This window comes from Phascolarctos cinereus, unplaced genomic scaffold, assembly GCF_003287225.1.
Source record: "Phascolarctos cinereus isolate Bilbo 61053 unplaced genomic scaffold, phaCin_HiC Scaffold_4;HRSCAF=312, whole genome shotgun sequence".
NCBI classification, from domain to species: Eukaryota; Metazoa; Chordata; class Mammalia; order Diprotodontia; family Phascolarctidae; genus Phascolarctos; species Phascolarctos cinereus.
In genome coordinates, this window is record NW_027555847.1 from 673,902,407 (window position 1) to 673,973,165 (window position 70,759).

At 43.1% G+C, this 70,759-nt stretch overlaps 2 protein-coding genes across 10 annotated transcripts; both read left to right on the forward strand.

Annotated features, from left to right (window-relative positions):
• Positions 1 to 271: 271 nt before the first annotated feature.
• DAZAP1 (DAZ associated protein 1) lies at positions 272 to 40,927 on the forward strand. Of its 9 annotated transcripts, none has more exons than XM_021008866.2 (13): positions 273 to 461; positions 13,707 to 13,747; positions 14,457 to 14,623; positions 14,905 to 14,970; positions 18,075 to 18,185; positions 20,613 to 20,661; positions 25,674 to 25,756; positions 29,060 to 29,213; positions 31,178 to 31,207; positions 32,216 to 32,356; positions 35,199 to 35,375; positions 37,676 to 37,765; positions 40,298 to 40,375. In XM_021008866.2, the coding sequence occupies exons 1-12, from the start codon at positions 433 to 435 to the stop codon at positions 37,753 to 37,755; spliced, it is 1,128 nt and encodes a 375-aa protein (XP_020864525.1). In that variant the 5' UTR covers positions 273 to 432; the 3' UTR covers positions 37,756 to 37,765; positions 40,298 to 40,375. The 9 variants fall into 9 exon arrangements, with proteins under 9 accessions (XP_078010220.1, XP_020864525.1, XP_020864524.1 ...); XM_021008865.2 differs by having other exon boundaries at positions 40,295 to 40,373; XM_078154095.1 differs by lacking the exon at positions 40,298 to 40,375 and adding an exon at positions 37,984 to 37,999.
• A 7,428-nt stretch (positions 40,928 to 48,355) lies between these two features.
• Positions 48,356 to 51,751, forward strand: RPS15 (ribosomal protein S15). Its single transcript, XM_021008833.2, has 4 exons — positions 48,356 to 48,456; positions 48,837 to 48,922; positions 50,279 to 50,513; positions 51,598 to 51,751. Exons 1-4 carry the CDS (start codon positions 48,454 to 48,456, stop codon positions 51,709 to 51,711), a joined length of 438 nt encoding a protein of 145 aa, XP_020864492.2. The 5' UTR covers positions 48,356 to 48,453; the 3' UTR covers positions 51,712 to 51,751.
• The last annotated feature ends 19,008 nt before the right edge of the window (positions 51,752 to 70,759 follow it).

Here is a 70,759-nt window from a genome sequence, read left to right on the forward strand (position 1 = left end):
GAGTAATGAGGGAGGAGAAAGGGAGAAAGGAAAGAAAGAGCACATGGGAGGAAAAAGAGGGAGGCAGGAGAAGGGGAAGCCCATGCGCAGAGGAGGAAGAAAAAGGAGGCCGGGGGAACGCGCTGAGGACGTACGACGTGCCCCGGGCCCCGCCCCTGGCGTCCCGTGCGGCAGCGCGCACGGGCGCAGCGCCGGCGAAGGGGGCGGCACGGCGCGGGGGCGCGCGGTGACCGTTGGCGCTGAGGGGAGGAGGCAGGAGGAGCTGCCGCCGCCGCCGCAGCCGCCGCCGCCGTCGCCGCCGCCGCCGCCGCCGCCGCCGCCGTTGCGCAGATCCGGGCTGGGGCTGTGGAGGGGGCGACGGGAGCTTGTGACCTTCCGGAGGAGGGAGCGAGGCCCAGGCCCGAGGGGGGGACACGGAGCAGCGCCGCCGCCATGAACAACTCGGGGGCCGATGAGATCGGGTAAGAGGCCCGGCGCAGGCCTCCCTCCCTCCCTCTCTCCCACCTCGGCTCGGCCGAGCCCGGCCCTGAGGGAAGCCCGGAAACCCCGGCAGGCGAGGACCACCCCCCCCCTTTGCCCGGGCCCCAAGCGCGGGCCTGCTGACACAGCCTGCCTCAAGGTCACGGCGAGGGCCGGGGCAGCCCCCCCCCCAACCGGAGAGCGGCGAGGCCGGGGCAGCCCCGCGGGAGCCGGCTAGGGCCCCTTCTTGGTTCCCTGGCTTCGAGGACTGAAGGCCGGGCGCTTCCTGGGAGCGGATTTACCGGCCCCCCCTCCCCCGCCTGGGGAGGCCCCGGCACCTTGGCGGGGTGGGGTGGGGGGGTCAGCCGCCTTGGTTGCTCCGGGCGGGAGCTCCAGCCATTCTCCCCGCCCACCTTTCTTGACCCGGCCTGGGCTCGGCCACCATTTGTCACCTCCCGTGCCGCTGCCTCCATTAACTTGGAGGAGGAGACGAGCCCATTGGTTTTTCCGGGGTAGGCGGCGGGGAGCGCGCCCGCACCTTGGGCTGGGCCACCATTTGCCAGCCGCCCCGGGGCCGCCTTTTAATTGGGGGTGTAGGGGAAGCCATTGGTCTATCGGGGCCGCCGGAGGTAAAGGCGGTTATGAAGCTGCTTTCCTCGCACCTGTCCCCAGCCTGCTTCAGGGCACCAATTGCCAGTCTCTGGATGCTGGGTCGGCCCCATTAATTTTGGGGTGAGGGGGCGATTTATCCCTAGCGGAGTAAGTTATGAAGCTGCTTCTTTAACCTCACGGCTTGGAGGTTCAAGAGGTACCCTCCCGCCCCCGACATAATTTGGAGATGGGGTCATGCCTTTTGTTATATCTGGTGATGGGGAGGAAGAGGAAGTTAAAGCGGGTTTGTGAAGTTGATCCCTGGTAGTAGAGGTTGTTTTCCCCAACTTTTAGAGGAAGGCAAGCTGGGGAGTGGGGAGTGAGCACTGGTTTATTAGTCTGACGTTCTTTTGGGGAACCTTTAGGCACCGTTTCCTAGCTTCCTTGGGGCTGCCCCTCTCCCCTCTAGTTTGGGGTGCGACCTTTGATTTGTTTGGGATGGGGACCTGGATGGCTGAGGATTAGGAAACTGAATTCTCTCTTTCTTCCACCGATGTTTTTATTACTATTTGCCGCCCTCTCTAGGGCTGTTCCCACTGAATTGGAGTTGGGCTCCTGCTTTTTTCCCAGGTTAGGTAAAAGTGTTAAGCAGATTTAGATCCCAGAGGAAATAGGGCTTGCCACTTACTTGAGAGCCCCTAAGATCCCATTGGTTTAGGCTAGAAGGAAGTGGAAGATGTGGTGCCAGGAAGCCCACGTGGTAAGGCTGAAGGAACTGAACCCTTAGTATGGGGAAGGCTTGAGAGGTTTCTCTGCCTCCGTGGCTCTACTGAAGAGTGCTTTGGAACTTTGAAATATTTTGTACCACTCACATTCCGTTTCTTCCCTTGTGCCTTTAGCTTTTCAGAGCACTTTGATTTCTGTTATTTTGCTTGATGTTTGATCGTTAATAACTTAACTTGTTTGAGGTAGGGCTGGGGAGACTGGGAGAAACGACAAACATCTTTGTTTATAGTCGGCCCCCGCCCCAGCTCTAAAAGAACTAGAACTGTGTTGCCCGGATTCCCCTCAGAAGAAAAAAAAAAAGAAGCGTGTCTTTGGGCTGAGATCAAGTTAAGAAAGTTTTTAATTCAAGAATCTCTGCACAAATTTGGTAGTACATTTATTTGTCCTACCTTTATTCCGTCTCTCACTAATATTAAATGAATTGAAAATAAGTTGTCTCAGTAGATCCAGAAAATTTAATTCTAAATAAGTAACGGTAGATTTAGTTTGCAAAGAAAAAGCTTTCAGGGTATCCAGTCTTCAAAATGAGTGGCTCTTGCATCATAAAGAGCTTTAAAAGAATTTGTATTTGGCATAGTGAAGTGACCAGGTTTTCTTGTTTTCATTTCAGAAGAGGCCTTTTGAATTCTTTAAGGCCAAAGAATTTTGAACATTAGTTTTGTTTGCTTAGTACAGTAAATAAAAGAGGTATGTTGTCACATGGTGCATTCTGTTCTCCCCATTACCGTATAGTGAAAAAATGTTTGACAGAAAATCTCTAGAGAATTGGGCTGTCTTGGCATTATGAAATATTGTTAAAGCAGTTTACAGACATTGGTTAAGTCTCTCAGTACCCCTGTGTGGTAAGTACAGTATAGAAATGCACCTTCCTATGGGGTGAATGGGAGAAGATTCTTGACAGGGCCACCTGCATGGTATAAAAAAGTGTTTGTTTAAAAAGAAATTCATAACCACTTGAAACCTCTGAAGCTCTTTTGATAGGTAAAAGAGTAACCCAAAAGTGAACTTTAGAAACTTCCCAGTGTATCTTTGATCTCCATGCTGTGGCACTCAGCCCCCCTGGACAGATGACATGAACTAAGGCAGTCTTCCTCCACACCTCATTCTGTTGAATGATTGTCTTTTTCTTACATTTTCCATCAGAGATTTTTTTTAAAAGGCAGTTGGGATTAAGTGACTTGCCCAGGGTCACACAACTAGTAAGTGTAGGATTTTCTTAATGTGCTGGGAGCTTTTAGAAATTTGTCCATATCTTAGCCTGATTTTTATAAGATCAATTTAAGGCCTTTGTGTTTCGTTCTCATAACTGACAGTGATCTAAAGTTTTTGAGATCGCTTTACATATATTAGTTCATTTCATCCTCAAAACACTACCTGAAGTAGTAGTAAATTCCCACCTGAAGTAGGAGCCATTATGTACTAATTGAAGAAGCAGAGTTAGCAAGGTTAGACTTGCCTGTGGTTATCCAGCTATGAAGTAGGAGGTGGGAGCTTACTGACCTTTGAGTCTAAAACCATCTGTAATACTTATCTGAATAGTAGAATTTTTGAACTAGATGAGAACTTAGCTGTATTAGAGAAGCAATGTGTAGTTGGGTAGGAAAAAATATGGAGACTTGAGATTAGCTGGGTGAACATGTCCAAGTCATTTAACCTCCTTGAAGCTGTTTCCCCATTTGCAAAATGGGAAGCGTAATTATTTCTGTCTGTTGAACATGCTTGATTGGGGTCGTTGTGAGATTCAGATGAGAGAATCAAGGCAAAAATGCTGAACAGACTTGAAAGTGCTACAATGGAAATATTTTATTACTTGCAGTAACAATAATTCCCTTCACTTTCCTAAGCCTTAGTTCTTTGGTTTGGGATCACAGATTTTGGTGAAGATCAAATGAGATGATGCTATGTAAGTATTTGTAAACCTTAAAAGGCCAACACAGATTAATGTTGGTGGCTGCTCCTGTGATTATTTGGGATTATTTAATCCAGTCTCATGCTGTAGATGATAAAATAGGCCAGGGGTCTTGCTACTCTTATTCCAGTGCAATTTTCACACAGTCATTGGACTTTTCCATAGTAAGTCATGTTTCTAGAATACTTGAAGGTTTATAAATTACTCTCTTCACTGGCCTTTAAAGTAGGATAGTACAAGTATTATCCCATTTTGGGTCAGGGGTTGAACCTATGGTTTCATTGGTATAAGGAACTCCTGGGTGAGGAAGTACCCTCTATGAAAGCTGGTCAGCACCTTGTCTGCAGCTTAGACCCTTAGGTGAGTTGCCTACAGCATTGAGAGGGACCTCCCCAGGTTCACACAGCTAATATGGTCAGATGTAGGACTTGAACTCAGGTATTCTAGTCTTCTGGGCTGGTGCTCATCACTACAGCATAATGCCTCCATCTCATATTATAGATGAAGAAACTAAGAGGTTCTGAGTGATTTGTTTGTAATCACATAGTGAATTTCTTCTAGATATCTTGAGTCAACATGTATTAGGTGATTTTTAAAACAGGGAAAGTTTTGATGTAATGTTTTTTTTTCTTCAAAACAGCTCTCTAAAGTTGTGCATTTATTAACTTTCACTTATGGAGGAAAAAACTGGAGCTCAGCACTGTTAAATGACTTGCCCAAAGCCTTAGAGTACTTAAAACAGAACTGGGATGAGAACAACTCAGGTCTTTTGATTTTAAGTCCTGAGTCTTTGCACTGTACTATATTACCTCTCAAAAACCTTTGTGCCCCTTTTAAAATATGTTAATGGCTGGGCTCTTTAAAAATTTCCTGTGAAGTTAACTTCAGTGAATTCCAAGTGTGGGAGTTTGTTTAATGTTGGGATCAAAGTCATATATTTAACTTTTTCATGTTTAGACAGATAACCAAGTTTCAGAACTTAATTGGTTTTAATTGTTCTTGATAACTTTCCTCTTTAATAAATCTGATTCTCTTCTTCACCTTATGAAATCTACCTTGTAGTATTTGAAAGTAGAGAAAATTGAAATGGGCCTTCCATTTTCTCTGCCATATTTTTCCATTTTCTCCTTTTAGTGAATGAGAAGATCCATCAACTTCTTTCTCCTCTTTAAAATAACTCCAGTGTGTGTGTTGGCATGTTAGTGCTGCTAATCAGATTAGTGGTGCTCAAATTTTTCCTAAGTCCTGACTTTGGAGGCCTGTGAGAATTAATAGGCCTAGTTTAAAAACCACTACTCTGGTGTTCTTCAAATGGGATTGGACAGCTTTCCATCATCTGAATTTGCTTGAAAATATGATTCGTGGTGTTCTTGTTTTTTTAATAATTTATTTACATAGTGCTTTGAGGATTGCAAAGTTTTTTCCTTATAACAACTCTGTGAGGTAAGTATTCTGAATACTGTTTGTTGATTTAATGGAAAGAGTACATGACTTGGGCATCAAGAGACCTGGGTGCCAGCCCCAGCTCTGGCAATTGGCTAGCAGTGTGATGCTGAACCAATCACTTATGAGCTTCAGTTTCTTCCAGAATGGAGATGAAACCACAGGTTTGTTGTGAGGAAAGTGTCTTTCAGATATAAAAGTGCTATAGAAATGTGAGCTGCCTTTACTAATTTTAGTGTAGTTACAGACTGAAACTGATTACAATCATTAATCAGATTCTGCTTCATGGAGTGTATTGTTCAAAGGCTAAATATTGGTCTTGTTTGGAAAGAAAGTATAAGGAATCTTGGATTGCTACAGTTTTAAATTTTGAATAGGTTAACTTATTTCATTGTCCTTCCAGAATTTCATGCATTTTTACTGAGTTTGCATCTTTTAAGTGAGATTGCAGACGGATCTGAAAGGTTATGTTCCCTGCCTATTTGGGGTGATTAAAGTAGCTGTAAATAGTTGGATTCCTTTTTTTTTGTGGAAGATGTTCCAAGGATTGGTATTAAATCTGCTTATTAACATCTTTATTATTTTTTGGAAAAGACAAAATGTTGTTTAAATGTGTTAATTAGAGGCGTGTGTTTGAGGCATAGGTACACAGATGGAATTACCTTTTTGTAGCTCCATCTTTAATGTGGAGCAAACTAGGAAAGGAGGGCTGGCTGCAATTGTGGCAGCCTTGTGTATGGGATTAGGAAGCAGAACATCTGCGTCCTGGTCTTGGCTCTGCCATTAAGTATAATTATGTCATCTTAAACAAGTCACTTTGGTTGCAGGGCCTCAGTTTCTTTTCGTTTCATTTCTTTTCTTTCTCCCACAAAATAGAGAGTTAGATTAGATGTGCCCAAAGGGCCTGCTCAGTTTTAGGTCCTGAGTTCAAAGATAGTGTGAATATCAACCCCCCCCATTTTACAGATGAGGAAATCGAGGCTCATTGAGGTTACATAGCTTGCTCAGGTCACATGGCTTACTTAGCAAATGGCAGAGCCTGGGCTTAGATCTGACCTTCTGACTCTAGGTCTAAGGGTCTTTACAGATACTGTCTTTGGCATGGTGGCTGGTGGACCGTTTTGGAGACCGTTCATGCTGTGCCTTACTGAGGTAGGACTAGAGAGAGAAGCAGCTGTTGAGATTTTATCAGGCAAACTGAGTTCCATTGGGTCAACTTGGATCAATAAGTCTTAGAGAATTTGGAGGGAATTCTGAACAACAACCTGAAGAAATAAGGAAGTGGGAAGATTAATTGGAGGGAAGATAAGAGCAGCATTTGTGTTAGCTTCACAAAAAAACAGTCAAGAAGGCTGTATCAGTCTATAGATCATAGAAAGATCTAAGCATTAAAAGGGGGACAAAGCAGAAGAAACATAATTGAATAATGAAGTTAACTTGAAAATATAGAAATTGGAATGGGAAGAATACTGAACTAGGACATAGGCTGAGATTTTCTGTTAGTGACCAAAATCTTGTCACTTTTCCTTTTAGGGTCTCAATTTCCCCATATTTAAAATCATAAAGGATTGCATGATCTTTTAGTTGTCTTTAGACTTTGGAATTCTTTTTATGGTGTCTCTTTCACCTGTCTCTTTTACAGGCTTTCTAGCTCTTAAAAGTCTATGATTCTGTTAAGCTGAGTGTTAGAAAAATATCAAGTGCAAAAATTAGATTACAGCATGGTTTCTCAAGATTTATAGCGAAAGTCCATTTCTTGAAATGTTAGAAACAAAACAGTAACTATCTAGTAGGCACTTGTAAGCCTTAAAGGACAAAGACAAAATGAAAATAGAAGACCCAAAGTTAGTTCTAAAAAGGTTTTCTTAACTGGAAAATGACCCCATTCAAGGTCTGGTCTCATGGTCTCTGGTCTCATCTCTTTGATATTTTTTGTGGGGGAAACTTTCGTCCAATCAATCAGCAAACATTTATTAAGCACTTACTGTGTGCCAGGCATTGTACTAGACGCTGGGGATAAAAGTAGTGGTCCTGGTCCATTTCCAGATTCTTTGGTACTGTTTTGTTCCTCCTGGCTTTTAGGACTTGTTCTTTGTCACTGATAAATGTGATGTTTGTTTTAAAAAAAAAAAGGCTGTGGTTTTGAAATGGAATACTCTGATTTTGATAGCTTGACAAGGTAGGTCTAAAAAATCTTAAGGAATTTTGGGGTTTAATCATTGGGGTTCAGGCAGAAACTAGTTGACTGCTTGTTAGTGGATACCTGCTTTAGGTTAGACTAGATTATCTCTAATGGTTTTGTGGAAAAGCAAGAATTGTACTTGGATATTCTAATCCTGCTATCTCACTATGACTTTCGGGAAGCTACTTTCCCTTGTAGGTATCTGTTGTCCTCATCTGTAAAATGGCTTCCAGCTCTGACGTTTTATGAAATTGGATCCCTCCAACTCTGGGCTTCTGTAAATTGGGAACATCATGTATTTTGATCATCTGAATTGAAGAATAAACTTCTGGTGGTCAGACTTCGCTCTCATTTCAGTGATGGCCATGTTTGACAAAATGTCTCCTTGCATGTTTGCAATCTGCCACCTCTGTCAAAGAGAGGCAGATATGCTTATTTATCTGTCCTCTAAAGTCAAGATTATTCACAGTTGCACACAATTCTCTTGTGTGAAAACAGAAGTTAGTGTTTTCCTTTACATTGTTATGTTTATTCGTGTACACTGTTCAAATGTTTCTGCTGTCTTTTCTGTTGGATAGAAACTTAATCTTCCTGTTTCTCTGAATTCTTCATATTTGTAGTTTCTTAAAGCACAATAATACTCCATTGTGTTCATATGTCATGAATTCATTTAGCCATTCCCCTTTCATAGGCACCTGTGATCTGTCTTTCTCTCTCTTTAAAGAAGGAATAAGCATTTATATAGTGCCTTCTGTGTGGTAGGCACTGTGCTAAACACTTTTATTTCATAAAATATCTCATTTAATCCTCACAATAACCTTTCAAGGTAGGTGCTATTATATTATCATCCCCGTTTTGCAGTTGAGGAAACAGATAAGTGACTTACCCAGAATCACACAAATAATAAGTGTCTGAGACCAATTTTGAACTCAGGTCTTCCTGACTGCAGGCTTAGTGTACCACCAGCTGCCTGCAGGGTGTCTTTTCCTTTTGTCATTTGCCTCCTTGGAGGCCCAGTATGGTATTGCTGGGTCAGAGAGTATGCACACTTTAGTGATTTTTCATTTATTCTTTCTCAGAATGGTTGGACCAATTGGCACTTCTGCTAGAGCCCTTCCAATATTTACCATTTCACAATATTTCCTTTTTAGATATTTTAATCCCGTCATCTTTGTGGTATCCTAGTCAGATGTCTTAGTGTTAAGCAATAGCTGGTTAATTAGCTCATTACACTTACTTACTGAATTAGAATCTGGCAAAAATCTTAGGGGAAGGCAATAATATTTATATAGCGCTTACTGTGTGTATTAAGCATAATACAGTGATCCTGAAAGGAAGATGCTATTATTATCCCTATTTTACAGTTGTGGAAATGGGGGCAAACATGTTAAGTGACAAAGTTAAGGGTCACATAGCTAGTAAGTGTCTGAGGCTGGATTTGAACTCATGTCTTCCTGACTCCAGACCCAGTACTCTATCCTCTGCATCATCCTGCTGCGAGGCAAAAATTTTAGTCATCTGGACTTGGTATAGTTGTGACTTACATGACTGATAACTGGCAAGGACTCACCTTTTTCAGTGATCTCTCTTGGACTTAACATTTTTTGGAAGGGCTTTTCTTACGCATTCTTTCATTTGTACCTCAAATCCCTATGTGCCTGAGCAGGAATTATTACCCCTATTTTCCAGAAGAGGAGCCTGGCTCAGAACTGAAGTGACTTGCTGTGTGTCTGGGAGCTCCCTCATGGGTAGTGAAGTCAGGATTTGAACCCAGGCCTTTCTGACTGGCTTAGATCCAAATAAGGCCCTTCTCCCTGGCTCTTAGTCTCTTAGTAGATTGAATATTCAGCTCAATTCAGCATTTGAAAAATGCTTAATATGTGAGGAACACTGTGCTGGGCTCTAGGGAGATAGGAAGATAATCACTCATTACTACAGCATTGCAGTGGTTATGTCAGATCGGAAACGTTGATAGCTAGCCCATTACCGAGTCAGTTGTTCTGTCATTCCTAGCAATAAGACAGCTGAGCATGTACCTTAATGAGAGATACAGTTTTGGGTGCTCCTTATCGCTTGGATCCCTGAAAATATACCCTGCCGGTGCAAATTTCTGATAATCTTATTCCAATTTCACATGCCAGGGAAAGTATGAATTTCAACTAATGTGTCTGTGTATTGATGTAATAGAAAGTCTTTGAATTCAGGAAACCTGGCGTTGATTACTAACTTTGCCGGTGACCTCATGTTATTTTGGGCAAGTCACAACCTCATTGGCCCCATTTTTAAAATGGGTGTAATTCTTATACTACTTTACAAGGTGATTTGGAGGATCAAGTGGATAATGGATGTGAAAGTACTTAGGGTGGTAGAATACTGTATTGGTTGGGTTATGTGAAATACCAGATTGAATACCACTGAGCTGGCACTGTCTAGTCCCACGGAGTGGGGAATTCAAACCTCAGATTTCACCTCTAAGTGAACAGAAAGTTGAAGGGAGCTTTGGAGGGCAAATTTTCTTGGTGGTTTTTGTGACTCTGTTGTGTTGAGATCACTGACTTAGCTTTAGGCTTCAAAGGAGCCCTCCTCAGGTGATAATGAATGACTTTTGCCACTGATCTAGGCCAAATTTTAGACGCATCCTTGGACTTAAGGATGAAATATATTGTACCCTTTGGTAATGCCCTAATCTATATAGTCCAATTTTTAGATACCACATGAAAGCTTTATACCAGTATCATGTGAAGCCATTGTTTTTAGACTAAACCTGTCAGTACAGTGAGAGTCTCTTATTAATGTAAGGGCAACTACTGCTTACTCAATGAATTGATAAAAATTTAGTAGGATCTCTTAATACTGAACGTTTTGATTCGGGGATTTCTACCTCTCAGTTCTAGAGGTGGTTTTGTTACCCTGGCAGACTCATCTTATAAAAAGTGGGGCAGTAGCCTGGAACAACAGAAAACAGCGAGTTTGGAGTCAGAGACCTGGGTTTGAATCCCAGCCTTGACATTTATTACCTGTGTGATCTTGGGTAACTCACTTCTTGAGTTTTCTTTGCCTTAGTCATATTATCTGTAAAATGAGAGGGTTAGCTGAATCTCTAAGGGACATTCTAGTTCCCCTGTTTTATACTGGGAGGATCTCAGTAAGGTTAGAAATATTTCCCCATATACTGTTTTGTAGTGCAGCAAAGAGAAGGGTAAACATCCAGGATGGAGGAACGCTAAACTTGAAGTAAGAAAGAAGACTTTCTTACTGAGGCTTCATTTAATCTCTTTATGAGCAGATTGAGATAATAAAGTAGGGGCTAATAATACTTGTCTTTATGGGAACAGTAGTGCGAAAAGTGCTTTGTAAACTACAAAAGACTACCTTATATGTAAGTTATTGTTTTTAGTAGGTCAAATGCCATTTAGGATGGTTTTCTTTATCTACAAGAACTGAAAGTCTTAAAAAGAGTTCACAATATAAATTTTGATGACTTTAGAGTAATCATATTTCTTTGTGTAAGCAGTAACTTTTGAGACTTTGAACATAAGACATGATAAGACCTACTCTCTGAAGAACCAGAACAAAAGTTAAATTCTGACATTGCATTGGCACCTAAGTTTTAAAATTTAAATAATGACGATTGGAACATTAGCTGGCCAAACTTGTTCTTCTAGTATGTAAAGGATTATATTACTTGTGGTGAGCGCCTGCTTATTAAGTTACTGTTTTTGTTGGGTGTGATACTTAGTAGGAAGTTGGTATTATTTCAACAAATTGAATCGAGGTGTTTTGAGTATGCTTAAAAGATTTTGTTCCTGGGAAACATCAAGTATAAATACTAATCCTTTTTTTGAAACCATGCAAACCCACCCCCACCCCCCACCCGTGATTTCTGAATATAGTAGACTAGATTTTAAAGCTCCACGTAGAGGATCTCATGATTATGGTATAAATGGTGTTACAGCAGTCTACTGTGGGGACCTGGAAGACAAATGGATGCCCTTCCTGAAAATAGATGGCCATCTTTTGGGTAATTGGTAAATAGGGAGAAAGTAAATGGTAGCTCAGCATTCTCTTTGGCCTAATTTGGAAATGGTATGGACAGGAGCTTGGTGATTTTTAAGTTAATGAGGTCAGAATTGGAGCACTATCATGACTTTTTGTCCCGTGTGTTTTCCTGAAAAACCTTTGGCTTTACAGTTGGAACTTGGAAGGGGGCCTGTCATGTGAAACGCCCAGACGTCCTTGTCACTCTCTCCTCCCATTGAGTGTATTACTAAACAATACTAGGCGTCAGTATTAACAGCAGTAGAATTGTCTCTCTCACATGCCAGCTTTAAATACTTTTCCTCAGAGAGAGAGAAAATGTAAACTGCAGTAGAAAAGAGGACCTGAAAATTGTGCTATTCCACTCATTTTTCCAAAGGGATTCTTAATTGCAGTCTGCCTCTTTATTAGGCCCTGTACAGTAATAAGATTGAGTAGAGTTAATGGGATTAACAGTTATCTTGCAAGATCTTTAATCAGGCAAGATGTTAGTGAACTTCCACATTAGGTAAATACCTGTTTATTAAAGTTTTTTTTTTAAAATATTCTCCATCATTGCTGGTGGAACACTGATGCTTAAAACTTTCCAAGTATCTTTCATCCACCCACCTAGAAGTGGGTTATCATCATCATATAATTCTCACATGCCACCTCCCAGTATTCTGGTCTCATATTATCTATTGGATTGTTCTTATTTCTAAGGAAAAGAGCATATGGGACTTAAATTATCAGTTCAGATATTTAATGAGCACCTTGATGCTGTAGGTGTTGTGAAAGATAGTTTTTTTAGGGAGCCCTGATTAGGATGGGGACATTGATATTTAATATGCTAGTAGTTTTTCAAAGCACTTTAAAAAACCCTTTAATCTTAACAGTAGACTTAGGGAGGTCAGTAGGGCTGGTGACCCTCCTTTTACAGATTAGGATACTGAAGTCTAGAAGAGTTAAGTCATTTATTCAAGGTCATAAGGTTATTATTGGTATAAATGTGTTAGGTAGTACTTTATCTAATCTGCTGTGTGTAGAATCTGACTGTGATATATAATTGGCGTTCTTTTTCATTATATGCGTTTTTCGTGGTCTGGCCTCTACCTTGGGGATGCATTATTATTCAAACCAATACATTGAGTGAGAGAACCAGGTTTTCTACCTCTGGAACAATTATACTGAGTCACCACTGTAGTGGAATACTAGTTTGATGGCAAGAGTACAGAACTCGAAGTCAAGAAAACCTAGTGGATTCAAGGACTAACTGGATCATAGGATCCTAGATTTAGTTTTGGAAAGGACCTCCGAGACAAACTAACCCAATCCTCTCATCTTACAAATGAGGAAGCTCAGGGCAAGAAAAACTGCCACTTTTCTGACTCATTTTTGTAAGAAGCATCAGAGACAGGATTTGAACTCAGATGATCCAGAGCAAGTCATTTAACCTCTTAACCTGTTTGCTTATTTTTAAAAAGAATATAGTAATCTTTATACTTTTAAACTCCGCACAATTCTGAGGAAAGCCCTTAGTAAACATTGTCATGCAAATATGAGCTATGAGAATTAATTATTAGCATTGGGAGAAATTGACTTTGACTTGAATAGCCATTTGGAAGCCTTTTGGGAAAAGTTCTTAGATTTGAAGAGGAAAGGACCCTTAGAGACTAGCTAATCAGTCCCAACTCCCTTTATTCTACCAGTATAGAAACCTGGCCTATGCAAGTGAAGTGACTTGCCTAGGGCTCACATTGATGGCATAACTAATATTTTAATCCAGGTTCTCTTATTTCCAAATACAGCATTCTTTTCACTGATTTTCACACTTTACCTCCACCTGGAATTTGTGCCATGATTGCCTTATACAACTTGGTTTTGAGAAAGAAGTAATGACCATGTTTTCCAAACTTTTTATCTTCTTTAATGCCCAGCCCTCTGTCCATAGTAGATGCTTATTAATAAATGTTTATTGTACTTTCTTTGCACAGACACAGCACATTAAACAAATTGTTTACATACATGTTTTAATAGTAGAAATGTAATAAAAAGTTTCAAATTTTAATAACTTTGAATATTAATTTCTTAAAGGTGCTTCTTAGATAAAACAGGAATAAGTCCAAACAAAGGTTTTTGTAATGGGTTATAACAGCCACACATTAGAAGCTTCTCCACTGCCCTACTAATTTACACCCTGATTACCATGAGCTATACATATGTTGTTGGAGCATTGTCAACTTGAGTGTTTTTAATTAAGTTTGGCCACAAATAGAGATTATCAGTTTTAACCATAATGCTCTGTTCTGTGATTTACAGAAAGCTCTTCGTGGGTGGCCTTGACTGGAGCACAACGCAAGGTAGGTCACAAATTTTATAGCTTTGACTCCTAAGTAGGTTTTCTGTTTCTCAGATTCTGTGTTTTTTGTTTCTCAGATTCTGTTAAAAAACCAAACATTTCTTTAGTGATTTAAAAAACTAGATTCCTTGAAGGTACACTTATGATTGAGGGATAAGGGAGTGGTAACAATACTATACTGACACTGTCATATTTCATTTTTGCACCAAAGATAAAGCGGAGTCACATAGGCTTCATGTTCCTAGCTGGTATTTTAAAAGGCCATGGTAGGTTTTTAAAGGCAGGACAGTTCTTGGCTATATGAGATACAAAAATCAAGTGCAATATTTGGACAAGTCGTATTGTTAAATATTTCCCTTCATGTTGATTTCCTGATGTCACAAATCGATGTTTTCTCTCTTTCTTTCTCTCTCAATCATTGTGATTGATCGGATGCTTACTGTCTTTCCATAGCACAGAAAATAACTAACATGTGTGTTTACCTTGCACCACTTTCCTTACCCCCCCCCAAAAAAAAACCCCAACAACCATAAATCACCAAATCTAAATAGCAGAGGTAGCCAAGATAAAGAGTTCTAAGTTACTATGCAGTTACAGATGTTACGGAAGAGTTCAGTTGATAAGTTATAGAAAGCGCTATTCTTTCAGGTAACTGCTGAGAATAAATGCTTAACACTAGTTATATGTTTTTGTTTTTAATTTCTGACTAGAAACGCTGCGCAGCTACTTTTCCCAATATGGAGAAGTTGTAGACTGTGTTATCATGAAAGATAAAACAACCAACCAGTCTCGAGGCTTTGGGTTTGTCAAATTTAAAGATCCCAATTGTGTGGGAACAGTACTGGCCAGCAGACCACATACATTAGATGGCCGCAATGTAAGTTTCCTTTTTTGTTTGCTTTGAATTATTTCTTAGGGTTAATTCTGTAAGGGGAAACTGTATTTTTTATGTTAAAGTTTTTTTTTCTTTTAAAAATTGTGATTAAATTAAGAAAAAAATGATATTTATTTCTCACATCAGTTATTGTAATAATAATGTATGGTAAATTGACCCAGTGAGGTTGTGGTAATTTGCCACTGGCTGCTGTTGCTAACATCTTGTTTTGTAGAGAAAGTAGTCTGCATATTCACAACTAGCTGGTTTGAAACTTCCTACAGATTGACCCAAAGCCATGCACACCTCGGGGAATGCAGCCGGAAAGAACACGACCAAAGGAAGGATGGGTAAGGGAAATGAAGGTGGGACGGGGCAAAGGGGGAATAGAGATGTATTGGTCAATCTAGAAGGAAGAAATTTGGAGGGAATGCAGCCAAACACAACCAAAGGAATGATGGGTATGGGAAATGAAGGTGGGGCAGTGGGGAGTAGAGGTATATTGGTCAATCTAGAAAGAAGAATTTAGAGGAGGTAATTCAGCTTGAGTTATCCATGAAAAATGTTTCTGATAAATGATAATGGCAGAGTAAAGGAAGGCTCTCCAGTTTGATGTTTGAATAATTGAAAGTTTATTCCAAGCCATTCAGTTTTTTCATTCTGAGAATTGTTCTCAGTCTTAGCTTTTACGCACCTATCCAGTTTGACACACATTTTATTTTAGCCTGAAACTTCTGTTAACTTCTAATTCTATTCTAGGATAGAAAACATTAAAGTTTAATAAGAAATGTATCTGAGCCTTCTATTCCACCATTTGATTTATTTTTTTGGAAAGTTCTTTTAAGTGTTCAGTGGTTTAGTTGTATCAGCCAAGAAACTGTTATCTTCTTAGGGATATAGGGAAACAGGTGGAATTAATGTGTTTTTTTTTTCTCCAGGATAATACTGCTTTATAAAATAAAGATGGTAGTCTAGTCTTTTTGCTTTTTGGTGAGGCAGGCAGGGTTAAGTGAAGGATCACACAGCTAGTTAAGTGTCTAGTGTCTGAGTCCAGATTTGAACTCAGGTCTTCCTGATGCTCTATCCACTGCGCCACCTGGCTGCCCTTTGAGTGTAATGCAGTTGGCTTAGGCCTATCAGTTGTGTCTAGTAAGCCCATCTCATTGGTTGACCCTTTGCTATAGAACCTTTCATTTGTAGTCTTGATATGTTTAAAATGTATTTGAGTATTCGTAGCAGACTTTGTGTTCTTAGGGAAAGAATTGGGCTAGAAATGAGAAGATGTAGCATTGAATCTTGGTTTCACCATAAATAATTGGACAAGTCATTTGATCTGTGTTTGTTTTCGTGTCTATAAAATGAGAATATTGATGTCTGCCTGCATTAGCTATCTCATAGGTGAGGTAAAGACACTTGAGTTCTCCATTACTAGCTCTCTTTAAGCACAAAGACTGAACTTGTTAAGGATGTTCAATCAGTCTATCAGCCAGGTAGTTATTAAATGCCTATTCTTTGCCAAGCTCTGTACTAGGCACTAGGGATACAAGTACAAAGAATGAAACAATCTTTGCTTGTGATCTTACATGTTAATGAGGTAGACAAGTATGAAAGCAGGAAAGGGGCTTTAGACTTTGTTCACACTTTATGATGCTATGAGATCATTGATGTGAAAGCATACCATAATTGGCAAGGGATTCTTTACTGCTTCGGAGGGCTGTGATTTTTCTAATTTGAGCATTCCTGTCACCAAAGCAAATCACAATCCTCTATGTCTGAGTTATTGTGGCCAGCATTTGGGTGGGAAGCCTCTCTTCTTAGCCAAGCTGGTCCTTGGATGATAGAGATTTTTTTTCCTGAGTCTGTTCATGAGGTTTTTGTCATAATTTAGAAGGAAAGACCATTAATGGGGCATTCAAGGGGTGAGGTTCATGAATTTGGATATTAACATTCCTGAGGCAGTATGGTATAATGGAAAGAACACTGGATTTACTGTAATAAGCCATGGTTCCAATCTCTATCCTGCCATCTGTTTCCTAAGGCAAATCACTTAAGTAGTTTGGAGTCAGTATCTATGAAATGAGAGGGTTGGGCTAGGTGATTTTAGGAGGTCCCTTTGGGCTCTTTAATCCTATGACCCCAATTAAATGTTAATCTCAAATTCTTCTCTTGCAGTTTAGTCTTTAATGATCTAATGTTCTGGTTTTTCTTTCTCTTTATGTTGTTGATTTATATAACTTCACTTGTCATATCTCAAGCAGTGGTTGTTGAACTCTTAACTTGCCTTGTTTATTGCAAGCCATTACTGTTGAAAACAGAGTGTAAGCATGGTTTTGGTTTAAACACAGCCCCTTTTTTGTAAAGGCAGGAATGTAAGACAGTATATATACTAGATACCTATCTCTTTGGGCCTCTGCTACAGAAGAATGAAAGCAAAACCATTCATGGAAAACAAGCCGAGCAGCTTAGGTTGCTCTTTTTGGTAGAGCAGGGAAAATTAGAGGGACCTTGTATGATGGCCTTCTCTATTATATAATAAGCACAGAGATGAACTTTTAATTGTTTTCTGAAGTGATTAAAGAAATTACTTTTGATTTCCCTTAAAGGGTAGCCACTAAATAAGGATGGTAGTAATAATTTTAAATTTCAGACCTATTATTTTTGAGACAGTGCCTTTAACATTTAACTTGAGCTAGGCAGAAGGTTTATATTTAAAGGAAACAAAAATAAGTATGGTTTTCTTGAATAACTGATTTTGTCTGTTTTGTTTTGTTAAATTAACGGTCAACAGTTAAAATCATAGATTGTCAGGGTGAGTTAGAAAGTACTTTTTGAAGTAATTAGATGGAGATTATGCTTACAGCCCTGAGCATTTGCCTTGATAATTGAACAGTTTAGTTCAAGACTACTTTGCCAGTCCATAGTCCCACTTTCTTTTTGAGTACTTTTTGTACATTTTGGAGTATAATTGTGCAAAAGACATTTTGTGTTATTTGAAGTGGCTAAATCTTTTGTCTTTTACTCAGGTGGGCTGTCAGTAGATTAGCTTTCTCTTTAAAGTATGGCAGTGCTGCACACTGTATCACACACTGTATTGTGCCGTATTGCATAATTATAAGTTGGTATATTTGAATACTTTTTGTGTTTCTTTGCATGTTAAGAAAGGATTTGAGATTAACAAAAATGGCGTTTGAAAGTTCATTGCTAAACATGTTACTCTGTTATTAGGGGTCTTCAAGTAGAGACCAGAAGCTAGCCTGTTGGAGGTGTGGAAAAGGATTCATGTATCCCCTTTGCCCCGATGATTTAGCAAGGAAGGAAATTTGGTAATTTAGAATCCTAAACTACTTAGGGCCAATATATGAATGAAGAATATTTTGTGTAATAACATAGTTGAGGTAAGAGGATTGTGAAGAATTTCCAGTATGAACTAACCAATTTCTCTTCCTTGATACAGCAGAAAGGTCCTAGGAGTGATAACAATAAATCAAATAAAATTTTTGTTGGTGGGATCCCTCACAATTGCGGCGAGACGGAGCTCAGGGAATACTTCAAGAAATTTGGAGTGGTGAGTCATTTATCATGACAGCAGGTATTGACTTGTTATTGATGACATTGCCCCCTATTTTAGTTGCTTTGATTGAATTAAGGTATCTAGATCTCTCTTTGCCCACAGACAGAATCATGGTTATATTTGTAATCTTGGACAGTCAGGTGCATCTTTAATTGGTAGTTGCTCTTTGCTCAAACATTTTCCATTTAATTTATTTTTATTTTGTTTTTGCTCACCTCTCAGTCCTCCCATCCTATTTACATTGAAATGAATAAACCACGATGGCATCAGTGTTCCCTGCACCATTCTTGGTGGTTTAACTTTCTGGTCCTGTCTGAAAATAGAAAGTGCTTTAATGGTTCAGATTTACCCTAAGTCTCTACCTTCTTGCAATTGACAAGTGGGGTGAGGTGCTTTTGGAAATGCAGGTCGCAGACTCTTAATGATTTGTTTGATTATAATGGCTTTGCTGTAGTAGATGGTACAGACATAGCCCTGTTTGAGCCGCTGTAATGTCACAAAACCTCCTTGTAATATTGTTTGGCTGGTTGCCTGACATACAAAACAGATGGTCTAATTAGAACACCAACTACACGCTGTAATGTTTCACCTAACATTTTGTTTTTGCAGAACTAATTAACAGCATTAGATAAGGCTATGGCTATTTTCAGAGAAGTTAAATTCATTTGGCCTCCAAGAGTTGGCCTTTGGTGTATGAACCAGCTCTTTATAATGAGCTCTTAGGCCAGGTCTAAACTAAACCGTAGCACGTTTCTGAGAACTTGGAGGTTGTTTTGTGGACTGTGTGGAATGAGTTACATACAATATTGATTGTGACAACAACTAATGCCAGTGGACGTGAATGTCATTTCATTTAGCCACTTCCTTCCTTTTTGGCCTGATCTTTGTTTCTGAGTAGACCTGTTTCATTCTTACAGAAGCAGCAGAGTGTATTATTTAGAGCTACATACATATATCTCTGAAGATCTTATGTAGCAAGAAACCTCTTAAAACCTGAACATCTCTGTGATTGGCAAACTTTCTAGGTCTAAGAGTTAGTTATTAATAACCAAGAGAACAAAGCCTTGCTTCTTGCTTCCTAAATTTTTAGCCATCTTGCTGCTTGTTTAGGAATTTAGCAGAGCATAGTAATTTGGAGTGAAACTCAGATTGGCCAATTTGCCTTCCTAATACAAGGTTGAAATGCACGACGGTATCTAGTCTTCAATCCCCACACCCCTCTGTCCTTCCCCCTACTTCTCCCCCAACCCTATTCTAACGTAGTGACTATGAGGTGTGAAGATTGGTTTACATTTGTATATCGCTGCATTGCAGTTAAGTGATACACAGCCTTGGAAAATAATATTTCTAGTCTGAAAGATCATCAGTTCAGCAAGTTTTTGCTAATGGTCAGAGTCAGAAAACTTGGGTTCACATTCTTTCATAACTGTTTGATCCCGGGCAAGTTTCTTAACTTCCCCAAGCCTTTACTTTCTCATCTATAAAATGGAGATACTTATACTAGCCTCATCCACAGAACTGTCATGAGAAAGTGCTTTGTAAGCCTTAAGGCAGCACTTTGTAAAGGTGAATTATATAAACATATATTCATTTTATATTCTTTTATGAACTTGGGAGATAGAGATGAACAGTGGCACAGTGTCAAGTCTGTTAGGGGAAGATATAACACGTATAAATAATCTCTCTTCAGATCATCTCCCCAAATTCTACTAAGTTACATAAAACTTGTTTTAATCTTTTCCCTATTTTGAAGGGGTTTTCTGCATTAAAACAATTATAATGGTGGTTCACAATGCAAAGAACGTTAATGCTCTGTGGCTTCCTTTCTGTATTTTTGTTTATCTTTTTTTTTTTAAAGGCAGTTTAAATGATTTCACTCCAGCTCCCAGATTTTGTGATTACTCAAAGCAGCCCAGGATTTGGTGCCTTAATCAGGGAGCCTCAGAAGTTGAGAAATGCAGTGTAAATATCCAAAGAACAAGCAGAGAAAGCAGCACACTTCTCTGCTCCGAGGTCATTGGAGATTGGCTGGCCTAGTGGGCCCTTGACTCTAAAGGGATTTCATATGGAGTTTGACTAAGACAGCTGTCTAGGTGTTCCCTCACAGTGTCAGAATGCTTCACATGGGACGATCTCTGGGCAATCTCTGCATTCCAGTTTTGGCCTATGAGATGGGTCATGGGTGTGTTTTTTAGACCGCCCTCATTTCTGGGCTGTGCTCAACTTTCTCATCTCCTGATCAGTTGACCCCAAGTAGTCATTTTTCTCTGGATTTGTGTTTCAGCTGAGAAATTCTAAGTCAGGCCCAGGTACTTGTCTTCTGTTGATGTGACTGTGCCCTGGCCTGGCCTGCTGCCTTCTTGTAACCAGCCCATCCTCCCTGCACAGCATGGTTAGTGGAATTTCCTTTCTCTCTTTCAGGTCACTGAAGTTGTCATGATCTATGACGCAGAGAAGCAGAGGCCTCGAGGTAAAGGCTGATCTCGTTTGTCCTTGAAACTTCTTCATCCTCTCCTTTTGCTCAGATGGCAAACTATTTCACACCATCCAAAGAAAAAAATTAGCTAGATTTTTTTTTAAACATTGCCTCAAAATTTTGAGACAAATATTAAAAATGTGGGTCTTTCATGTACAAATCCATTACGTGTGTTTGTGCTTTTTAAGGTCAGACATTATGCATTCCTTTTTCTTTTCTTTTTTTTTCTTTTCCTTTTTTTTTTTGCTAGTTCTTTTGAATTGAAATTTTAAAAACTGACAAGAATTTCAACATGGTTTCTGTTTTTAAGTGTATGTAGAAAGATTTGTAGATATTTTTAACTGTGGTGAACTGCTTAAGACCTGTCTCTCCTGTTTGAAGTCAACATGAACGTACCTGGAAGTGTGATTTCATGCTATTACCTGGTTCTTTCCCCACCTCACCTATCCATTCCCTACCCCCCCAACCTCCCTTGGTATACATTATCTGCTTGAAACGGAAACAAATCCATTCCATGCTCTTTTTTTTTTCTCCCCTATTTGGGAGGGTTGTTTAGTCTAATGGTTTTAACACGAGGCTGGTGCAAAAAGAAACTTTTATAAGTTGCCCCAAAGCACACCTCCGAAATTGGTTAGTGGAGTTGGGATGACAAAAGCACAGTTTCTGTGTCGTGGTTTTTAGTTTTTTATTTTGGGGATGGGTTGGGGTCATTGTAACTGTTGCCCCCATACAGTCTTTTCCTCTCCCTTTCCCCTTCCCAAAACCCCCACCTTGTTTTTGGTTAGTGGATCACTTTTGGACAGGCTTTGTGAACCAGTCTGTAAGTTTTGGTCTGTCTGAAATAATTGCCATGTCATTCACTTCATCCACCCTGTGCAGAATATTTATTTGAGGCAATATTTTATGATTGCATTAAGCTTAGTTGCACCAACTGCCCTGTAGCATGTTCCATACATGCTGGAGAATAGTTTGCCATTTGAACTTTCATTTCTCCTCTGACTCCATTATTATGTAATGTATTCTTCACTTCATATTTATTAAGCTGTTAAGTCTTAGTTTTATTTTTAATTTAGACATACATCCTTAGAAACGTATTCAAGTGTTTCATAGTAAAAGTACAGTAATGTTAAGTAAGTTGTTTTTTTTTCTTTTCTTTTCTGTGAATTGTTTGACTGTGATTAACGATATCTCTTTAGATTTCTCTTCCCTAGGTGTTAAATTATATCACACAGGTACAGGCCAGTTCCACAGTCAGAGGAGGGACGGGCTTTGTCTGCATTGGGGTGTAAACGAAGTTTCAATAGATTTTTCTGTTCAGCTTCTTCGTTGGTGATGTAATCAATCTTATTGAAAGATGCATTCTTTAGAAAATCTGTTCTAGGAGTCTCCAGAATCTGAAATTTGCCACTTCTTTGCTGCTTCCCATTTAAAAAGAATTGGAACTATATATTTGGTTAAAACATTCCTGGAGTTTGAGAAAATACTATTTTTAACCATATTGCTACATCACTTATATTTGTTCAGAATATTTACCCTGATCTTGCAATAGCTTAGCAAAAGGGATATCTAAAGTTCTGCTCTCTATCTCACTAGTTCATCCACTTAAAGCTTTGCAAAGAATAAACACAAACAAGAGTGAGGTGAGTTCACTGTTTTCAGATCGCTACTCAAGTCCTTTTACTCTTATAACCTTTGCCTTCTGTCATGATGAGGAGCCCATCGTTAATGTCTAGTCGATTGGGACCTGGAGGCTAAAATAAGGGAATGAGGCAGTCAGTGAAAAGGTGGGATAGATGGCTATTAGATAGAGAATTAAGCAGCAGTGCCTAGAAATTGAGGCTGAAGGGTTTTGAGACTTTGGTAATACTGGTTAGCTATACCAGAAGTAAATAGAGAACACATTGGATTATGGCTAAACAGGCAGGTAGTTTCCATAGCTTAGGCAAATGAAAACAACGATAGTACCATGGTATCCATTTCAGGTCTCTGACATTTGAATTCTTTCCCCCAATACAGAAGACAGTTGCCCAGCTTAATAACATCCTTAAACTGAAGGGGGGTGTGTGCGTGTGCGCGCGCGCATGCGCGCGCGCGTGTGTGTGTGTGTGTGTGTGTGTGTGTGTGTGTGTGTGTTGCCCAGCTTAATAACATCCTTAAACTGAAGGGGTGGGTGTGGGTGTGTGCCACCCTGTATGTATTGTATGTCCTCTGTCTGTCTGCCTGTGTGTGTGTTGTGTCCTCCTATCTGTCCCCATCCGAAAAGTGAAGTAGATAAAATGATTTGAGAGTCAAGTCCTCCCTTCCTTAGAAAGAGCAGTGGACCCTAGAGAACAACCCTTCTGATTTTCTAACCTTTTGCATTGTTTCTGAATTTCTGTGATACGATGAAACTCTACTTGTACACAATGTTCTGCATGTAATGCATTTAATGCTATTTCAAACAAACAAAATTTCTGTAGTTTGTATTGAGTAGATGCATTTATTCCTGATAGAACTTCCCTGTCTCATTGTTCGTAGTATAATGCTGTTTGAGTATTTTCCCTTTTCTAGTTCCTAACCTTGTTATCTAACCTTCATTTCTACTCTGAATTACCTTCTTCAGTTACCTTACAGTTTTCTTTGTCCTTTGCATATCAGTTAAAACTTTTGCCTTCCTCCTTTGTATTTGCTACCTTCATCGTTTTGAACCTCAGATTTCATCCCTTCAGTTGTATGGTCATGTTGCTGATTAATATAGAAATATATGTATATGAAAATTGTAAATCAAATTGATCCTAAAACCATTCCTAACTGTACTTTGCTGATAATCTTTGTCAACTCAGCTTCCTTAGCCTTCTCCCCCATCCCTTTCATGCCTGTTGTCTTACCAGTGGTATTTCGTTAAAAATATCCTGAAGTCCCAGGTAACTCCAGTCTCAGCTTTCCCTCATCTACTTTTGTTTACTCACTGAAGTAATCTGGACTTGAGGCACCATTTATGAAGTGATCCTGGTAATCTATAATTTTAGCCTTTCCCCATCACTGTATTTAAACCTTTGCTATTGACTGCACATAAATTCTACCAATCCTTGAGGGCTTGAGTTTGTCCTAAGCCCCTTCTTAAATATACTCTAAACTGCTTTCCAGACAAGTAATAAGTTTTTCCTCCTTTCACTTTCCCACTTTCTCGGCCAGCAGGAGGTGTGTTTTGGTAAACGTTCACCTGCCATTCTCTCTTTGTCTCTCCCTCCTCCAAAAGAATCCATAAGCAAATAAGCAAAAGAAATATGTGTGTGTGTGTGTGTGTGTGTATAATGTATGTATGTGTGTATATACACATATGTGTGTGTGTGTGTGTGTGTATATATATATGTATGTATATAGCCTTATCTTTGGTCTTTTTGGTGCCCTATTGAATTCTTTGAGAATTTCATCTTTCTTCCAAGTTCTTTGGCATCTGTCTCCTCGAAGTCTTTCTTTTGTGAACAGAGTCAGTGGACCATCTCTGAAGGTGGCGGGTGCTCCCTTCGGTTCTCCTCTTGCATCTAGAGGGGAGTCTGATATTAAACTGATCCAGGATCCCTGCAGAGACTTGAGAGGGTCTTCTTGGCAGTGCTGCTAAGCTTTCTTCACTACAGATAAATACATTGTGATGAAATGCTGCTTTCCATTGGATGGTTGCTCTCATCACAGACCAACCAAACTTCGTTTATACCACCAGACTCTTGTGTTTGGGAAATGCTCAAGTTTTTTTTTTTATTTGATTTTTATTTAATTTTTAAAATTTTGATGATGCCTCTTGCTCTTGCTGCTGACAGCAGAATTTGACCTGCTGGAATCCATTTTGGCCTGTATCTTTGTGTATTTTATATATAACCTCCTTTGATAGGCCTCCTTGGGCTTCCCCAACCGAGTTGGGGAAGCTTAGTGAGGCACTAACTGTTATAGATACTGTGTTTCTGTTTAACGCTTTAGAGCAATATATATATATATATATGGCTGCTGTCAGCACTAGCTGCAAAGCAAAATGCAAGCCAAGGTGGAAAATTTTGGGTTTCAGAAAAGCAAACACACACCCAGACTACACATTCCCACTTTATCTTCCTTTTGTCATGGTCTACGAGTCCTTGCAGATGGTTGTTAGACAATGTGTTAATTTCTTATCCTTCATTAGGAACTTGATTTTTGTTTGAATGCTTAGTATATAGGAGGCAGTGGCTAGAGTGGAAGGAAAACTGGTTTTGGAATCAGACGACCTGTGTTCAAGTCCTAGCTCTGCCATTTAACTACCTTTGTAACCTTGTATAGGTTGTTCCCTTGTTTGTAAAGGGGGCGGGGGAAGGGTAGATTTGTTAGTAGGTTAGGGCTCTTCTGGCTCTAAATCCAGTGATCTTTGTGGCCTCCAAGAAACAAACATAAACCCCATACAAAATGTCATCTGATACATTCAGTAAAAAGATAGGGTGAAATCTTAGATTTATAGAAAAAGACCTTCAAATGTTGATCACTTCATGATCCAAGTATTCCCATATATTTTGACTGCTTACTCTTAAGGATATTTTTCTCCTGTTTTAATTCACAGTGGTTAATTTTCATCACAGTTGATTTGTAGGGTTTAGCTTTTTGTTTTTCCACTAGTTCTTATAGCAAAGTGTAGACTCCCTCTAAGTTTTTAACCTATGATTATTGTTCAGAAAAGAGAGCTACCTTGTTCCATGACCAGTTTTTCCCAATTTAGCCTTGCTCCCTAGCTATGTAAACCCTTACAGTGTTAAGCCAGTTATATGAACCTAAAACATGTATATTTTGTTTTGCAAATGCACGTAGTTAGCTGGGAATCTCAGCCCCTGGGAGCTACCCTGCCCTTGGCACTTCTTCAATGGCTGCTATATTTTCTGAACTTTATGAACATACCTGGCTTATCTGAAACCCTTGTTTGATCCCTTGGTCCGCCCCTAATACTGTTCATCATCCTGTTTTGTGTCACAACACCCTGCTACCTTGATTCACTCTTCGTCGTTGGCTAGGTTTTGGATTTATTACTTTCGAGGACGAACAATCAGTGGACCAGGCTGTCAACATGCATTTTCACGACATCATGGGCAAAAAAGTGTGTAGTTGTAGTTTTATTTTACCTTAAGACCAAACCAAGTCTTGGGCAACTGGGGATTTCACTGGTAAATAAGTGTAGAGTTGATGGTTTTGTTGTAGGAAGGGGAAGATTAGGGAATTTGAGTAAAGTAGATCATTTGGCAGGAAAAAAGTCAAGGGATACTAGTTCTTCAGGAAGTTTTGGCATAACTTGCCCTAAGATGTGTTCCTTTGGCTAGGTGACACTATTCTCTTAGAATTCCTTTTGAATGTCAAATGCCTAAAACAAAAAATTAATGAGTGGGAAATTCAACTGGAGGGAAAGGTGTTTAGTCTGAGTCTGTGTTTTCAGTCTGGCTTCCAGTGAACTCTCTGTGTTGTCTAAGGTTCGGTTTAAGATACCACTCCTTCAGATGTGGATTTCATATTCAAATTGTATAGCACTTGACCTGATAAGTGAGTAGAAATAAGCCTTTAAGAATCCCAAGTTACAATTTAAAATGAAAGCAATAATGAAACATCATGAAGGATTGGTTTTTTAAAATTGGGTCACTTACTGTGAAACCTCGGTACAAACCCACAGACTTTATTATAGTATTTAACCACAATGCAGTTAAGTGACCTCTGGTTGTTATATCTTCATACTGTGTTACCATTACATGAAGATAGTAATAGGAAATTAAAGGCCTGCCCCACCCAGCCCCCTTGATTACTCTGTTCCTCTGTGAACATTGAACATCATCTATAGATGAGCCTATTTGAGCATCTGTGCGATATCAGTACCCAAATCTTCATTTTACTTGGATCCTTATGATTTCTACAAAAGGAGCTCTAAAATGAATAACTGGGACATGCATTCCTTATTAGTACCAGATACCATAGGATCTGAATTTGTGTTGAGTTTGGTCTGCCTTAAAAAACAAAACAAAACCCTATTAGTGCATTAGGGCGTAGTCCATTTCAGTAACAGTGCCAGATATTTTCCTGTGTTTCTGATCCAGTTATAACCCAGAGCCATGAAATGTTTGTGTTTTGTTTTGTTTTTTAACTCAATTTAAATGCAGAGCATTTATTCTGTCTTTAGTCTCACAGGCATTTCTTTGGCTAATGGTGAAAATATTTTGATGGTGGTAGTAGTTAATGTCATCAATCCACTAGTCCCCCTCAAAAAAAAATGGTGTTAAAATTTTAAATTTCTTTCTACAGTTCAGTGTGTTGTGATTATTTTTATATATAGGTGGTTTAGAATTTGTCAGAGTTTTAATGAAGTCTATTTGAACCTACCTAAAACAGGAAAAAAAATATGTACTGACATTCATTGAAGCTTTTAAGTTTAAAATTAGCATACAGATTGCAAGGATGCATGACAATTATGAACACAAGTTCAAAGGAGTCTGCGTTCAATATTTTAAGGTACTGTGACATGGTATTGAACATTTATAATTTGGAAAAAGTATAATCTTTATATATGGAGCAGAAGGTGTTTTGCTGAATTAATAGATTAGCTAGTGTGTACTAGCAGGGCCCTGGTACGCCCCTCTGCTGATGTTAAACAGTGATTTTTGAGAAAGCTTGATACCAAACATGATTAAATAACACTCTGAAGTTATTTCACTCACCGTGTAGATGAGGCATAGGTATCTGAAAAAGGGCAAGCATATATTACTTAAGGAGTCTGCCTCTTAGACTGGACATCTAAAGCAATCCAAATTCCCATTTGTACATAGGTCGAAATCAAGCTATCTAGACAAGTGGGATGCTTGCCTTCACGTTCTTAACATTGGTTATTTAGTGGCTATATTAAGCTTTTAAAATACCCGAAGTCCCATTTGGTGATTAAAAATGTATTGCTGGGGTGACTCTGCATCTATATGTTCCATCATTAAGGGTAAAAAATTTTAAATTACAAGAACTACTTTGCTTTGTAAGCAGGAACCAAATTCCCCTAAGGAAAAGTGTGTGAAGGCTCATTAATTTGAGTTCTTTGAAAAAGTCCCTTGGTTCTGCTATATAGCAGATCCTTTCAGCTCACAGAGATTTTGTTACCATCATGTATAATGTCCTTGGGGCATTAGCAGAAAGGCGGGGAGTACTAAACCTTTGTCCCTGTGCTGGGCCTGTAAGGCAAAGCAGACAGAATTGTGAATACAAAATGCCTGCCTGCACTATTGGGAAGCCCCCATTGATGATTCAGATTTGTTTCCTTTGTGCACTGGCCCCCATTAAAATTTACCATAAAAAAGAATTCTGAAGGCATGAGTACAGAAAGGTGCATTAAATAAAAAATTGGGTTTGGGGTGAGGTTTTTCGTTGGGGGAAGTATTGTTATGAGGAGAGGGCTTGATTTTGGATGTCCAGCTTAGCAGAAGTAGGTCAAGTTCCATTCTCCCCAGCTGTCCCAAGCCACTCAGTTTTATTATTGGCAATAAAGTGTCGTGGCTTAGTGAGCGTTCCCAACAAGCGGGGTCTGGGCTATTGACCTAACACAGTATGAAGATTTTGCTTACTGATTCCACTGTCCATTTATTTGCATGTCTGTTTACTTTTTTGTTAGATGTAATGTAAGATTGATTCTCTTATCACATCCATTCCCTCTGACATTATTTTGAGTTAATTGAGATTCTTTAAGCCTTAGCCTGGGGAAGGTAAGTCTTTATCTTCCATTAGACATTTAAACAAAATTAAAACCTAAGTTTAAAAACAAAACAAAATATAAACAAACCAAACAAAACTAGACTTGTGTTTCTCAGGTATGAGCAGAGCTGAAATTGCAGGCAGCCTGGGTGGGCTTTTTAAGCTTAGCTTAGCTTTGAAATGCAACAGCCAGTGTCATTAATGGTTTAAAGCATTAGTGCCCTCATTCAGTAAAGAGCTCTCTTCCAAGCGAGAAGGTGACCCTGCTCACTTAGATGGTTTGTCTGAAAGTGAACATTAATGGATGGCTTTTTAAAAGACCACACCTAAGATTTCTGAGCACATTTTCATGTGAGAGACTATTGACAGAGGGTACTGCTGCTTTAAAGTAGGAAAGCCAATGACCTTTTATTATATTGGAAATAAGATTTAAGGACTCTCTTAGCTCTAAATACTTATTTATGTGTAGGACTTGCTGTGTCTTACAGTTGCATCTATTGTACCTGAGAAACATTAAAAAAGCAAAACAAAACAATCTACTGGCCTAAATAAGTTTTATAATTAAGTATTTAGATTTAAGTCATAAGGTGCTAAGTGTAGTTATAAGTATAACTAAGGGTGTATATAAAGGGAAGGGGGGTGTATTAACTCACAACATCTTTCTTAAATTGGTATTCTGTTTGTTTAGGTGGAGGTAAAACGTGCAGAACCTCGAGATAGCAAAAGCCAAGTCCCAGGACAGCCAGGTGCCAGCCAGTGGGGAAGCAGGCTCATGCCAAATGCTGCCAATGGTTGGGCAGGTCAGCCCCCTCCTACCTGGCAACAGGGATATGGCCCACAAGGTACTGTCATTCTCATCTAAGCCCAGTCAAAGTGCATGAGTAGTTAAGTAGTTATGGGTAACCTGTCTACTTGCAGAGGTGTCAAACTTGGGTGGCCCACTGCCTGAAAGAAAAATTCAAGAAACATAAATTGTGGTTTTCTTAGTCAATAGGTGGGTGTGTCTCCCCCCCCCCCCCAATTCAGTTTGTTTCAGTTGGACACTTGGTCTAAAGCTCTGACTTCTCACCAGGCATCACTAGGAGTACTTGCTATTTTATCTTGATATGGTTACCACCAACCCACCCTCTACTCCCTTTCCTCCCCATTTGAATTCTTCAGTGAATTGTTACTATTTTTAGACACAAAACCAAGTCTTTGTCAAAATCTGAAATGCAGCACATCACATCTTAGAAGTTGTCTTTGAGTTTCTTTGCTTTTAGGTTTTAAAAAATTCTTTAGAAATTTCCTCAACTCCAAATGGTCAGTTTGATCCAAATCACTGCAGCAAGGTAATCCTTAAAACTCATAATCCATTAAAAATCAAGGTAATACATTAAAACTACAACTTTTGTCAGGTCTTGGTCTTGTACCTCAAGAAGGAAGTCTACAATTAGATGGGGTTAGAATAAATTGCTTTGGGTGAGAATAAGGGGCAGATGAGAGCCCTGGTGTGAAAGCATCTCCAGTCCTTAACCTGAGTCCCCAGTTCTGTTTCCAAAGTAAATCTTTAGTCAAAGCTGCCTTCCTAATTTATCCCACTTGATCTAACAAAGCCACCTGGTCAGGTCAAATAGAAGGAAGGAAGTACTTGGGGGGGGGGGCATGGGTGTGGCCCTTACTCTCTGGAAGGCCCCAACTGGGCTTAAGCCACTTTTGTGTATTTCATACATTATATCAAAGAGTTTGTCTTCATTCTGAAGTAGTTCTCCTCAGTAGTTAACGTTTTATAAGATATGCACTTAATGTTTTCAGTTCTGCCAGGTAAAGGAAACACATTGTTCTGCAGGGTAAACTTCCCACTGAGGGTTGGGGGTGGGGTGTTACAAGCACTTCTAAGTTGTGATGTCCTAGATCATGTACAAAGGGACCGGTGAATTCCCTTTTTCTCCTCCATAGTTAATTCTGCAGGCACAGCTATGGCTTTGATGTTTTTATAACATGTAAAACACAATAAGGTAACATGGCATTCATTCTCTCAGTGCATTTCTGGAATAAGTATTGTCTTAAATTTATTACATAAGTAATATTTTATAGTGTTCCAAAATTCTACCTTCGTAACAAGGCAGTGAGGAAAGAGTACTAACCTCATTTTATAGATGGAGAAGTTAATGCTTGGGAAGGTCAAGTGACTCTTGGTCAAATAAGGCTAGTGACTTGCAGTGCCAGAATTTGAACCTAGGTCCTGTGAGTTTGTCTAGTACTTTTCTCTGCTCAGTCCCTCTGCCTGTCCTGCCGATCCTAAGATGGCTCCATCTGTCTGTGGTTAACCAACATCTGGTCCCTCCTTTTAGCTCTCTGGGAGCATTCTTGTTGAATCCAGGTAGATACACAAGCCATCTCTTACAACTGAGAAGAAAAGCAGATTCTCATTCTCATCCCTCTTGTCCAGGCCACACAGGAAGCTTTATGCTGGGAAAGGGAGTGATCTGCTTTAAAAAAACAAAACAAAAAAAACCAAACCCTAAATATTATAGAATGCAGTAGAACTTCCTTATGCCCCAGTGCTCCTGAAATCCCTGAGTGATGAACAAAGGGAAAACCATTTGGTCTCATTAGTGGCATATTAGAAGTTCTTATAATTAAATCCTATACACGTAATTTTTGTTTAGTTTGGAAGCTTACCTTGGATATTAAATAGAATTTGAATTTGATTAATTTTCTGCATAACACTAAAGTACCTTCTAGGATTTGCTACTTAAATGACTTTTACCTCATGACTGGGGAGCATCAATCATTTTTTTGTTTGTTTGTTTCACTGTTTTAGGAATGTGGGTGCCAGCAGGGCAGGCTATTGGTAAGTAGCCCTTTTTTTTTTTAAATCAGACAAAATTACCGGGGAATTCAGCCTCACAAATAGCATGTTTTCAAAATTGGCGTAGGGAGGTGGCTGTTTATATTGGCAGAAGAAGTAAGGAGGACAAAATATCATTTAAAGTTATGGCTTCAAACTAATGTCAGAACTTTATGGCATTTCACATTCGCTAGAAAGATGTTGATTTCACAATCAAATTGATCTGTCACCAACCATTTATTAAACACCTGTGTGCAAGGGAGGAGATAAGAACTTCATGTCATTTGCAGGAGAATAAGACACCATCATGTTTTGCTAATGCACAGTATTACATGAGGAGAGAGCACTTTGTTGTGAAGTCTGAGAAAAGAGCTTTGAAAGTCAGGAAATATGGATATTATAATTGTAGGAGATAGTCAAGTTAAGACCTTCAGTAACAGTTTGCAGTGGGGATAAAATACCAATATAGCTAGCTAATGCATGATACTACATGTGAAAAGAGCAGAGCACTGTGTTGTTGCTCTTTATTATAGGGGGAGGTCCAAGGAGGTTCCTTTGGGGTCTTGTAATTATAGTCTGTTATAGCTGGGAGGAAGGGGCCTTTGAGCTTATTGTACAGATTGGGAAACTGAGGTTCTGGGAGGTGATAAGACTTGTGTAAGGCTACGTGTCAGGCCAGTAGCAGAGCCTTAACTGGAGCTGAGGTCTTCTGACTCAAGTCAGCCTAATAAGTCTTTTCACCCCATTGTCCTGAAACACCTTGGTGTCCTGAAGAAGTAGGTTATTTTACAGAAGGGGAATGAAGACACAAACTCATGGAGTTGCTTATGGTCACACTTGTTTGTTAATAAGAACTGGATTAGACCTTAAGGACTCCAATGTCCTGTTCCCTTCACTGACTGAAAAGGTCAAACGAGGTGGATTTTAAGCCCATGTAGGTTGGGGATGGGTACAGTTGGATGTATTCTTTCCTCTTCCCCTCCTCTTACCATACTTTCTTTGCTTTTCCAGGTGGTTATGGGCCACCTCCTGCAGGCAGGGGAGCTCCACCTCCGCCTCCTCCTTTTACCTCATACATCGTATCCACACCTCCAGGAGGGTTTCCCCCTCCCCAAGGCTTCCCACAGGGGTACGGTACCCCTCCTCAGTTCAGTAAGTCTTCCACGGGGTCAGATGGGGAAAGGTCTGGATTCAGGCCTTTCATAATAACTAATTATGTTAGAATGTCCCCGAACACTCCAACTTTGGTGGATCTACTATGTCCACAATTCTGAGCTTGGTCCTTAAATGAAATCCAAGTAAGACATGGTCCTTGAAAGAGCTTACAGTCTAAGATAAAGCGTATTTACCAGTGCCAATAATAATAACAGGCAACATAAAGTAACTAGCATCAGAGGGACAGAGTAGGTGTTGTGTAGGATCTTAAGGTGAGGTCATTACCAAATGGTGGGGAGGGGGTTGGGAATCAGGGAAAAGCTTCTTGAAGATCCAGGAACTTGAGGAAATGTATATTTAAAACTGAGTAGGACAGCAAACAGGCAGTAAAGGGGGAGGCAGGGGCAGCATTTGAGACGTGAGGAATAGTATAAACACAGGCATGGATGGTGGTAAAAGTGCAGAGGAATGCTTGTTTGAGGCAGCGAGTGGCCTAATTTGACTGGAACAGGGGTTCCTGGAAGGAAGACAAAGCTAGGGAAAAGAGCTGGTTGTTGAATCCTGGAAGGCTTCTAATGCCAGACAGAAAATTAGAACTTTTCTCAAAACGAGAGCCACTAAGAGGAGTGATCTCTGTATAAAAAAGGGTGATTCAATCAATATGAAAGACAGCGTGGATTGGGGGAGAGTAGAGGCAGGAAGGCTGTTTAGGCCTTTTACTCCACAGTAAACTATGTGGAGTAGTAAGGAGCTGTGCCACCAGGGTTGCTATCCAGCTGTCAGTAGTTCTGCAGAACATTGAGGTTTTAAGTGTGAAGAAAAGCAGAAGTTTAACATTTTGTGATTTGTTTTAGATGTACCTTCCCCACCACCACTTCCCCAGTGAAAGCTATTATCTGGGTAGACAGTTGAAGTTCTTTTTTCAAATTCTCTTGTTAAGCAGAGATATTCCTTAATGCCTTGATTTTACTAGTATGTTTCTGTTATTTTATTTTCTTATTTTCCATTTATTTATTTATCTATTCATTTAATTATTTATTTAGTTGTTTTTCCCGTTTTAATATATTGACATTTAGCACTTCTTTGAACTAGAACAAGAACAATGGCACCATATGGAATTTGTGTCTGTGATTTTTTTTCATATGAAAGATAGATCTTGGCTTAATTTTTAGACCACAGTGTTTTAGCAGCATTCATATTCAACAAATTGAGTGCCTAAAATTTATAATGAGGTGCTGATTAAAACTAGTCTATCTTGAAATGAAATGATTTTACCTTATTGTTTCAGTTTTCAACTTAGAACTCAGTTGTAAATGTGTATTAAAGAAATCATGGTACAGCTACTGAGTGATAGAAGCAACCTGATCCTGGTAGAGTTTTTAAGTGAGGAAATTACATACTCTACCTAGAGACTGACATCACATCCCTAGTGAGTTCAATGAAAACAATTGCTTTAGGGGCAGCTAGGTGGTGCAGTGGATAGAGCCCTGAAGTCAGGAGGACTTGAGTTCAAATTGGGCCTCAGACCAAACACTCGACCCTTGGGGGGAGGAGAGGGATTGCTTTAATGAGTAATTTTTTTTTCTCTTTCTCTTTTTTTTGGGGGCGAGGGCGGCGCTAGGCAATGGGGTTAAGTGACTTGCCCAGGGTCACACAGCTAGTGTCAAGTGTCTGAGGCTGGATTTGAACTCAGGTCCTCCTGACTCCAGGGCCAGTGTATAATAAATACCAAGTCTTAACGCAAGTTTTAGAGTTTTGTTTTCAATGCTTCGCTCAAGTGCTACTTCTTTTTGAAGGCTGTGTCAGTGGAGCCACAGGCCCTAGTAGGGCCCGCTAAGTTGGGGGGGGGGCTTCACCTCGCAGCCAGGTGGCAGAAGGTGTCTGTAGTCTGAGTAGTAATCTAGGTGAGCAGCCCTCGAAGGCCATTTAGTGAGGCAGAGGGGGCTTCAGTGTACCACAGTGCAATGGACATGCTTACCAGGAAATCACAAATCCTTGAGAAGCTTTGGAGTAGTCTTTCACCAAGTCTTTTGAGGTATATGTAATTAGAGGCAGAAAAAGTATTTGTAAGCAGATAAAAACAAGAGGTCTAGAAAGAATGAGTGAATCTAGTGGTTATTTTTCTTGGTATAATTAAGGGTTGTGTTTCAAGAATGATTTAATCTGGCCTGTTCAGAGAACCAGTATGTCTTGTCCATTTAGCCACCTTGAACTTGAGTTTCAGGTTGGGAGATGTGAACTCTTAAAAGAACTGATGGTTCTGGACTTGGGAAACATCCAGGGCTGATCATTTGGGAGGGGGAGGGCTGTAACGTGTGTCTGTGTTTTGAGGAGAAGTATCATTTTAACATCAGGAATGATTGGGTGCCCTTGAGTCCTACCCTGGGGGCCAGTCACTTGTCATAAGTTGTTCTTGCCTTTCCTGAGGCACACCCTGTAAATCCCAGCACTCTTTTTAAAGACAGCTTCAGACTAATGGGCTTTTCCTTTAACCTCTAGTAGGCCTAAGAGCAAACATATTTTGCATATGGAAATCTAACCAAGATGATAGTAGCACTTTACTGTTTACAAAGGGCTTTCCTGACAACCCTGAGAGGTATGTAATGCAAATGTTATCATCACCCCCATTTTACAGGTAAGGTAACTGAGGGCCAGAGAGGGGACATGGTAAAGCCAAGATTGGAACCCAGATTTCCTGGCTCTAAATCTTAGATTCTTTCCATTCTGTCACTGCCTCACAAGATCATTTTTGACGACCTAAGAAATCAGAACTGCCTGTCTTTTGTTCCTTGTCAGTTATATATGTTCTGTTTTCCTTTTTTCTGCTTTTTCTTTCCAGGTTTTGGCTATGGGCCTCCACCACCTCCACCTGATCAATTTGCCCCTCCTGGAGTGCCTCCTCCACCTGCCACTCCTGGGGCAGCGCCGCTAGCTTTCCCACCACCACCATCTCAGGCAGCTCAGGACATGAGCAAACCCCCAGCGGCCCAGCCCGATTTCCCTTATAGTCAGTATGGTAAGTCATTAGGACATGCACTTCTCCCCCAAATCCCTTGCTTTTCCTGTAGTGTTAATGTGTTGGGTGCACATGTTGGGGTTTCCAGACTGGTCCACATAAGCCAAGTGTAAGCACATCTTGATTTAAAAAATTCTTAAAAAGCCTAACTCCAGCCTTTCAGGGTTCTCTTACACAGCATTCTTCCTGTACTTGTTTTCTGAGCTCTAATGCTAAGTTTTCTGGCTCCCCAAATACCTAGACAGTCAGCAGGGGTGCTCATGACGGTGAAGGACAGGAATGTGTGCACTGATTAATTTTGTATCTTCCTCCCTTTTTGTTCTAACTTCCCAACTGTATTTAAGCTGGTTTAGAAATTAGCAGAACATTGTCCTTGGCGGGCAGGTGTTTTCTTTTGATGAGCTGACCCAAGATAGCCTCAGCCCAGGCCAGTTCTGGGTGCTTCACCTTAAAGGTGCATCAGAAATGGGAGGTGGGGGAAGGAAAGGAGGCCTGGAAAGAAGCTTCTTAGTGGTAGGAGGCAGTCAGGAGCTTCAGGCTGCTCACTAGGGAAAAAAAGATGGAGTGGGGAATTGAGGGAGAAGAATTCAGAATGACCGAAGGTTATAGCAAAACTTTCAGCATATTTTACTTTTTTTGCTCAGTCTCATAAGGGCAAGAATACAAGGGCACTTGCAGTGGAAAAGCAGTCGATTCCGCAATAAATCCTTCAGGGTACTGTCAGTTTGTGGAACTCGAGGCTGTGAGTGGTCAAGGAGAGTTAGCAGGGTCGAGGTGAAGTTTCATCATGTGACACTGAAAGCCCCAGGAAGACAGTGTGGAGGGTGAGATTTCATGCTCCAGGGCTTCAGTTGCTCTCCTGATCCCAGCCGTGCAGCGTTGCGTGATGAGCTTGACTTGTAGTGCTCTGCTTGCTGCCTTTGATTTGAAGTGTCAGGGAGAATGGGGGCCAAATGACCCGGGAATCGGATAGAGTCAGGGTAACCCTTGCCACCATGCTTCAAGTAGCTTCTCTAGTTGGTAGCTGGGGTTGTTCTGGAGAGAGTGACAAGATCGTCAGCATGTTTCCCCAAAGTCCCCCAGGGGTAAGGGGGCACCATGTCTGTGTGCATAGAGTGGAGCCAGCATTTGTTAGTGATTCCTGTGGTGTAGACAGTGAATCTGATCATCAGGATTTCACTGAAAGTAAGATTCATGTTGATGGCAGAGGATTACCAAAGTTGGGGGGCAGGGTGGCAGTGTACGAAGGAATTGGCAGTCTAGAAAAGGGGCCTTAGAGGGTCATCTGGTGCAACGTCCTTTTACAGTTGAGGCTGTGGATATGGAAAGCTTTGGTGACTTGGCCCAGGCCTATGGCAAAGGGAATAGCAAAACCAGGACCAGAACCCAGATTTCCCAACTTGCCGTTCAGCACTCTTCCCAGTACCATAGTGCCCATCTTTTAATCTGTCAGCAAATTTTCTTGCCCCTAGAAACTGGCCTCCCTCTCTGTTTCCTGCCTAGAAAGTAAATTAGCCTCATCTGCTCTTGCAGCAGATAAATTCGACTTAGAGCTTATGAAGTTAGGCCTAGCTCTATTTACTCAGAGAGGTGGTATTGATACAATGCTATGAGAAGGTATCTCTGTAGAACCTGTGTTTCTAGTTCTGTCAGGCCTTTCTTGGGAAATATGGATGAAATGCCAAATGCTGCTTTTTGGCCAATCTCAGAGAACAGTTAGCAAGGGGTGTGGGGGAGGTGACCTAGAGTACCATTAGATTTGGGGCCTGAAGTTCCACGTCTGGCAGCAAACTGTTTCTGTGAAAAACTCTGCTGCATACCACAGGACCCCTAGTATTCACCTTAGCATCAAATTTCCAAAGCTGAAAGTTTTTCTTCATTTTATTGCTAGAGCTGGTTTTCCATATAGTCTTTAAAGATGACAATGTCTAGGCAATAGCAGTACCCCTTCTATCTCATGCATGCCCTTTGCAGTCTCATTCACTGGATTAATGCCCCAAAGGCAGCTTACCAACAATGCATGTTTCATTCATAGTTAAGCAGAATGCCTAGGGGAAAAAAAAAGCATTGCTAAATTTTAAAGGCATTGGAACTATATCATTATTTTGCATTTGTGTAGACGTTATTTACGACACCTTAAAGCACTGCTGTTATTTACAACGGGTGAAAAAATATGTAAACCTTTGGGTGTAGAGTAACAGTAAGCCCTGGTATATTTGTCTCCCCCACCCTAAAAAAAGTTACTATCTGTACAAGGCTGTCTTGGGGTTAGTCACCCTGGTCTCCTCATTTCTTACTAGGGCTGGGTACCTATTCTCAAGACCCTTCAGGCTTCGGGCCAATACTTTGTTTACACTCTTATGGTCAGGCTGAGCAGTGATATATCCTAGGTAGGTGGAGCCTATTTATAACCAATGCTCTTACTGTATCTGCACTTGGGAAATGAATGTTTCTTAACAGGGTCTCTTCTACCTTTGTTTTCATTTGGGGTGGGGGTGGAAATTAGCGGTATAGCTCTGAAATGTGTGCTTTTGCTGGTTGGAGGATTTTTACTGGCTACAATTATCAGCTGGCCCCAGCTGGTTTGTTTTTTTGTTTTGTTTTGAAGCAATGCACAACAAAACTATCACCACCTTGAAGCACAAAGAGCTTGAATGTCCAATACTCCCGATCCCATTCTTCATCGACCAAGTCGTTGCACTCCTAGTTTTCGTCGGACCTCTGCCGACTGAACTGAGTTTACCATGAGCAGCTGACTTATTATTGCCCTCTGCTGTGGCCCGTTGGAGTTGATTGCTTTGGACATGGGTAGTTTTCTGAAGTAGGAAGTTGCCCCCTAAGGGTCTGGAGCAGAGAAGTCGATCTCTACCCATGAATGAGAGAGCTTACAGGGAAGGAGTTGGGTAAGACTCTGTTCAGATCAGTTGTGAGCTCTGATCAGGGCTTGCAGTCCACAGGCCCAGAGCTGCTCTCTACGTCCAAGATGCAGGGCTAGTGAGAGAAATGTTCTTTCTCTCCCTCCCCTCCCTCCCTCCCTCTCTCTCTTCCTCTCTCTCTCTCTCTCTCTCTCTCTCTCTCTCTCTCTCTCTCTCTCTCTCTCTCTCTCTCTCTCTCTCTCTCTCTCTCTCTCTCTCTCTCTCTCTCTCTCTCTTTTTTAATCTTGAGCTTCACTACCAACCACATTGGTGATTCGAAGTATATTTGTGATGGTTAACTGACCTTTGCATTAATATGGCTGAATTAAGTAGCTCAGGGGGGTCAAGTCCTTAAACAGCTTGCAACAAATACATTGACCAGTGTCATTAGAAATAGGAAGGTCTTAGCAAAACTGGAAGTGGCAATATTGTTGCTATATGCCAAGAAGTGTTCTCATGTTGGAAATCTTGCATATCCAGAAATAGTGTCATGGCACTATGTTGTGATTGTATAGACTTCTTAGTGGTGTCTGGATTTTGAAAAACAAAACATAGGATACCTGTGGTTAATTGGCATTTTTTGATCTTCCGATCACAGGAACTAATAGACCAGTTAGATAACTTAATTTCAGTAAGTTTTGTTTAAAGATCCAACACTGGCATGCCATCAGAGAACAATTAAAACTCTTCTATCCAAAGTGAAAAAAAAGCTTATGTAGCATTTGACATGTCACATTTATGGTTGTAGCACTTTGTGGTTACAGAGCGCTTATTTGATCCTCACAATACCCTTGTGAGGTAGGTGTTGCAAATATTATTTTCCCCATTTTACAGATGAGAAAACAGTCTGAGAGAGGTTGTGATGTGCCCAAGGTCACACCATGGGGAAGCCAGGACTGGAACCTGACTCATTATTCAGTCTTCTTCCCACATGACTGCATTGCCACTCATGTCTTCATTTCTTAGCCACTCATCTCTTCATCCTGCTTTTTAGACACCTGTTGGGACCTCATTCCTTGTCAATAGAAACCACTCCACACATGACCTTTTTTCAGGAGCGGGAGGAAGAATTGGGCTTGGAGCAGGTCTCTTGGTTACATCAAGTTCTCTGAAGTGAATTTTCCTTTCTGTGCTTGAGCAAATCTGTCCACGATCCACTTTGAGCAACGTCTCAGGCATTACCAGGGGATGGTTTTAAAGACAGACATTGAGGATTATTCCTTTTGCTTGTCTCCCTGCCAGTGGTTGCATGTGGAAGTGTGTTGACTCTCCCATACTTCCCCCATTCCCATTGCTTTGGTGACTTGGCTGGAATCGGATGTGGTTACTGAAGCTGATAAAAAGGGATGAGAAAATAGATCTTTTCTGTTTGCCATGTCTCCTTCTAAAGGAGGTGTACAACGGTTTCCTCTTATCCAGAGGATTGAATGTTAATTCTGGGTGCCGGGTTGGTAATGGAAACTGAAACCCTGGGCCCCTGTTTAACCCAAGGGACAAGGTGACGCAACATATGGGAAGCCTTCGCCCATTCTGCCTCCAAGAACTTGTCCCTGGTGTCAGTGGGAGGGGGTCGGCACTTAACACGTGGGATAAAGGGGGAGGTAAGTCTTGATGTCTGCTCTGTCCTTTCTGCTGGTATGGATAGCTAAAGTGATGAGGGGTTTGTGACAATTTCGGCTTCTAGTGGATAGCTGCCTTGACATTTGCGCACCTCACCACTTAGGCTTTAGCAGCATAAAAGCCAGTGATTTGAATTTGACCTCTTGGTAGTGCCATCTAAAAAAATGAGGGTTTCCATCTCCCACTCAAGTCACCTGTCTACTTTGATTGTTAAGAATTATATTTGAAGGCAGTCAAATTATTTCCCCCAGAGTGACTCATTTGATGGGGGAGGGGATGGGGTGGGGAATATCGTTGCTTTGACTGTGGTCTTGTCGATGTCCCTGTCTTGAATTCAGGTCTGTTTTGTGACCAGAGCTCACTGTAATCTCTTTCCCTTCTCAGCAGGTTATGGACAGGACTTGAGTGGCTTTGGACAGGGTTTCTCAGATCCCAGCCAGCAACCCCCCTCTTACGGAGGACCCTCGGTGCCCGGATCAGGTGGCCCGCCTGCAGGAGGAAGTGGTTTTGGACGAGGACAGAACCATAACGTGCAAGGATTTCACCCTTATAGACGCTAGCCTGGGCTAGAAATCAGGGAATTCTGTCCACAGTGGGATATCTGGTACCAGCTGAAACCGGGAATTCCAAACTTGTGAACTTGTGACAATCACATACTTGATGGAGAACAACTTAATAAACCATTTGGGGGGGTGGGCGGGGAGGGGGGGAGGGGGCGAATGGCTTTTGAAGGCAAAGCTGTGGGTGTTTGGACTGCAGTTTTTAAATATATTCCTTTCTCTAGCCCATCAGCACAAATAAAACAAAACGTCACTGGTTCAAACTACAGGGTTTTAAAAAAAGTCTTCAGCTTTAATTCAGAACTTCAGGTTTCTTTTTTCTTTCTTTTTTCTTCTTTTTTTTTAAATGATTCTTCCTGAGCCTTTTGTTTTACCGTATATTGTAAACTTTTATGTTTAAAGAAAAAATATACATTTACAGATTGTGAAATTTTTAAGAGAAATTTTCTACTATGTATGCTGGCTTATTTTTTAATTTAATACAGGGTTTCCGTTAGTACTGGTGGAAGTGAGGGTCAGTTTTAAAGCCCTTACTCCTGGCTTTGGGGGTTGGGGCAGTTTGTCCAGAAACTCTGGGAGTTCAAAGAAGAAATCTACTGAGTTTAGTTGTGGTTTTGCTTTTGCCACCTGACTAACTGTGGTAGCATTGCAGGTGTGTTGATGCGCACAGGGTCACTTAGGAAGGGCACAGGCATTTAGATCTGTGCTTTAAAACTTTTAAATCCGGTTTGTGGATTTCATTGGGGGGGGGGTCATGGAGGCCTTGGTGAGACGTAGATTTTCCTCAGGCGGAAAGTTCTGGTGCATTTTGCACTAACCAGTGATTACCCCTGGTTTGAATAAAGAAAAGTACATTTGGATTAGAAACAGAAGTTTGTATTCCATTTTTTCCCCCTGCACTCCCCCTCCTAGTAGTGTTGTTCTCAACACACCCACCCATGGTGGATTGCCTAAGCTTGATTTGTTTCTGCTATTTTGGTGCCTGGTGGAGATTAAATGCACAAGTAATAATAATAATTTACATTTCTATAGTGCTTTCAGATTTATAAAGTGCTTTCCTCAAAATTGGTCCTGTGAGGTGGGTGATACAAGTTATTAGCCCATTTTGCAGATGAGGAAACTGAGACTCTGGTTAAATGACTTGCCGAGGGTCACATGGCTAGTTATTGTCAGCTGGAACCCCGGACATAGGATCGTAGATTAGAGCTGGAAGGGACCTTAGAGGTCATGTAGTCCAATCCTCTCGTTTTAAATTTTACATATTTTTAAATTCTCAGTCTAACAAATAGCAAAAATGAATAAATCCACATACAAAGTAGGAAAAAAGGATGCTATGTGAAGCTGTGAGTCTCCACTTGTTACAGCTCACAGTTGGTATTGGGGGTTTTTTAAATATACCCTAAGTTCAACATTAGTACTTTAAAAAACTGCCCTGCTTGTCTGTCCAACCCCTCTATTTTACATGTGAAGAAACTGAGGCCTAAAGAAGTTCAGTAACTTTTCCAAGGTCACTCTGGATTTCAGAGGATCACAACCTTAGGCTTTGATTCCAAATCAAATGATCTGTTACATCCTGCTGCCTCACAAACACTCTGTACGGCATCACTTGGTGCAAGAAGATGCCTTTGTGTGTCCAAGTAGTGACTTGTAGATTCTGCAAGTTGTCTTGAATGGCACTTTGAAAGTTGACTTCACCTTTGAACTTAGTTGTGGAATCCTGAAGGCTTTAGTGTCTGGGGGGGTTATCCATCAGAGGCTTCTCAGCTTATGTTACTTAGGAGCCATCTGAATGTGGGGTAGGCCCCTTTCCCTTCTCTGGGCACCTGTTTCCTCACCTATAAAATTAAACTAGATGATCTCAGAGATTCCTTCCAGCTCTGCCTAGCAAGATCTCTTGGTGGGGGAGGGGAGTAGGAGCACCAGTTGGAATCAGGCAAAGCTTGGGTGGGGCATGTGGATCAAGGGTGTTGGGGACTTGATCTGGGTCTTGGCTGCTTGGGAGGGCTGGGAGAAGAGAGTCCAGCATACAACATTCAGATTTCTCTGAATATTTCACAGCCCGGCAGCAGTTGGCTGTACACAACCCACAGTTTCATCTACCACATTTCACCAAGTGCATAGGATGTAAGAAGACGCCTGACAAACAGAGGGGTGTAGTGTACCATGTAACTTTGTGTTCAGTTGACCAATCCCAACTCATCAAAAGGAGGAAGAGTCTGAATTACTTCTTCTCATTGGATTTGGATCTAATTTGGGACCTTACAGTGCAACTCGGGTTTCTCTTAAGATTCTGTTGGGGATCTTCATGTCCAGGAAACGGTCATCTGAAATTACAGTTATCCCAATGATGAGGTGGTGGAATGAGTTTTGAGACCTGGGTTCTAATGCTGCCTCTTCCGCTAATTCATAGAGTACATATGGGCAATTCACTTAACCTTCCTGTCATCTATAAAATGAAGGTTGGATTAAGGTGACCTCTGAGACCTTCCCTGCAAGCTCTAAGATGATTTTTACAGCGGCCCCACATATTTGCTGGCACTAATCCTTGTACCACCCCGCATCACAAGCTTATTAGAGCAGCATTTGCTCTCTAGCAGGCCTGGGGTCATCTTCGGAATGGCTGAGGCAGCTGGCGGGACTGAAGTTCTATGCTGGGGGATGTGTCATTGCAATTGAACATACGGGGCTGGTGCTAGTGGTGAGCTTTGTCACTGTAGGGGGAACTGCCCTGGGGAGCTGCAGGAAAGCTTGGCATCCTGAGCATCTTGATGGAATGGCGGCCCCTCCAGGGAAAGTAGGATGCTGGGATTTCGGAGCCTGGCAATTCTCGTAGCTGTGTGGGCATTGAAAGAAAAAAGCATCCCCTATTTGTAGGTAGCAGCAATGGGCTGAGAAGCACTGGTTTAAAGTAGCAGCTCCCTAGGGAAGGCGAGTCCAAACAACATCTTGCAATGAAAAACTTAACATTGGAGTTTGTGGACCTCATGAGTTTGTCAGTTGTAAGTTTTTTGGCCCCGGATATGGGCAGTGAATTTGAGGTTGCATTTTTGTACCTCAAGGAAATAGTCTGTCACAGGAGAAATGACAGAACTGTCCTGAGTCAGGGAAATCTGGCTTTGTGGCTCAAGCGTATGGACAGACAGCTGGGCAAACCACTAAACTTCGTGTCCAAACAGGTGTCATTCTGCATTGGCAGGAGTCTCCTCACCTCAAGGGTCCTTTGCTAATGAAATCCCTGGTCAAAACTTGCCCTTTCCCTCTCTATCCTCCCCCCCCATAAAAAAATACCCAAACTAATCTTGTCCCATGCTTTGGAATCTGAAGCACCAGAGGCTTGGGAGTTTTTCTGTTTGTGAAATGGAATGGACAACCTAAGCCTACCTTGAGTTACAATCCACATTTGCTATGTACTCACTGAAAGAGATTCTATTTAGAGCTGACAGGCTTCCTTTTGTTATGGGACTAATGGGATAAGACAATAATACCTTGATGAATTTGCATTCTGTCTATTCTGCCTTATCCTGAGCTGCTTATCCACACGCCCACCCAGCATGCTAAAAGGCTGTCCTCTCTAGGCCTTTTGATGTTTTGTATAGCAGTGCGTTATGTCTCTTTTTCCTCACTCCTTGACCTTTTAAGATGTTACATATTTTTGTCCTCCTTTATACCACGTAAAGTCATTGTTAGTAATGTGTGTGCCTTTTTTTTTTTTGAGGTAGTGGGGATTGAGTGACTCGTCCAGGGTCACACAGGTAGTTTAAGTATCTGAAGGCAGATCTGAACTCATGTCCTCCTCACTCCAGGGCCAGCGCTCTGTCCACTGCTCCCCTTAGCTAACCAGGCGTGTTATCTTTACGAAGGGCATGGAAAGATAAATTGTACACTATAAGTATCCAACACAAGTGCGTTAGAGGCATGAGAGTTATGTGAGTTCCAAGAAGGAAAGTTGTTCGTCTTTGGAAGATCCAAGGAAAAGCTCCTGCAGACAATGCTATTTCCTACACATTGGGGCTAGCAGGGCTAATGGTACAGTCACTAGAGATCAACAGACTTCCTATCCACGTGCTTAGCAAACAGCTATGTGTGGTGAAGGGTACTACTTGACTAGGAGCTGGAAGCCCGGCTCGGGTCTGGGTCCAGTCACTAAAAGCCTGGGCTTCTGTACCAGAGGAGAGTTTTTAACCCTAGACTCTTTGAACTTGGATGGGGAAAAAAAGACAACTTCTAACTGAAATTTTGCAATTCCTTTGATTGAAAATTTAATTGATTCTGAAAAGAAATCCACAGGCCTCTCCAGGCTTCCAAATGTTTCCCTGACAGGGAGAAGTGTAACAGGCACTAAATGATTGCCAAGGCCCGGCCTAGCTCAAATTCTATGATTTTTTTTTTTTTTGGTGAGGCAGTTGGGGTTAAATGACTTGCCCAAGGTCACACTGCTAGTAAATGTCAAGTGTCTGAGGTCAAATTTGAACTCGGGTCCTCCTGACTCCAAGGCTGGAGCTTTATCGACTGCACCACCTAGCTGCCCCCAAATTCTGTGATTCTTAATAGAACAGAACTCTTGTAGGTAGACAGAGCCTAACCATCTCTTCTTCCAGAATGTTGATAGTAGAAAGGCTCCCAGAGATAATCTATTCCAAGCTGTCATCTAGTGGGAATTAGCCTTCAGCCTTCCTTAACATCTCACTGCAAGCATCACAAGCCCCTTCCTATCGCATCTTGACCTTACCTCTACACTTTATCAGTCAGCAAAAAAAAAAAAAAATTCAGGTGAACTTGGGAGGGAAGAAGGAATGGAACTGGTTTGTCTTCATGACATTTCCCTTCCCTTTTGGATTCAAGCCATTTCTACTTGCTAATTCATCTCAGACTGGCCTCTTGGTGAAGTAACACATGAAAAGGCTTTGAAAAATTAATCACTAGAACCACAATGTCAAACAAGTTTTAACTCGATTCCACGAGCCAATCAACATGAAAGCACCTATTTTTCATCTGTAGTGCAGTTTAGTATCCAGAAAGTAAATTATCCAAGGGCAGCTCAGCTTTTAGACCCAGAAACTATATGATGCGGTGGAGGGACTTGAAATAATGTGTTTAAAAAAAAACGAACCAGCAGGACATCTGTGCCCAGACTTGGACTGACACTTGAGGGAACAGTGCTTTCTAAAGTAGCCTCCGCTGCAGGTTCTGGGCTGTGACCTCTCCTTTGATGCTCTGGGGAGCTATGAGTTGTAACTGGCAGATCGCCTCATGCTAGGTTTTTTTTGGTTTTTCCCTCGGTCAGCCTGGTTTGAAACCAGGCTGTTCCCTCTTGGTAGTGGCCTTTCATGTTCCTCCTTAGAGATCGGCAGCTGCTTTTTGGTGTAAGTCATCTACTTAATCCTGCCCCTCCCCCCCCAAGAGAGGGGCACTACCTCTGAGATGAGTAAGAAAATGGAATTGGGCAAATTTGGTCCTCGGCCGTTTGTTTATCTAGTGCCAAATGTGTGCACAGATGGTGTTGCGCTAAGGCGATGCTGAGGAAACATGAAGTCTGGCTCACGGGACATAGCCTCCTCGGGGGAAGAGAGAACACATACCTAAGAAGGGAGCTAACAGTACTTTGTACCATATGCTAAAATTTCCAGATGAGTGGCATGCCAGGCAAGGTAAAGAAAGTTCTATACAAATATGAATTGTTATTATTAGGCAGCTGCCTAGGGCACAACACAGGAAATCTTTTCATATAAAATTTTATAAAATGCATGTATTCGGTAATGCCCAGTAAACCTTTTCCACCACCCTGTGGGTATTTTGTGATGTCAGATGGCATTTGTTCAAGTGAAGGTTCAGAGCCTAAGGTAGACAGTTAACACACAAGAGGCACAATTTTCAAGCCCTCCCCAGGCTAGACTGAGGCCTTGTGCTTTCTTTAGAATCAGAGAATTGCTCTCAATGTCAGAGTAGGCAGTAACTTCAGAACACAGAATATCACAACCAGAATGGGGAACCCCAGGTCATCACCTCCTCCCCATCTGTAAAAAGAAAGCTGGATTAGATGACCAGCCTCCAAGTTCCTTTCCAGCTCTCAAATCCAGGAATCTAGACAGATTAATTTAGAAAAGAACGAATGAGCTGGGAGGGGACCAGGCTAAGCTGCTCATAGCCATGGGCAACTGACACCCAGAGGGGCAACATAAGAGTCTTGGGCACAGAGTCAGTGACAGGAGGAGAGGCCCCTGGTGTCCTTTTCAGGCCAGGATTTTTTCTCTCCCACTGCAGTACACAGGGCAACACTGCAGAGTCCATGAATAGGAAAACCTAGGCTTAGCTCCTCTTCCCCCTCAATGCATGTGGGAATTATGGGGAGAGGAAGAATGATTAGAGAGATCACCCTGGCAGGGCTCCAGTTTCCAGGTCCCAGAGGGCAAGTTTTGAGGACAGAGGCAACCTATTCAGGAGGATGAGGAAACAGCTAAGCATCCCACCAATCACCAGTGTGTCTTCCTTCCCACCACACTGCCGTAGACTAGGAATTTGGAAACCTGGATTATGTTCCCAATTCTTGACATTCATTGGCCAAGTTATTTCCAATTGCTGAATTGGTTTCTTACCTGCAAGACAGAGTTGGGGGTGGTGCAATGCATAAAGCACTACCACTGGAGTCAGGAGGACCTGAGTTCAAATTTGCCCTTAAACACTTAGTGGTTGTGTGATCCTGGGTAAGTCACTTAACCCTGATTGCCTTAAAAAAAACCAACAGGTGGATTAGGTCAGGAGTTCACTTTTTTTGTGTCACAGGACCCCTTTAGTAGCCTGGTGAAACCTACATGCAAGCCCCTTGTCACAATCATATTTTTATAAGTGCCTAGAAGCCAATTACATTGAAATAATTATCAAAAGGTTAAAAAAAAAGTTCATCTGTCCCAGATTAAGAGCCTTTGGACTTGCTAGCAAAGATCTTTTCAGCTCTGAATCTAATTCTGGGAGATTAGGTTATGCGAGGCTAGTCTGATCTCTTGATGCCCAGGTCAGGGACCACTTAGAGGCAGAGGTTCTAATCAGAACCACCTGGCTCCCTCCCCCGGGGCCTGCTTGTTTGCGGGCTGCGGCCTCCTGAGGAAGGAAGGCACCTCGGAGACCTGAAAGGCAGTTTCTGTACCCCCTCTTTCCTGGGGTTGCCCAGCTCCCTGGAGAGACTTCCACACACATGCTCCTTTCCTTCACCACCTGCCTTTGCAACCTAGCAGCAGTAGGAGATGATGAGGGAGGGAGAGAGAACCCAGGTGACCTGAGCTCGTGTCCCAGCTCTGAGCAGCACAATAAAGGCACCTGTCTAAGGCCCGGGGTGGCATGGGCTCTTAGAACGTGAAACGTCAGAGCTAGGAAGGACATTGAACAGCCGCTATCAGATCTGGACGGAGGAGGCAGATGGGGAGGAAGTTAGAACCCAGAACCTAGAGAGTCAGGGCAGGGAGGAACATTGAACACGGACTATCATACCTGGGGTGAGGGGTGGGAGAACCAGAATGGTTAGAACTCAGAACCCTGGGAGAGACTTTGGACGTCCCCTATGTGTACAGCTCAGCCCCCGGGGAAGGGAAGAGACTTGGTTAGGACGAGTTAGGCTTTATCTCCCCAGGTGCTTGATCTTTGATCTTTGATCTATGTGCAGCCCTAAGTGTCTGGGGTAGGATTCGAACTAGCTGTTCAGCCCGCCGAACCCGCAGCCTCTGGTGTCGTCTCCCGCCCCTCCAAGTCTGTCTCACAAAGCCCTAAGCACATGCCTTGCTGCAAGCTGGAAGAACAACCCAACGTTCACATTCTGCTTTGCGCCTCCTGGCCAAGAGAGGGCGCGCACGCAGCTCATGAAGAAGGAACGGAAGGGGCGGGGTTGCGTGCAGCGACAGTGTGGGGCGGTGTCGGTACGCGCCGTGTGGGGTGCCGTCGCGCGATATCTGCGGCTGCGCAATCGGGAGCGGTCTTTTCCTGAGAGCAGACAAGATGGTAGGTGCCGGCGCTGAAAGGCCTGGGGAGACTGGGCGGCTGTTTTGTATCCATCCCCATCCAGAGTCGAGGTGGCCCGGTCGGGCCAGGAGACCCTGGTTCCCCAAGGAGGGCCCCTGGGCTTCTTAGCCGCCGTATATTGAGGGGCGGTAGGAGGCCCCGTGGGGTCCCGGGTCCCAGGGCAGGGGGGTTGCCGCGGCGCGAGGCCCTGGTGACCCCGAGAGGCCCTGCGCCGCGCAGCCCTGGTATTTGCACGGAGCGGGGGCGGGGGAGGGGAGCGGCCGCGGGCTACGTGCCCCCGGGGGACCCTCCCCAGTCCCGGGTACGTCCCAGTGGGGCCGCGGGCGGGGAGTCTCACCGGGATCCCCGGTTCTTAACAGGCGGAAGTGGAGCAGAAGAAGAAGCGAACCTTCCGGAAGTTCACTTACCGCGGCGTGGACCTGGATCAGCTGCTGGACATGTCCTAGTAAGGAGCATGACCCACCCCATCCCCCGGGCCCAGGCCTGCAAGTTCCAGAAGGCAGGTTGGGAGGGTCGTCGTCCCGGGGCCGGGGCCTAAGCCTCCCCCTCCCCCTCAGCCCCCAACCCGCCATTGCTCGATCTTCGTCTTGACGACCCGCGTTCTTGGGGTCCCCGGCCCCCACGAGGCCTTGTACGAGCCCAGCATGTTCGGAAGGCCGCTTCTGACTGTAATTCGGCCAGGTGGCGACTAGTTGGGTGCAGTCAGGACTCAATCCCTTTCCCCCTCACCAAGGAATGCTCCCCAGCGGCTGGTCCAGGGTGAGAAGACCAGGGGAAGAGGAAGGGGCTGGAACTTTGTCTGAGTTCTCTTGCTCTAAATAATGATCTGGCAGAGTGGAAGGTTTGGTAGCCAGGTGATTGGCCCCTAACCTCTGCTTTCACTGCTCTTACGGCCTCCTTTTGTCCAGAATTTGGATTTGCCCTTTTGGAGAAAAGGCCTGAGCCAGTAGGACAGTGGGATTTGGTGTGGAAGTTTTGGGTTTCATTTAACAAGCTTGATTGTATTTCCCCACCTCCTTTGGATTTGCTAGCCCCCATCTTTCCCTCACATTGAACCTTTGGTCAGGTATACAGAAAGAGCCCTTCCTGCCCTGGAGTCAGTGGGGCAGAGTTCTAGCCCCTGCCTGGCTTTGTAGTCCTGGGAAAGGCCCTTTCTGCTTTTTGTCCTCATTTTCTCAGTGAAATACAGGATTTGGACCATTGAGCCTTGTGGTCTCTTTAGCTCTAATCTCCTGAGGTTTTTTCTTAACAAATATTCACCAGACTCTTGAGGGTGGGGGGTGTTCTGGAAATCTAGGGAAAGATGTTCCTGATCTTCTTGGGCTAGTTTCTTCCCTATGATCCTTTTGCCCTGGGCAGATTTGAACTAAATTTTAAAATAATTTTTGGAGTTTAGTGTGTGTCTGAGGAAGGAGAGAAAAGCCTTCTGAGTTATGGTGCTTTTAAGGTTTTCTTGAAGCACTTTGTATGTATATGTGTTCCTTGAAATAACCCTATAAATAAGGTGTAGGTGCTATTATTCCAGTTTTACAGATGAGAAAAATGAGAAAGTGGATTTGTCCAGTGTCATACAACTGTTAGGTGTCTGAGGCAGGATTCTAACATCGGCTGGTTCCAAGTCCAGCACTATAAACGATGCCATCTGGCTGTGCTCTTAAATCATCTTGTTCTTCTCCCCCCCCCAAAAGAAAAATAAAGCAGACCCTGTTTACATTCCCAGCCTTTTGAGCATTGATCAGTTTTTCCTCCATAGCCTGGGTAGGTCCTGCTAACTTGTCTCTCTTCCCCCAATCTCCTGCAGTGAACAGCTCATGCAGTTGTACAGCGCTCGACAGCGGCGGCGGCTCAACAGGGGTCTTCGGCGGAAACAGCATTCCCTCCTGAAGCGCCTGAGGAAGGCCAAGAAGGAGGCGCCCCCCATGGAAAAACCCGAGGTTGTAAAGACACACCTTCGCGACATGATCATTCTGCCAGAGATGGTGGGAAGTATGGTGGGTGTCTATAACGGCAAGACCTTCAATCAGGTAGAAATTAAGGTAAGCACTGGCAGGCATCATACCCTCGTAGCTCTTCTGGCAGTTAGAGGATGTTAGGACTCTATTGATGAAAACAGTAAAATGATCCTGGAGGGAAAAAAAGAGGAATTGGAGTCAGGGACCTGGTTGTAAATTCCTAGCCCCAGTTATTCCCATATATGACCTTAAACATGTGAGATGTAGAGGCAGAAGGGACCTTGGAGGTGGGCTTGAATCCATTCCCCTCATTGTTCAGATAAGAACAGATGACTTAGGGTCATAGCTGCTAGCGTGCCAGGCACTGTTATATGCCAGATAAATATGGATGTTCAGGTCTTCTTTATTCACGTACAGTACTAACCACTGTACCATATTGCCTCTTAGCTCATTATTTCTGAGCCTGTTTTCTCATTTGAGATGAGGCTGGAGTCTGGTGCTCCAAGGTCAGCTTCTTAGCTCCCTTTGTGAGTGCATCACAAAGTGCTTTGGCCATAGAACACTTGGGATTTCACAGACACTGCTTAATGTAACTGCTAAGGGCTGGTCTGGGGAGGAGACAGCAGCCTCATGATGAAGAGGTCAGGGGCCATACAGAGCAGGACAGGACGTGGTTTCCGTCAGATCAAGTCAACAAGCATACGCTCAAATTGTGGGGGGTTATTTTAGAGAACTGAACTTGGATGCAAGGCCCTGGGCTTGAGTGACAGCCTGGCTGCTTGCTGTCTGTGACTTTGTACAACAATAATAATAACTTGCATTATAGAGCATTTTTCCAGGTGAGGAAGGAGGCTCAGTAATTTAAGTCACAAATGGTAGCTCCAAAATTGGAGTCCTGGCGTCTCCAGATTTCATTCCCCATGTTCTTTAATGTGCCCCACAAGTTACAACTTTGTTGTGGTCCACCATCCCCTTTTCAGCTATAAAATGAAAGGGCCAGAATAAATGGGCTTTCTGTCCCTTCGGCTAGAAATCTTTGGAGCCCATTGTTCTTAGATTTTTCTTTGGCCTTTGTGGTAAGAGATGGTAACCTTGGGCAGAGTAAGGTGCCTTCCCACTTGCATAGCAGCTTGCTTGTAAACCATGACCCATCCATCTTGTCTCGTAGCCCGAGATGATTGGACACTACCTGGGCGAATTCTCTATCACCTACAAGCCTGTGAAACACGGCCGGCCGGGTATTGGAGCCACCCACTCCTCTCGTTTCATTCCTCTCAAGTAACCCAGATCCTGACAATAAAAATAAGAAGCTTCTTAGTGAATGTGTGGTATTTTCTGGCGCCTTACCTGTGTAGGGTGGGAGGCTGTGACCCTGAGAGGAGTGGGTTTTGTGGGGAGAAGTTGCTACAGAGTTACCCATTGCATCCCTCCTTGTCCATGACCCACTTTCCCAGCTTTGATTCTGTGTGTATAATCTCCCAGGCTATGCTGGCTTCAAGGCCTGCCCCCTAGAGATTAGTCTAGCTGAAGGCAGCATTTCCCCTTCTCTAATCAGCCCCACGGGATGCCCAGGATAGCAGCTGTTGGGTTAATTATTCAACTTCATTAATTTGCAGGGCTGAACTGTGATTTTCTATGATTCTGCCAACCTGGTATCTGCTGGTGAGTTGAGGGAGGGCCTTCTTGGGGAGAGCAGAGAGGTAGAAATGGACCTTCCTTGGGGTTAGTAACTAGAAGGTGAGTGGGCTTGGGTGTAGGCCAGAGTGAGTTCTGCTTTTGGTCATAGCCATTTGTTAGGATGAGGTGTCTAGAAACCTTATCTCAAGGCAATAGGGAAAGAGTAGACCTAAGAATGTTTGTTTGAATTTAACCAGCTTACCTGATCCCAGATATCGGACTCACACTTCATGAAACTGGGAACAGCCACCCGGACCTTATTGAAGAGTTTACGGTCCAGTCAGTGTATAAAGACTGTAAACAGTACTAGATCTCTGGATCAACTAACGTGAAGTTCTTCATGCTAGGTAGACACTGCTAAATAATTCCTGCTGGGAAATAGTAAAAGAGGCCTTCCTTTCAAGCGTCTTGCCTTCCCAAGGAGGCCATGTGCAGATACATATAATTATGCAAAGGAGGGCACTAGCAATGGGGGAGAACAAGAAAGGTTTCTTGTGAGGGTTATAGAGCTGAATCCTCAAGGAAGCTGAGGTGACCAGGCCATGACCAAAGATGGCCGCATCCAGTATGGAAATGGGACTGTTGTGGTCTGTAATAGTAAGCCTGGGGCTCCAAGTGCATGCAGGGGAATGATAATTTAGAAGGTAAGGTAGGAAGGGGCCCAATTGAGACCCAGAGAAACCGCTGGAATATGTTACAGGCAGGAGCAGTTGACTACCTTAGGTGTAGGCTTTGGGTGTCGGGGGAGACCCAGAAGAGAAGAAAAGAATGGCTAACTTTAAAGGTGCTTTACATCTATTTACAAATGTCTTATCCCATCCTCCTAGCCACCTTGGGGGTGAGGTACTGTTATTTATTGATGAAGCTGAGGCTCAGTTGGCCAGAATTGAAAAGAAAGACTTTTTTTTTTGTTTGTGGTGAGGCAGCCACGGTCAAGTGACTTGCCCAGGGTCACACAGCTATTATGTGTCACGTGTCTGAGACCGGATTTGAACTCAGGTCCTCCTGACTCCGAGGCTGGAGTTCCATCCACTGTTCCACATAGCTGCCCCTAGGACTTGAATCTGAGACAGGATTCTAACTCCACCCTTCCCAAGTACCAGGTCCAGCATTATCAACTGATTAGCTATAAAGGGTAGGGGAGAAGTGTTTAATTGAAAGATGGTGGGAATGGGGAGGTTTGAAAGATGGATGGATTTGGGGAGAAAAATAAGCCCTGTTGGTTGAAGAAAAAAATGCTACTAAATCCAATGGTTTCTAGCTTAAGTCATGTCCATATTGACATCTTCCCAAGCCTTTGTCTCTCTCCTACAAGACAACGTAACTTACGGGACCCCAGGAAAAGGTAGCAGGGTTACACCATTGGGTTAAACCTTATCCTTCATCTGACGGGACATTAGTTCCTTCTTGCTGTCCTCTTGTTCCCCCCGAGTAACTTGAAGGGACCTAGTGAGTAATGCTATAATCCCCTCCGAGTGAGGGGGAAAGGGTTTTCCCCTTGTAACTCCCCTCCTGCTATTTGTTTTTGGGGTTTTTTGGTCTGAGTTGGTTGCCACCCTTAATCTGTTTTACAGATAGCTTTTATTCTTGCTCTTTTGCATACTTTGCCTGAGGGGGAAAGTCTGGAAAGAACTTTTAGTACCCTCAGTCAAACTGCAGAGGTTTTCAATACGCTTCCAAACATGTTGAGTCTGACATGCCTCTGAGACATCCAGTTGCAGTGATCACTAGGTAGTGATGCCAGACAGGGCTGAGTCTATGTCGATCTGGGACTTGTCGCTGTGTCCTAGGTACTTGGGCCAGGTGCTTTACAGGTTCTCATGATGACCCTGACAGGTAGGTGCTAAAATCGTCCACATCTTGTAGTTGAGAAAACAGGCAGACAGGTTAGGTGACCTCCCCGGGGTCATACAGCTAGTGTCCGGAGTCATATTTGAGCTCAGATCTTTTTAGAGGCCCAGTACTTTCTACCCCTTCACTGCCCCACCTAGCTTCCTCATAGAGAATTCCTGAGAGCATGTGAAAGAAGAGGGCCCAGGACAGAACCTTGGAACTTCCTCACCAACTTTTTTTTTTTTTGATAAGGAAGGTAAAAATAATGTTTGTTTATTTCAATACTTAATTCATGTATGATATTTCATGACATGCATAATCTCAGATTTGGAAGAAACCTCAATGTAATTCAATCTAAATTTCTCCTAGTTTTATTTTTTGGAGCAAGCTTAAGAAGTATAATCCCTTTCCTATGTGACAATCTATCAGATCCTCATTTTTCAGTTTCTTTTCCTTTGCTATTGTCTTGAGGACTTTCCTCTTTTAAAAATTTATTTTTTATTAATTTATCTTGATTTGTCAACGATCGCTTCCATAAGCTTTTGATTTTTAAATTTTTCTCCCCCTCCCTACCTACCTCCCTTCCCAAGGTGGCTCACAATCTTATATAGGCTATACATATACATTCCTATTAAACATTTTCACATTAATGATGTAAGTAAGAATTAGTACTAATGGGAGGAACCGTCAGAAAGAGAAAACACAACAGAAGGAAAGAAATAACAAATGGTATGCTTCCACCTGCATTCAAACTCCATAGTTCGTTCTTCGAATGTGGACAGCATTTTCCATCATGAGACCTTTGGAGATGTCTTAGATCCTTATAATGCTGAGAAGAGTTAAGTTTATCAATATTAGTCGTCTCACAATGTGGCTGTTACTGAGCACAATGCTGTCCTGGTTCTGCTCACTTCACTCAGTATCAGACCAAGTCTTGCTAGGTTTTTCTGAAGTCTGCCAGCTCATCATTGCTTATAGCACAGTAGCATTCCATTACATTCATATATCACATTGACAGTTATGATTACTGTCTGTGTCTTTCTCTCCATCCTTCCCCACCCCTCCCCCCCAAAATTTATGCTTTTCTTTCTCTTTTCCCCTCCTCACTAATGTTTTGCTTTTGACCACAGCCTCCCTTCTATTAGCCCCCTCCATTTTCTTCCCCTTTATCCTTAATACTTCTCCCTCTTCTATCTCCCCTTTCTTTTTGTTCCCATTTTCCCTCCTACTGCCTATAGAGCTAGTTAGATTTCTATACCTGATTATGTTATTCCCTTTTTTTTAAAAAAAAAATTTTTTCTTTTTAGGCAATTGGGGTTAAGTGACTTGCCCACACAGTAAGTGTCAAGTGTTTGGTCTGAGGCCGGATTTGCACTCAGGTCCTCCTGACTTCAGGGCCGGTGCCCTATCCACTGCGCCACCTAGCTGCCCCATGTTATTCCATTCTTGAGCCAAATCTGATGAGAGTAAGGTTCAAACAATGCTCATCTCCCTCCCTTCTTTCTTTCCCTCTGCTGTAATAGGTTTTTGTGCCTTTTGGTGTAATGTAATTTACCCTTGCCTGCCTCCTCCTTTCCTTTTCTCTCAGTACATTTTCTTAGATCAGATTAATCCACTTATTTGAATCCATTTACCCACTTGATTAGATTTTTTTATCATTACATCACAGTCAATTTATGCCCATCCCCCTTTAACAGGATGTAATAACACAGTTCTCAAGAGTTACAAGTGTCATCTTCCCTTGTAGGGGATGTAAACAGTTTACCTTTATTAATAACATGTTTCTTTATGTCCCCTTTACCTTTTTATGTCTCTCTTGAGTCTTGTATTTGAAGATCAAGTTTTCTCTTGAGCTCTGGTCTTTTTATCAGGAAGGTATGGAAGTCCCCTGTTTGGTTGAATATCTGTCTCCTCCCCTGAAAGATCATGCTCATTTTCACTGAGTGCTCACCAACTTTTGGACATGGATGATGAATGATTGAGCAAAGGAGACTGGGAAGGAGTGGTCAGGTAGGTAAGAGAAAGACCAGGAAAGAGTAGTGTCAGTAAAACCAAGAGAGAGTGGGGCAGGGGGTTCAGAGACTAAAGAGTTTTGAGGCAGAGAAGAGGTTGAATTTGGCAATTGAAGAGATACTTACTGCTTGGGAACCAAGGGACACAATGACTGAGCCCAATTCCAGAGGAACTGTGAGACACATTATGTACACCCGCATCCTATTAGATGAACTCAGCCGATCCAGACCTTTTTCTTGGACAAGGCCAATGTGAATTTGTTTTTCTTCACCATAGTTGTTGGTGATGGGTATTATTTTTCTTCCTTTCTCAATGGAAGCTGGGAGTATAAGGGAGAGAAGACAGATTTTTTGAAAATAAAATTTACAAAAAAAAGAAAAGAAAAGAAATAGGGACAGCTAGGTGGTGCAGTGAATAGAGCTTCAGCCTTGGAGTCAGGAGGACCTGAGTTCAAAGTTCAAATGTGACCGCAGATACTTGACACTTAACTAACTCTGTGACCCTGGGCAAGTCACTTAACCCCAGTTAACTCACCAAAAAAGAAAAAAAGAAAAGAATTTAAAAAAATTTTTTTGGTGAGGCAATCAGGGTTAAGTGACTTGCCCAAGGTCACACAGCTAGTAAGTGTCAAGTGTCTGAGGCTGGATTTGAACTCCTGACTCCAAGGTCGATGCCCTATCTATGGCACTAGCCGGAGTCAGGAGTTAAAATGTGGCCTCAGACTAGCTGCGTGACCCAGGGTGAGTCCCTTAACCCAAATTGCCTCCTAAAAATAAGCACCAACCAGTTGTCAGGAGCAGATTACCTTAGGATCTTTGAGAAGGTTCCCAACCCTGCTTCTTAACCTTGTTTTGTGTCTAGGAGATGTTTAGCAGTAATGTTTTGAGATGCATAGGATTTCAGAGGAAACCAATTATAACAAAAGGGTTATCAGAATCATTTGAAAAATAAACAAGGTCATGGCCCTATCTCCTGATTGCATGTCTCCTTGCTTTGACCCTCCTCTGCTTCCATCTCTGCCCTCTGGTTCCTGATGATGCTGTGTGCCTTTTGCCACATGTGGGGGATGGGGCAGTGTTTTCAAGTGCCTCAGACTTCCGACCTGAAATAAAATCTGCTAACTTTGAAGAGAAGGCAATTAGGTGGCACAGTGGATAGAGCGCCAGGCCTGGAGTCAGAAGGACCTGAGTTCAACTGTGACCTCAGATACTTACTGTGTGACACTGGATAAGTCACTTAACACTGCCTCAGTTTCCTCATCTGTAAAATGAGGAGGAGAGGGAAATGGCAAACCACTCCAGCATCTTTGCTAGGAAGACCTGAAATGGGGTCACAAAGAGTTGGACATGACTGAACACCAAACTTTGGAGAGAGTAGGCCCATTTGAGGGATGAGGCTGGAAGCCAGGTTGCATGGGGTTAGGAACAGTGAGGGAAGTGGAGTCGCTGAGTGTAACCAACATTTTCAAGGAGTTTGGTGGGGAAAGGGAAGAGGGACAAAAGATTATGGCAGCAGGATTTTTAAGGGATGAGGAAGACTGGTCTGTTTATAAGTAGGTAGAGATTGAAGACCAGAAAGAAAGGAAAGGATTGTGGAGGCAATTTGTTGGAGAAAATGGAGCATTTGGAGGCATTGGCCTTGGCAAGGGGAATGTGGGCACCCGAGTAAAGGAGGAAATGATGTCAAGGGATTATGAAATGGGGGTTGGGAAGGAGAAGAGGGAGGGCTTGATGAGTGCCCTGGATTGCATGGTGAGGTTGGGGGATGGGGGTAGGCAGGATGGGGTGCTCAGGGAGGCCTGAGAAGGATTGGAATAGGTGACGGTAGATAGTGGGATCAAGTCAATTCTCTTCACATCCACTCAATAGCATGTAATAGGAATAATCCAGATTTGGGGTTTGGCTATAGGAGCAAGGATTCCTGAGGAGAGGACGATGTAGTGTTTAGCTGATTTGCTATGGGGTTATGATTTGGGTAAAGGAGGCAGTGGCAGAGATGGCCTGGTAGAGGATAAGGGGTGGAGAGGTCAGGAGGAAGATGATGAAGAGGTTTGGGAAGAGTAAGGACTAGGGAGAAAGGAAATAATAGGAGATTTGTAGGGGCAGGTAAGTAGTACAGTGGATAAAGTACCGGCCCTGGATTCAGGAGGACCTGAGTTCAAATCCTGCCTCAGACACATAACACTAGCCTTGTGACCCTGGGCAAGTCACTTAACCCCATTGCCTAGCCAAAAAAATAAAAATAATAGGAGATTATGGGATCATGGATGTGGAGCACTTGTGGCCAGTGATGGCTAGGGTCGGGGTGAGAGGGGCTGTTTCTGAATAGCCTAGGACCTGTAAAAGCAAAGTGTCAAACCCAGGCACCTAGCAAAGCTCCCAAGTGCAACCTGAACCATGTTAAAATATAATTGGGCAATGTTTAACAACAGAAATAGAGTTCCGCTTCCGGGAGCCAAGATGGGGGAGTAAGAAGTAAGTCGCTTACTTCTTACCCTACCTTACTAAACTCTGAAAGCCCAGGAAATATCGCACCAGGAAAAACCCTGGAACAGCTGAACCAGAAGAAAGATGGGGTGCAGTAGCCCTTGAAGCTTGGGGGATTAATGGGAAAGGCCCCTCTTGCCCTGGGGGAAAGGGAGCAGTACAGAATGGGAGTTATCCCAGCAGGCTAGCTTAAAGCCCCACCTCAGCATACCAGGAAGAGATCCTGAAACCCGGGTAATAGAGCAGGCAAGCACCAATACCTGGACCCCCAGGCACCTCAGTGAGGGTGAGGGAATGGGTGGAAACCAGCTTGGAAAACCACCAGGTGCCCCAGCATTCGACAGCAACCAGGTCTTCCAGTGCCTCAGCAAAATTAAGGGAAGCAGCACTCCAAGGGCCCCAGGTGGATAAACACCCTGCAATATCCATCTGAAAGGAGCTAAAGAAAGCGAAAGGAAGGAAAGGCTCCAGGAGCCACAGGACCCAATCATTCTACCCCTAGCATCCCCGTGTTGCTGATTCCAGCCCAACACCAGGTAAGCTGCCAGAACCCTACAGCCTCCAGCTGCCAGCATCAGAGGCCTCAGCACACAAAGCCAGTGACCAGGCCCTGGGCTCCCAACACAAGAAGCTTGGGTCAGTGCCCCCTGCTTCCCAGCAGGAGAGCTCAATCTTTTTAAAGGCCAGGAAATAAGCAAACACTATGAGCAAAAAGAAGTGTACTATAGATTCTTATTATGAGAACAGTGAAGATCAAGGCAGAAATTCTGAAGAGAACAACATTGTCAACAAACCCACATCTGCAACATCAAAAGGGAATACGAACTGGTCTGAAGCCCAAAAAGCCTTAGAAGAGCTCAAGAAGGATTTTAAAAGCCAAATGAGGGGGGTAGAAGAAAAAATGGGAAAAGAAATGAGAGGTATGCAAGAGAGAGTCAATAGCTTAGAAAAGGAAGGACAAAAATTAACTGTTGAAAAGAAGTCCTTAAAAATATAATTGGCCAACTGGAAAAAAGCACACTGAAGAAAACAAGTCTCTAAAAAACCCCCAAAAGCAAGAGAAATAAAAATGCAGTACAACACAGATGATGTTAATTTGTGGTTTTTTTAAGTCACAGTGACCCACAGGGCTCTGTTTCTATTTGAGTGTGATACCACTGCACGTGGAAGACTGGGTCGGAGGAGCTGAATAGATGAGGGAATTGGGAAGGGAGGGTGTTTGAAGGAACATTAACTTGTGTATTTAATCCCCTCATGAAGACAGGAGTTGAGGTGGAGATGCTGTTAGGTAGTCTTGGAAAGGAGAAAGAATGTCTCGAGCAGCAGATAACAGCCCCCAGGTCGGGACTGGTTGACAGATGTGGTTAAAATGAACCTCAAAGGAGAAGCAGCTGAGGGAGAGTGGAGAACAAGGAGTCTGAATCTACTTTTCTGGCCTTGTGATAGTGGGGGCTTCTCTTCCTGCCCCCAGTTCTGTGATCTTTCCAGACTGACCACGTGTCACTCCCCCCACACCTGGCAACCACAGTGGCCCACTTCCCGTATCCTGTTGTGGACATCCTATCTCTGGTCTCTGTCCCTTTGGGCAGTTGCTCCCTGTGCCTGGAGTTCTGTCTTTCCTCTCCTTTGCCTGGTGGGATTCCTAACATCTCCCTCAAGCACAGCTCAAGTGCCATGTCCTACACAGAGAGGCCTTTGCTGATCTGCCCCAGTGTTAGTGCTCTGCCCTGCCTTCCAAATTTTATTTTGTGCTTTGATTTTCTGGCTAGACTTTCCTCTGCACATGTTGGGTTCCTCCAGAACACATAGTAGGCACTCAGATGCTTATTAGATTGCAGTTCTGAGACCACACTTTGCCCAGAATGAAAAGAAGCCAGCCCCAACCAGACTTTGCAAGGTCAACCTCTTGAGTCCCAGAGCAGAAGCGAGCTGACCATGAGCTCCGGTGTCTGTACCAGTGGGTCCCTGCACCTCCTTGAAGAAGATACCCAGTGTTATGCTCTCCTGTGCAGCTACTGAACTTGCAGTCATAGAGAAGAAACAAGGATTTGCAAAGCTAGATGGAAAGGAATATGGGAGGATGAAGAACTTCTTGGCTCCTGCCTGGGAAAAGGAGGGGATGATAATACTCTGTGTTTTAAGAAAACTCTACGAGAAGTGAGGAGCACAGACTGAGTTTTGGGTTTTCTAGTACTTGTTCTGGCAGCTGCTTGTGTGGGGAGGGCTGATTCTGCTCTTCTCTCCTCTGGCTGGCAGAGGAGCTCAGTGGGCGCTTTCAGAAGGCAGGATGCCATGTTGCAGGATAGGCGTCTCCCGTAACATTCTCACTTCAACAATGGCTCAGAGAGACAGAGACCCTGGCTGCTTCTGCCGAAGGAGACCGAGGCCCAGAGAAGTTAGGTGTCTTACCCGAGATCACACAGCTGGTAAATGGTGGAACTGGAATTTGAATTAAGACCTTCTGACTGCAGTGCCCCTCCTTTGCCTCTTTCCATGGCAACATGTTGACTCTAAATATGCCTTAGACTCTCATCCAGGCTCCCCCCTTATGGATTAGCCTCTTTAAAATACATCTAGAAAATTATTTGATCTCACTCTGGGTCCATATTCCTTCATGACTTCTTCCCTCTGGATTCTTTTCACGTGAATCTCCTGTTAGAGAGTCCTCTCTGTCATGTTCAAAATACTTTCCATGGCTCCCCATTGACCACGGGTGGATTTCCAGCCTGCCTTTATTCTGTATTCCCAGCCTTAATGCCTTCTGCTCATTTGAGTTTCCAGATTGAAATTCCCTGTGCCCCAGCATGCCCCACACCTCCCTCACTCTTTCCTTGGTATGTAAGATGTTCTTCAAAGGTTATTTCCTGTAGAAGCCTTCCTTGATCTCTTCCTTCCAGCCCAAGCCTCAGATCTGTGTGTGTGTGCGTGTGTGTGTGTGTGTGTGTGTGCACGCGTGCGTGTGTGCGTGCACGCACCTTCAGACCAGGAATCATGCGCAGTCAGCCTGTCCCTTTCTTCTCTGGAAGGGACCCCTGCTTCCCCAGTGTTGTGAGTTTAAACTCATCCTTGCCTTTTCCCTCTCCGGCCTCCAGCACATCTTGTCTGACACCAAGTATGTTGTTTCTGCTTCCGCGTCTCTGGCCTCTGTTCCTTTGTCTCTGCTCTGGTGGCCAGCCTGTAGTAGTTCAGGTTTCCATCGCTCCTGGCCTGCACTCTTTAGAAGGGCCTCCCTAGGGAATATTTGTCTTCAGTGTCTCCTCTCTCCAATCTCTGGCCTTCACACATTTTTCAGTATAGTTTGAAGAAATGTTTTGCAGAGCTTCACATGTATAATCAGTTATCATATTGCTTGCCTTCTCAAGGGGTAGGTGGGAGAAAGAGAATTTGGAACTCAAAAATTTTAAAAATGAATGTTAATTTTCAAAATATAATGGAAATGTTTAACAAAATAAATAAAAATATATTAAAATGCAAAAAAGAAAATAGTCCTGGACATGTTGCTCCCCACCTCAAAAACCATGAGGGGCTCTCTATGGCCTTGAAGATAGGATAACATTGAGAGCTCCGGCATCACAGCCGTTGCCCTGGAAGGGACCTGAGAGACCCTTTGTTTCTTCCAAGAGGTCAGCTCTGGGGTCCCTTTGCCCAGGAAGCCTTCCCTGGTTCCTCCCTTTTTGGAACACTGGCTCCTTCCTTGAACATTCCTAGTTCCTTGACCTTTCCCTTTCCCCCTTCATTACCTAAAGGGGCTGGGGTTTTTAGTGACTGATTTAATAACTGAGACATCCATATCAATCAATAAGCATTGATTGTGCATGCCAGGTACTGTGCACCTTACAAATAATGCTTCATTTGGTCCTTACAACAACAGGGAGATGCTGTTGTGATCTGAATTTTACAGTTGAGGACACTGAGGAATGATTTGTCCGTAGTTACATTAGGAAAAATCTGAGGTTAGATTTGAAATCAGGTCTTCCTGACTCCTGGCCCAGTGCTCTAACCATTATACCACCATGCTGATGTAGAGCTTGTGCTCTCATACCCTTTACTGCAAGTAGAGAGCCCAGAATACAGAGATGGGTGAAAGTTGTGCCATCGTCCGCCCTGGTTAGGATACATCTGGAAGACTGAGCCTGGGTCTGGGCGCTGGGTATTAGGAAAGACAGAAGAATGAGGGCCCCCGGCTGGGGAAAAGAGGAAGATCTGGCTGAGTGGCTGATGCCTCAGCAGGAAGAGGGAAGACCCAGGAGGCACGTAGGAGCTGTCTTCCAGCTTTGGCAGGCTCTTAAAACAGTTTTACTGTAGAATTTTGTTTTATGAAAGGCTCACAGTGCCTTGCAAGCCAAGGTTCTATGTTCTAGAAGGTTCCGTCCCAGCTGACATCATGGGTCCTCAGGTCCTGGCCAGTTCTAACAGCTCATGTTGTATTGGCTAACATAGAAATATATTTTGTGTGACTTCATGTGTATAATCAATATAAAATTGCTTGCCTTCTCAAAAGTGGGGGAGGGGATGAATTTGGAATGCAAGAAATTTTTGAATACAAAATTAAAAAAATAAACGTTAAAGTTTTTGTACATGTAATTGTGAAATATTGAATGAAATAAAAGTATATTGTTAAAAATAGTCTGTGCCGTAGGCTCCCCTCCACCCCAGCGTTGACATTTTCTGTTCTTTGTCCCAAGATCCTTTCCCACACCGGTGATGTGTGTTTCTTCATTTCTCTCTTCAGGGTTGGGTGTTTTGAGGAAATGAAAAATGCCCAGAGGGTCTGTGAGTCAGCGGGCTCAGGCTCAGATTTCGGGTCTGCCCCATACCTGCTGGATGACCTTGGGAAAGTCACTTCCTCTCTTCAGGCCTCACCTTCTCCCATATTATAATGGGCAGATAAAGACCTGTGAAAAGAGCGTTTAAAGTATAGAAAAGCCCAGCAGAGGTGTGAGATGCGGAGCAGGGGTCACTCTGACCAGCAGGTGGCGCTGCACATCCTTGCCTGCCAGACCCTGGCCGGTCCCCAACAATTATCAATTGTCCTACTGGGAACATGGCCTGTCAGAGCGAGGAGGAACCTCAAATCATTGAGTTCAGCCCAATCATTGCACAGAGTCCTAAGAAGTTTTTCCAGGCCTTGAAGCCAGATTTCTCTTCTGCTTTGGGATTCTGGGCTCCTTTCACTGACATCCCCCCTCCTCCCCTCTGCTGTCAGTCTTCCCAGCACCAGGAACCTATTTCCAGCCCCTTCCAGCTCAACCCCCCCCATCCAGTAAAAATTCTCTGCCCACAAGGGCCCCAGGTAGGACGTAGGGCTGGCTCCACGATTGGCTGAGGAAGAAAAGGGGTCACGTGGAGCACCCCACCCCTGCTTTGTGTTGGTGGCCTCCCTACACCCACCGCCCCTCCATCTCGCCACTAGCCTCAGATCCTTCTTCCTTCATTCTCCTCTGGATCGGCAGCACCTGCTGTCTCTAGAAGACCCTTTACAGGCTGTCATCTAAGGAAGGAGTTATTCTGAGACCCTAATAGGATGAGGGACCCAGGAACGGCTACCTTAGGGCTAAGAGGTATAGAGATTGACCCCACCTCTAGCCAAGCCTTGGGGCCGACCAAAGCACCTGCTTACTCCTCCCCTGCTGTCAGTGGAGGTGCCTGGTGCCTGGCAGGCCGAGGCTGGTCTGGAGACTGATGGAGGGGGCGCCCCCCCACGGGTACTGGAGGGAATGAGCAGAGATCAGCTCATCCAGCAGGGACCTCCAAGGCTGGCATGGAGCACCGCACCCTAGCCTGGCTTCTTGGGGGCTCCCTTAAGATGAAGGTACACCATGGGAGGGAGGGTAGTCCTCTCTGTGGATTGAGGCCCCTGGTGCATGAGAACCTCCTTCTCACACCACAGCCTAGATCTCCCCACCATGGCCCTGTAGGGGCACCTCCCCCTTTCCACCTTTCCTTCTGTGTAGTTTCCCCATACCCCACCCTTGTCTATTTCTTCTTCTTCTTCTTTTCTTTGATGAGGCAGTTGGGGTTAAGTGACTTGCCCAGGGTTACACCGCTAGTAAGTACCATGTGTCTGAGGCCAGATTTGAATTCAGGTCCTCCTGACTCCAGGGCTGGTGCTCTATCCGCTGTGCCCCCAAGCTGCCCCTTCCCACCCTTATCTTCTTTGCATGCATTTTTATTCTCAGTGCCCAGCATATTTGGTGTTCAGTTGCATCTGACTCTTCGTGACCCAGTGGATCATAGCACACCAATGTTGTCCATGGGATTTTCTTGGCAAAGATACTGGTGTGGTTTGCCATTTCCTTCTCCAGAGGAGAAGGCAAAGATATTGGAATGGTTTGCCATTTCCTTCTCTCTGGCAAACAGAAGTTAAGTGACTTGCCTAGGGTCACATAGCTAATAAGTGTCCGAGGCTGGATTTGAACTCGGATCTTCCTGCCTGCAGACCTACCGCTCTATCCACTGAGCCCCGTAGCTGCCTCCTAGGCAGAGGGAAGGCTGAGCTGGAAGCCACTTTCTAACTGATGTAAGCCCAAGTCATACTAAAACCCCAAATGCTTTTATCACTGGGTCACCACATGACTGGGACCAGAAAGGGCATCTCTGAACATTTTCCACCGGGAGAGAGGACAACAGAAATGACCATTACTCTATGCTTTTAAGAAATAATTAAAAAGCAGAAACTGAGGCAGCTAAGTTTTGCAGTATATAGGCTGGTAGACCTGCAGTCAGAAAGACCTGAGTTCAAATCCTGCCTCAGACACTATCTGCCTCAGTTTCCTCATCTATAAAATGGGGGTGATAATAGGAGTACCTACCTCACAGATTTGTTATAGGATTTAATCAAATGACGTAGCACATGTAAATCATTTTGCAAACCATAAGATTGCTTTATAAGTGCCAAATTATTATTTTTATTATTACCGTCATTCTTATATTATTAACCTCTTCATGTTAATTAGGACAACATACTTCTTAACCAAGGAATATCTTGTCATGCTGACCCCTAATACATTAAAGCAGGCAGCTAGATAGGGTGCTAAGCCTGGAGTCAGGAAGATCCCAGTTCAAATCCAGTCACTTAAGGTCTATCTCATTTTCCTCATCTGTAAAATGGGGAGAATTATCGTTTTTGAGTCATTTCAGTCATGACTGACTGTTGGTGACCCCATTTGGGGTTTTCTTGGCAGAGATACTGGAGTAGTTTGCCATTTCCTTCTCCAGTTCATTTTTACAGATAAGGAAACTGAGGCAGACAAGATTAAGTGACTTGCCCAGGGTCGTACTGCTAATGTCTGAGGCCAGATTTGAAGTCAGGGAGATGTCTTCCTGACTCCAGGCTGAGTGCTCTATCCACTGTAGCACCACCTAGCTTCAAAGTGGAGATAATAATAGTACCTCATTCTGAGGGTTGTTAGGAGGATCAAGTGAGCTAATATTTGGAAAGTTCTTTGCAAACTTTAAAGCACTCTGTACATGCTAGCTATCATTATTCTATTTTTTGTACCTTTACATCGGCTAGGACAATACGCTTCTTCACCTGACACGCTCACCACTCACTGTAGCAGGCTGGTAGGCGGCAGGGACATTCAGGACCATGTGTTACATATGCCACGAAGTGGCCCTTGGCCCCAGCCACGTGGATTCATGGTGGTGTAGAGGAAATCAGAGCTTTCACCAACCGGAAAATTCCTGGGAGCTGTCCAGGATCAACGGCCCTTGGTGGCCAAGATAACCTGAGACTGTAAACTTTTTATCTAATGAGAAGCATGAGTCAGCATTGCACACATACAGTAATCCATTCACAGCCCAAAAGGGAGACCTTTGGGTAGACTTCTGCATCGTAGCCCTGGTCAAAGTTAAGGCTTGGCTAACCATTTCTGGGGAATCATACCCAACCCTATGTCAGATTGACCAGGACCCACAAATAATTCAGTGGCATTTAAAAAAAAAAAGATAGTCTAGTTTCAAAAATCTGGATTCAAAAATCAAATTCACAAATACAAGATGGGGAAGGCAGAGGTGACAGTAGTTGATCTGAAAAAGATCTGGGGGTCTTAGTGGACTGCAATTGCACCACAAGTGAGCAGTGTGACATGTGCGGCAGCCAGAATAGGTAACGCAATCTTGGGCAGCCTCAGGAGAGGCAGGACTTTCAAGGGTGACAGTCCTGTTGTTTCTGTCTGCCCTACTTAAACCACACCTGGAGTATTGTGTTCAGTTTTGGGTGCCACAGTTTAGCAAAGACACTGATAAGCTGGGGAATGTCCAGAGAAGGGTGAGCAGGACTGTGAAGGACCTCGAGCCCATGATAATTACACAGCTCACTTTTCTATGACGCTTTAAGGTTTGCCTCTAGGCACTTTCTCCGGTGCACCAGGGGCTGCTTCACATTCTTGTTACATCGGGATCTTATGAGGGAACTAGGGAAGATTCAGTTGTAATATGATCTCGACCTTCAAGGAGATGAAGGAAGAGTCCTCTCTGGGCAAGGCAGATTAGAACTGGCCTCTTTGGCTCCTGAGGCCAAAGCCAGGAGTAATGGGTGTGAATGGCAGAGCAGAACTGAGGCCTGATATCGGCAGAAACTTTTTGGTTTGGTTTTTTTCCCTATTCTTCCCAAATAGCAAAGAAGAGCATTTCCATGTATACTCTAGAGCATTAGGAGAAGGGGGCAGCTAGGTGATGTAGTGGATAGAGCACTGGCCCTGAAGTCAGGAGGACTTGAGTTCAAATCTGGGCTCAGATACTTGACACTTATCAGCTGTGTGACCCCGGGCAAGTCACTCAACCCCAACTGCCTCCCCCCAAAACGAAAAAGAACATTAGGAGAGGATTCAGCCCAAAAATGGGACTGCTCTGTTAGGTCCAGCTTGCCTTTCTTTTAAAATATGTGCTAAATTTAGCTTGTAACTTTCCCTGCTGTCCTGCTTGTCTCTGACCCTGGCCTTCTCTCTGTTCTCTTCTCATTGGGGGTAGGGGTGGGGGAGAGGGAACTCTATTTCCAGCCCCCCTTTCCCTCCGAATGAAGACTTTCCTAACCCAGAGAGCTGGTAGGGTACAAATGAGGGGTTGGGAAGGGGGCGGGTTTCCTCTCCCCAGAGGTCTTCAAGCACTGGCGAGATGGCCTCCTGTCCGCCATGTTGTATGGGGGAAGTCCTTTCTGGTAGCTGTGTGGGAGATGGCTGCTGAGGTCATTTCTGACTCTGAACTTGTGTGATTCTAGTGCAGATTTCATTGGGATGCCTCTGCCACCCTCATGGAAAGTGGGAGGGGCCTGACCTGCCCCAAGGGCCAATTTGTGTTTTTCTTTGTTTCATGAGGTGCCATGGCCACAGAGCTCATTAGCAAGTGCCAGCCTTTGGATGACCAGGCTCTCTGTGCTTGTCTGGGCTGATCCTTAGACAGCATCAACAAGCATTTATTAAGTGCCTGCTGTATGCCAGGCACTGTGCTAAACACTGGAGATGCAAAGAAAAACCAAAAAAGCCAAGCCCTGCCCCCAAGGAGCTTACAGTCTAATGGGGGAAACAACATGAAGACTTCTAGGTACAAAAGCACTGTATAGAGTGTAAATGGCAGAAACCTCAGAGGGCAGGCGCTGGGTGAGGGAGGAGTGGGGAGAACCCTGGAAGAGTTTCCTTCTGAAGGCAGAATTAGAAATGAGTGCTAAAGAGAATAAATAAATAAATCATAAAATAATAATAAAAAAATGAAATAATAATGAAATAAAATAAATGAATGAACAAATGAATGAATGAATAGACAGACAGACAGACAGACAGACAGACAGATAGATAGATAGATAGATAGATAGATAGATAGATAGATAGATAGATAGATAAAAAGAAGCCAGGAGGTGGAGAAATTAAAGGCATAGGGGACAGCCAGTGAACTGGTTTCATGTGTGAGGGTCAGCAAGAAAGCCATTGGATAGAAGAGTATACAAATGAATGTAAAAACTGGAAAGATAGGAGGGGGCCAGTCTGAGAAGGACTTGAAAAGCTAAGCATGTGATTTTATATTTGATCCTGGGGTGATAGGGAGTCACTGGAGTTTAATAGGGGAGTGACATGGTCAGACCTGAACTTTAGGAAGATCACTTTGGCAGCTGAGTAGAAAATGGATTCAAGGAGGTGAGTAGACTTGAGGTTTGCAGATCCACCGGCAGGTTTTCTCAATAATCCAGGTTGGGAGGGGGGGCAGCTAGGTGGTGCAGTGGTTAGAGCTCCAGCCTTGCAGTCAGGAAGACCTGAGTTCAAATCTGGCCTCAGACACTGGATACTAGCTGTGTGACCCTGGGCAAGTCACTTAACCCTGATTGCCTCACCAAAAAGCAAAAAAAAAAAAGAATGATCCAGGTGTGGGGTTGAAGGGGGCCAGCGCCAGGGTGGTGGCAGTGTCAGAGTAGAGAAAGGGGGTGCACTGGAGAGATGCTGAAAAGGTAGAATCAGCAGGACTTGTCAACCAATTGACTACAGGGGGCGGTGAGTGCGAGTGAGGAGCTAAGGATGGCCCTGAGGTTGGGAGCCTGGGAGACTGAAGGATGGGGGTGCCCTTTACAGTAACAAGGATGTTCAGAGAGGCTGTTACCATGACTGCACCACTCCCCCGGATCTTCCTGTTATATAACCTGGCTGTGATCTATAATAGAATCAAGGACTAACATAATCTTTATTTTTTAATATGTATTTTTATTTCATTAAATATTTCCCAGTTACATTTAAAACATTTTTAACATTAATTTTTTGGGGAGGAAATCAGGGTTAAATGACTTGCCTAGGGTCACATAGCTAGTAAGTGTCTGAGGCTGGATTTGAACTCAGGTCCCTTTGGACTTCAGGGCCAATGCTATATCCAGTGTACCATCTAGCTGCCCCTTTAACATTCTTTTTTTTTTTTTAAGGCAATTGGGGTTAAGTGACTTGCCCAGCGTCACACAGCTAGTACAAGTGTTTGACCTGAGGCCAGATTTGAACTCAGGTCCTCCTGACTTCAGGGCTGGTGCTCTATCCACTGCACCACCTGGCTACCCCTTTAACATTCATTTTTAAAAATTTTGAAATATTCATCATCTTAGAGGCAGAATTGACTCCAAAAGTCTAACTATTTCCTGAGGAGGAATCCACTCTATGATATAATGGGGGAAGCCATCCATACATCTTCTGCTTGAAGCCCTCCAATGATGAAGGGCTCAGCACTTCCCACAGTTGCCCGTTGAACTCTGGAATAACCTGAGTTCTCAGGAAGTGTTTCCTTACGAAGTTGGGGAGTAGCCAAGATCAGCTGCTGATGGGAAGAGTCTGAGGGAAATGATGCAGTTCTTGGCCATTGGGAGCTCAAACCCAAGGACAGGTTGGGGGTCATAAGGGCATAGAAGGATGGAAGAGGCAAGACGGCAGGCAGAGGAGGTCTGATTCAGGTCTCCTTTATGAGACTGTGACGTTTTGGGGCCAGAGCTGATTCTGGAGGTGCAGCCTGAGAAGAGCAGCCTGCAAAGACCCAGGGACCACAAGAACTTCTATTGAGATCTGAGGTTCTCCTGAGTCCAGAACTAAAAAGGAAGTCAATTCCTAGATAATGACTGATCCTACTGGCTGCTGTGAATCCAGCCTCCGCAGGGAAATGTGCTTTATCTCCTACCCTCTTCCACTCCCTCCCAAGAAGAGCAGCCATGTGAGAAACTAGACATTTACTCCCAGGCTTCAGAGAGACTGAAAGAACAGCGGTCAAAAGTCCTGGATTCCACCTGTGACCGTAAACTGTTATTTGAGCTAGGTTTTCTGCTCCAGTGTTAATGTATTCCCACCTCATTTTACAGAAAAGGCAACTGAGGCAAACAGGGTTAAGTGACTTGCACAGGGTCACACAGCTAGTAAGTGTCTGAGGCTAGATTTGAACTCAGGAAGATGAGTCATCCTGACTCCAGGCCCAGCACTACCTAGCTGCCCAGGGCTGGGGTGGGAAGATCTATATGAGATGCTCTGCAGGGGGCAGTCAGATCCAGGACACTCTGACCATTCCTTCCCATTCCATGTCAGAAAACCATCTCCTGTGACAAAGAATTTAAAAAGTCAGTTTAGCAAAATTAACTAATATGTCAATGAAGTCTAATGCTGTGATGAATGAATGAATGAATGAATGAATAAATGAAAGAGCATTTATTAAATGTTTGCTTTGTACCAGGCAATGGGCTAAATGCTGGGGATACATAGACAAAAGTGAGATAGCCCTGCCCTTGAGGAGCTTCTAATGGGGATGGTGTCAAGGGAGGAGTGTTTTAGGAATGGCCAATGGAACCACAGGAGAGTTAATTGACCTTCATAT

Excerpts from the sequence above, each read along its gene's own strand:
- DAZAP1 (XM_021008861.2), top strand. The coding sequence starts at position 433 with ATGAACAACTCGGGGGCCGATGAGATCGG. Across the intron at positions 462-13,706 it reads TCGGGGGCCGATGAGATCGG|AAAGCTCTTCGTGGGTGGCC; the intron begins GTAAGAGGCCCG and ends TGTGATTTACAG. Across the intron at positions 14,971-18,074 it reads CACGACCAAAGGAAGGATGG|CAGAAAGGTCCTAGGAGTGA; the intron begins GTAAGGGAAATG and ends TCCTTGATACAG.
- RPS15 (XM_021008833.2), top strand. Across the intron at positions 48,923-50,278 it reads CAGCTGCTGGACATGTCCTA|TGAACAGCTCATGCAGTTGT; the intron begins GTAAGGAGCATG and ends AATCTCCTGCAG. Across the intron at positions 50,514-51,597 it reads TCAATCAGGTAGAAATTAAG|CCCGAGATGATTGGACACTA; the intron begins GTAAGCACTGGC and ends CTTGTCTCGTAG.